Raw genomic sequence first — 72,089 nt, 5'->3', positions numbered from 1 at the left:
AGATTCAGCCGGGTGCAGTACAACATCCCCGACATTCATCCCGCCACTGTGATTAGCGCGTTCCACCAGAACGTCCGCAACTGCAAGATGCGCGAGGAGCTGGCGATGACCAAGGTTAAGGATGTGGCCGAGCTCTACGTTCTGGCCGATAGGTGCGCCCAGGCTGAAGAGGGAAGGAAGTACCCCGGCGAAGACGCCGGCGCGGAAGCCGACTCTACCGATGAAGACGCCGCCACCCCGACGAAGAAGGGCCGACGTTGCAACAGGAAACGCAAAGGCAAGGACGTGCTTGCCATTGAGGGATCTGACGATACCGGTGCCAGCAAGAAGGTGAGGGCAGACGCCCCCGGCAAGGAGATTGCCGGGTGCGCCGCCTGCCGGGCCTTGCCGGCTACCGACAAGCCAGGAAGCTCCGGCAAGCAATACTGCAAGATCCACCGCACCAAGGGCCATGACCTCCAGAACTGCCGACAAGTCGAGCTGCTTGCTGAGAAGCAAAAGGCTGAGTACGAGAGGCGGGACAAGGAGAAGGACTAGGATGGTGCTGAGGGATCCGGCAAGAAGCGTGGCGGCCAAGGAGGCCGCCCCGGCAAGGACAACCAGCAAGAGAGGCCCGCCCGGGGCCGCGACAAGAAACAAGAAGACGATGATCACGACGAGGACGACGAGTCTGGTGAGCAAGGGTTCCAGAAGGCTACGGAGGCCATGTGCGTCGATGGCGGCGCCTCGCTGCATACCTCTCACCGCCAGCTCAAGCAGTGGGCGCGTGAGATTACAGCAGCAGAGCCGTCGTTCGACGCTCAGAAGCCGCTGAAGTGGTCCAGCACGCCCCTCATCTTTGACGCCGAGGACCACCCTGACCGCACTACCGCGGTCGGGTGTTTGCCATTGTTGGTCTCACCAACGATACGCAACCTCAGGGTGAACAAGATGTTGGTTGACGGCGGGGCCGGCCTGAACCTGATCTCGCCTGTCGTGATCAAAAGGTTGCAAATCCCTGATGGAGACCTCGAGGAAACGGGCACGTTTCAAGGGGTCAATCCGGGGAGGAGCCAGCCGAAGGGAAAGGTCACACTGCCCGTGACATTTGGAGGAGAGTTGAACTACAGGACGGAGAGGATCGTCTTCGACGTGGCCGAGATCCCCTTGCCCTACAACGGGATCCTCGGCCGCCCGGCACTAGCCAAGTTCATGGCGGCGTCACACTACGCCTACAACATGCTAAAGATGCCCGGGCCGTTGACCATCATCTCCGTCCCCTCCGACAAGAAGGACGCGCTGATCTGCGCCGACCAACTCTACCGGGAAGCAGTTGCAGCAGCTGCCGTCAAGGCACCTGCTCCTGCCGCTGAAGGCCCGGGAGGGAAGAAGAAGCCCGGCAAGACCTCTCGCACCCACTCCGGCAAGCGCACCTCCTCGGAGTGTTGTGCTACCGTCGAGGACGTGCCAGAGAGCTCTACCGACAAGAGCAAGAGATCCAGAGCCGAGCCGCCGCAGACCAAGAAGGTGCCCGTCAGGGAGGATGGCACGGGAGGGGCCTTCACCATAGGCTCCACCCTCGACAGCAAATAGGAAGGCGCGCTCGTCACCTTCCTGCGGGCGAATGTCGACGTGTTTGCATGGCAAGCATCCGACATCCCCGGTGTTCCCAGGGAGGTGATTGAGCACCACCTAGCTGTCTGCCCCCACGCGCGGCCCGTCAAGCAGAAGGTCAGAAAGCAGGCTCTGGAGAGGCAGGAGTTCATCACAGAGGAGATCAGGAAGTTGGAAGCGGCAGGTTTGGTGAGAGGAGTGCTCCACCCGACGTGGTTGGCCAATCCGGTAGTGGTGCGCAAGGCGAATGGGAAGTGGAGGCTGTGTATTGATTACACAGATATCAATAAGGCTTGTCCTAAGGACCCCTTCCCGTTGCCGCGCATCGACCAGATTGTTGACTCCACAGCCGGGTGTGATCTGTTATCATTCCTCGACGCCTACTCAGGCTACCACCAGATCTTCATGACAAGAGAGGATGAAGAGAAGACAGCATTCATCACCCCATGTGGTACGTATTGCTTTTTACGGATGCCTTTCGGGTTGAAGAGTGCTGGCTCAACGTTCGCAAGAGCAGTCCAAATTGGTTTTGAACCTCAGCTCCTTAGAAATATGGAGGCATACATGGATGACATAGTGGTCAAAACCAAGGACGGGCCAACTCTTGTGCAAGATCTGGAAGAGACATTTGCCAACCTGCGCAAGATCAACCTCAAGCTGAACCCTGAGAAGTGTGTCTTCGGTGTTCCGTCCGGCAAGATTCTCGGGTCTTTGTGTCACAGCGCGGGATTGAGGCAAACCCAGACAAAATCAAGGCTATTGAGCAGATTGAGGCGCCCAAGCGGATCAAAGATGTGCGTCGGCTCACCGGCTGCGTCGCCGCCATGAGCCGATTCATCTCCAAGTCTACTGAGCACGCTCTTCCTTTCTTCAAAATCTTGAAGAAGGCGGGCCCAATGGAGTGGACCCCAGAAGCCGAGGCAGCATTGCAGGATCTGAAGAAATACCTTTCCTCCACGCCAATACTGGTTGCGCCTAAACCACAAGAGCCGTTGCTGCTATATCTGGCGGCGACGAATCAAGTGGTCAGCGCCGCACTGGTGGCACAGAGGGAGGTCGACGAGGAGGCAGTGACGGCGGCAGAACCAGCGGATGGCAAGCCAAAGATTCCCCCGGCAGGGCCTGGTGCCGGCAAGGCGCGGCCCCCGGCAGAGTCTGATGCCACCAAGGCAGTGCCCGCGCAGTCGAGTGAGGTGGTGCAGAAGAAGAAGATGATGCAGCACCCGGTTTACTTTGTCAGCTCCCTCTTGCAGGGGGCTAGGTCGAGGTATTCCGGTGTGCAAAAATTGCTCTTCGGCCTCCTTATGGCCTCGAGGAAGCTGCGTCATTACTTCCAAGCCCACGAGATCACTGTCGTCACCCGCCTCCCGTTGCAACGGATACTGCATAACCCAGATGCAACCGGAAGGATTGTGGAATGGGCCTTGGAGCTATCAAGTTTCGGTTTGAAGTTTGAAAGTACCTCGACAATCCAGAGCAGAGTCTTGGCGGAGTTCATTGCAGAATGGACCTCAACGCCTGACGAAGAAATCTAGGAGACCACTCTCCCCGGCAAGGAAGCAGACCGCGACTGGATCATGTACTTTGATGGGGCTTTCTCGCTGCAAGGCGCCGGTGCCAGTGTGCTGCTCGTCGCGCCCACCGGAGAGCACCTCAAGTACGTGATCCAGATGCACTTCCCAGGGAGATGTCCACCAACAACACTGCTGAGTACGAGGGATTGCTTGCCGGTCTCAGGATCGTGGCAGACCTCGGGGTTAAGAAGCTCATCGTCAGGGGTGACTCGCAGCTTGTTGTTAGGCAGGTCAACAAGGATTACCAGCGCCCATTGATGGAGGCCTACGTAGATGAGGTGAGGAAGCTGGAGGAGCGCTTTGACGGTATTCAAGCGGAGCATGTCCCCCGAATGGAGAACGACGTCGCCGATTACCTGTCAAAGCGTGCTGCATTCAAGCTACCTGTGGAACCAGGTACCTTTTTGCTCCATTTAACTCAACCATCCGTCGAGCCATCAACGGGGCAGAACAAGCGGAGGAAGTCAGGTCCCGGCAAGTACTTTCCTACCGAGCCCCCTGGGGCCGCCGGCAAGGGTGCTGCCATGGACGCTGAACCTGCCCAAGAGCAACTAGCTCCGGCAGGGCATCAAGCCCTGGCCGTAGAGACAGCCACTCCCATGGCGAAGCAAATGCCTTTGGTCCTTGCCGTCGAGCCCCAGGCTCCGGCATGGGCGCAGCATACCGTCCATTTCCTCCAAACAGGGGAGCTTCCTGAGGAGCAGGAAGAAGCGGAAAAAGTAGCCCGTCGGTCCGCCCTGTACCAGTTCGTCGATGACGTCCTGTACAGGAGAAGGCCAAACGGTGTGAAATTGAAGTGCATCCCCCGGGAGGAAGGACTGGAGCTGTTGGCGGAGATACACGGAGGCATATGTGGCTCCCACATAGGGTCGAGGGCCCTTGCCGGGAAGGCGTTCCGGCAAGGTTTCTTCTGGCCCACCGCCCTCCAGGATGCGATGGCACTAGTAACCAAGTGTGAAGCGTGTCAGTTCCATTCAAAGAAGCATCATCAACCAGCTCAAGCCCTTCAAACAATCCCTCTCTCCTGGCCATTCTTGGTCTGGGGGCTCGATATACTGGGCCCTTTCCCCCGCGCTGTCGGGGGCTTTGAGTACTTGTACGTTGCAATCGACAAGTTCACAAAGTGGCCGGAGGTGGAAGCAGTGAGAAAGGTGACTGCTCAGTCAGCTGTCAAGTTTTTCAAGGGACTGGTCTGCCGTTTTGGTGTGCCAACCAGAATCATCACTGACAACGGCACGTAGTTCACGAGCCACACCTTCATGCAATACATTCAAGACCTAGGTAGCAAGGTCTGTTTTGCTTCCGTGGCACACCCACGGAGCAACGGCTAAGCGGAGAGGGCAAATGCTGAAGTGTTGCGAGGCCTAAGGACAAAGACTTTTGACAAGCTGCGCAAGAGCGGAAGGCGCTGGATTGATGAATTGCCGGCGGTTCTTTGGTCGATCAGGACGACGCCAAATCGAGCCACCAGCCAGACACCTTTTGCCCTGGTCTATGGGGCAAAAGTAGTTCTCCCCACGGAACTCATATACGGGTCACCTCGAGTGCTCGCTTATGATGAGCTTGAGCAAGAGCAGTTGCGCCAAGATGACGCGACGCTCCTTGAGGAAGATCGTCTTCGGGCGGCTGTGAGAGCAGCGCGCTACCAGCAAGCCTTGCGCCGCTACCATAGCCGCAAGGTTCATGCCCGAAGCTTTGAGGAAGGCGACCTTGTTCTTCGGCGCGTTCAGTCGGCCAAGAATACCAACAAGTTGACGCCGAAGTGGGAAGGCCCTTATCGGGTAATACGAGTCACCAGGCCCGGCGCAGTCCGCCTGGAGACCGAAGATGCCGTCCCAGTGAGCAACTCCTGGAACATCGAGCATCTTCGCAAGTTTTACCCATAAGGCGCGGCTTGCCGGGCCTCCCGGCAAGCCACCTTTTGTACAAGCTTTGCCGGCAAGGCATGTGACCCTTTGTACAAAGCCAGGCGCAGACCCTGAGCATAAATAAATGAAGCGCTGGCGCCCTAAGTTATAGCATACATGCTAGGTCGAGTCTCTTCCTTGGTTAGGGTTGATAGTGCTTAGCAGCGACTAACCCCTAGCCTAGAGGTCGAGTGCGCGTCTATCTGTTCCTTTCTGTCCTCCTTTGGTTCGCAGGGCACATGAGCACTTCTGCTGAGCTACTTGGAAAGAAGGAAACGGACCGGCGCCCCGACCCCGGCAAACCAGAGTTGCCGGGGGCTGCAAGCACAAGGATCCAACCGCGGCAAGATGAGATTGCCGGGGGCTGCAGATCCAGATAAGTCTTTTATCCAGTGTCATGCATTTCGGAACCGGACTGGGGTATGTGAAACCTCGTTTTTATCTCTAGGCTGCGTGCTCCCCTTTTTCCTATACCTAAGGATTATTTCCTGGGTCCGGATTTGGTTGTAGCCGCGGCGGCAAGGAGGTAGAACGAGGAGCCTAAAGCCCACTTCATCCCTGCCTCCGCCAAGAGCGCGAGAACGGTCGAGTGGAGTGGGGGGACGGCAAGGCCTGTTGCCGGGCGAAAAACGTTTATCTTAAACAATAACAAGGATTCGCTCCTTGTCGCGGGATTTACCCACGAACGAAAAACCCGGCAAGCATCCCTTTTTCATTAAAAACATCCCATACAGGTACAGTTCGTACGAGATGAAAAACATGAGCAAGGGGATTACAAGTTCTAAATTTAACGAAGGCCCGCAAGCTTACAAACTAAAAAATAGATAAGATGCCCGTAATCCCTTTCATGTCCCTCTCCTCAGGAGGCAGGTCAAGGAGGAGAAAGGAAAAAGGGGCGCCTAGGCGAGCTACAAGCAGCGGGAAGCACCAAGAGAACACCTCGGCGGCTGCCCACGGGTGGGCCGGTGATGACGGTGCTGGGAAAGGAGCTGGAAGACAAGGCGGTAGGACCGGCAATACGCGATGAAGGCGTCGGTGCCCGTGTACTCCGAGTTGATGGCCTTGTCGCCCGCCCTCTTCCTCTTCCGCAGCCTCCCGATGCCAGCCGCCCAAGGAGACGGCCCCGAGAAGTTCAAGGAGCTGGCCCCGCCCCCGGCAAGCCTCTGCCGGAGGAGCGGCCAGGTGCAGATGCTGCTGCTGCCGCACCCGCCCAGGCGCGGGGCGTCCGACGCCTAGTCGGACTCGTCCCCGTCATCCGCCCCGCTGTCCTCCTCATCACTTTCGCTCGAGGAAGAGCTTCCATCGTCGGAATCTCCAGCAGAGGAGCTCTCCACGCATCACTTCAGGCGAGTTCCGAACTCTCCGAAGACCTTGACCGAGAGCAGGCTGTCCTCCATTAATTTGACGTAGAGGACGAGCCCCGCCGTCAGGCTGTGGATGCGAGCGAACGTCTTCCACCCACGACGGAGGTACATGACCCGAGGAGCCGGGGTGTCGACGTCGACCCGCGTGCCCCCATTCCAACAACCCCTCATGTGCAATATGATGGATTGGGGCCGGTCACGCTCCATCTCCCGAGCGAACGGGGCAGGAAGACGGAGATGACGACGCGGAGGCCGGCGCAGCCTGATGAAGAACTCGCGGGGCTGGTCTCCGACATGGCCTTCCATCGGGAAAGGCACCATTGGTGGGGGCGAAGCCGACGCGCCGCCCCGTCCTCCTCTTCCCCGAGCACTACGACCTCTGCCCCGGCCTCGCCCACGGCCTTGCCCCTCCCCCTTCCCCTCGCGGCCGGTTCCACCACCACGGGCTCAGGAGGAGGAGGGGCGCGCTGTCGAGCGGCGACCCTCGCCGCCACCGTCGAGCGACCCGGGTTCCCTTTCTCCATGGCGAGTGAAAGGAAGAAGCAGAAGCAAGAAGAGATAGATGACAGGAGAATGCGGGACGCCATCCCCCTTCCCCCTCTTTATAAAGGGGCGGGGTTGGGCTCGGCCGCCCCGCTCGGCCAATCCAGCCACCGGAGGCGCAGGGAATCAGGACCGACCCGCTGCCCCAACCCGCGACGGCCTGGTTTCCCGCCTCCACCACTTGCCACCCCAGGCGCATGAAGGACGCGTGGCGGACGTGCAGAACTGAGGGGACGGGTGAAGCGACATCTCCCCACTTTGTGATCGTGGGGAGTGGACGCCTTGAAGACCGTGGCCCGGCCCCATTCAGTAAATGAGCCGCGCCTCCACGCCTCCCTCTTTTTACACGAAAGGCGCGAGCCGCCTCTTTACTGCGATGTGACGCATGCATATGGAAACCACCCCACGCATGACGCACACGTCACGCACACCCCTCCACGCCGCGCCGCGCGCGCGGGTCGTAGGAAGCGCAGCGCGCGAAAAGTTTTACCGCGGTAAAAACCGCCCTGCCTGCCCGCGCACCGTTTTGGGCCTGACCCAACAACGTGTCGTGCTTATGTATGGCCCAAGCCAGGGGGCTCCTGTCGGTGTACAAAAAGAGGGGTGCATTTTTGTACCCCTCTACCTGTGCACGGGCAGTCGGAGCCGCACCTACGGTCACGCTAAGCAGAACAAGGGAGGTGAGCCAAGGTAAGACCGAAGCCCAAGATGATCAGAGCAACGCCAAGGCCAAGACCACAAAGAGCAGAGGGACGAAGCAGGTTCCCCCGGCAAGACCCTTGCCGGGGGCAGCCTCAGCAGCCCCGGCAAGACACTTGCCGGGGCAGCTCGCCCCACACCAACAGAGCGAGCCACCCTTGAGCCCACGGTCCCCGACGCCATCGGCCATGTGGGGCCAGGGCTTGGGAAGGCGCCTCTATGTTGGCATGCAGATCTTTGTGAAGACATATTCAAGATCAGATGAGGATTAGAAGACGACGATCCTCGGCAAGATCCTTGCCGAGGCAGGCCACCAGACCCCCGGCAAGGCCCTTGCCGGGGACGACAGCGCGCCATGGCAAGACCCTTGCCGGGCCACACGGCAAGGCCCTCGCCAAGAACGCCAGCAGGGCCACCGCCAGGCCCACGTCAACCAAGCTTCCACCGCCGTTCACATGCAGCTGCCAGCCCAACCAGCTGGGCGGGCACCTGCGTGGCAACATGCAGCTCCCAGGCCAACTCATCGAGCGCCTGCGTGGCGGCATGCAGATCTTCGTGAAGGCTCCACCATCGCGCCACCTCAGCTGCCTGCCTGCCTACATGGCACCCCACGCATCACTGGCCGAGGTGCGTGTCGAAGCGAGGAGGAGCGGTGATGGACGGGACGAGCCTCACCCCCGTCCCCGATAAAGTGAGAGGACACCTAAGCTATGCATTAAATGCGTCTTGTCCTGTAGTACGAGCGATAAGCTCAGGGCACTGTACGCCTTTCCACCTCCTGTGTGCCACTGTGGCAGCCCCTTCCGACTATAAAAGGAGGCCCATGGCATACTGGGGAAGGATTCGGTTCTTTCGAACCACGCACGTACCACAGCTAGTTCGATAGCTCAAGAACTCTCTGAAATACACCCACCAAAGCAGGAGTAGGGTTTTACGCATCCTCGCGGCCCGAACCTAGGTAAACGATTCTTGTGCTGTCTACTAGCCCTGCTATTCTCGCAACCCCGCGCCCCGGCAACCGTAGTAGGGATTCTTGCGATCCCATAGGTGTCGTTCCACACCGACATATTATTCCACACATCGACCGCTATCCAGCATGCATCTAGAGTATTAAGTTCAGAAGAACAGAGTAACGCTTTAAGCAAGATGACATGCTGTAGAGGGATAAACTCATGCAATATGATATAAACCCCATCTTGTTATCCTCGATGGCAACAATACAATACGTGCCTTGCTGCCCCTACTTTCACTGGGAAAGGACACCGCAAGATTGAACCCAAAGCTAAGCACTTCTCCCATTGCAAGAAAGATCAATCTAGTAGGCCAAACCAAACTGAGAATTCGAAGAGACTTGCAAAGATAACCAATCATACATAAAAGAATTCAGAAGATTCAAATATTGTTCATAGATAAACTTGATCATAAACCCACAATTCATCGGTCTCAACAAACACACCGCAAAAAAAGATTACATCGAATAGATCTCCACGAGAGAGGGGGAGAACATTGTATTGAGATCCAAAAAGATAGAAGAAGCCATCTAGCTAATAACTATGGACCCGAAGGTCTGAGGTAAACTACTCACACATCATCGGAGAGGCTATGGTGTTCATGTAGAAGCCCTCCGTGATCGATGCCCCCTCCGGTGGAGCTCCGGAACAGGCCCCAAGATGGGATCTCACGGGTACAGAAAGTTGCCGCAGTGGAATTAGGTTTTTGGCTCCGTATCTGGTAGTTTGGGGGTACGTAGGTATATATAGGAGGAAGGAATACGTCGGTGGAGCAACAGGGGGCCCATGAGGGTGGAGGGCGCGCCTGGGGGGGTAGGCGTGCCCCCCTACCTCGTGCCTTCCTGGTTGATTTCTTGACGTAGGGTCCAAGTCCCCTGGATCACGTTCGTTCCAAAAATCACGTTCCCGAAGGTTTCATTCCGTTTGGTCTCCGATTGATATTCTTTTTCTGCGAAACTCTGAAATAGGCAAAAAAACAGCAATTCTGGGTTGGGCCTCCGGTTAATAGGTTAGTCCCAAAAATAATATAAAAGTGTATAATAAAGCCCAATAATGTCCAAAACAGAATATAATATAGCATGGAACAATAAAAAATTATAGATACGTTGGAGACGTATCAAGCATCCCCAAGCTTAATTCCTGCTTGTCCTCGAGTAGGTAAATGATAAAACAGAATTTTTGACGGGGAATGCTACTTGGCATAATTTCAACATAATCCTTCTTATTGTGGCATGAATGTTCAGATTTGATATGATTCAAGATAAAAAGTTTAATGTTGACATAAAAACAATAATACTTCAAGCATACTAACTAAGCAATTATGTCTTATCAAAATAACATAGCCAAAGCAAGTTATCCCTACAAAATCATATAGTCTGGCTATGCTCCATCTTCCCCACACAAAATATTCATATCATGTACGACCCCGGTTTTGCCCAAGCAATTGGTTCATACTTTTAACGCGCTTCAGCCTTTTCAACTCTTACACAATACATGAGTGCAAGCCATGGATATAGCACTATGGTGGAATAAGGTATAATGGTAGGGGTTATGTGGGAAGACAAAAAAGGAGAAAGTCTCACATCAACGTGGCTAATCAACGGGCTATGGAGATGCCCATCAATTGATGTTAATGCGAGGAGTATGGATTGCCATGGAACGGATGCACTAGAGCTATAAGTGTATGAAAGCTCAAAAAGAAAACTAAGTGGGTGTGCATCCAACTTGCTTGCTCACGAAGACCTCGGGCATTTGAGGAAGCCCCTCATTGGAATATACAAGCCAAGTTCTATAATGAAATTTCCCACTAGTATATGAAAGTGACAAAATGAGAGACTCTCTATTATGAAGACCACGGTGCTACTTTGAAGCACAAGTGTGGTAAAAGGATAGTAACATTGTCCCTTCTCTCTTTTTCTCTCATCGTTTTTTTATTTGGGCCTTTTCTCTTTTTTTATGGCCTCTCTTTTTTTATTTAAGTCCGGAGCCTCATCCCGACTTGTGGGGGAATCATAGTCTCCATCATCCTTTCCTCACTTGGGACAATGCTCTAATAATGATGATCATCACACTTTTATTTACTTACAACTCATGAATTACAACTCAATACTTAGAACAAAATATGACTCTATATGAATGCCTCCGGCGGTGTACTGGGATATGCAATGAATCAAGAGCGACATGTATGAAAGAATTATGAATGGTGGCTTTGCCACAAATACTATGTCAACTACATGATCATGCAAAGCAATATGACAATGATGGAGTATGACATGATAAATGAAACGGTGGAAAGTTGCATGGCAATGTATCTCGGGATGGCTATGGAAATGCCATGATAGGTAGGTATGGTGGCTGTTTTGAGGAAGATATAAGGAGGTTTATGTGTGATAGAGCATATCATGTCACCGGGTTTGGATGCACCGGCGAAGTTTGCACCAACTCTCAAGGTGAGAAAGGGGAATGCGCGGTACCGAAGAGGCCGGCCGGAGGTCATATGTATAACCCCGAGCTGTTTTATCTCTGCCTTTACGGTGAGGTGGGGCGGGCTGGTGTTCGGCTTGAGTTGCCGCTTTGTCCCGACCGCATGGTGGTCGGTCAGCCGCATCGCCCCGACTGCGTGGTACAGGCTCTGGCGCCGCATCATCGAACTGAGGTAGCAATTTGTGCTTCGGGTAGCATCTGGGTTGGCGCTTGAGGCCGTATTCCTCGGCTGCCGGGACATCAGTCCATCTATCATTTAGCAGATCTTTGTCAGCTTGCAGCAACTGCTGCTTCTTTTCCAGGCTCCTTGCAGTGGCTATTAGCCGGCGCTTCAAGTGCTCCTGCTCGAGAGGTTCCTCAGGCACGATAAAATCCTCGTTGCCGACGCTCACTTCATCCTCGGAGATCGGAAGATAAGTACTGTCCTCCGAGTTGTTGTCTATGGCCTGTTCATCATGGCTAACTTGCACATTTTCCTGTTCCTCCTGTTCAGAAGTTGCCTCAACAGGGTCTTCATTGTCTTCGGCATCAGCCGGAGTATTATTTTCTCCGGTGCTGGTATTGCTGTCTTTTCTACGACGCGACTTAGAGCGGCGCCGCTGACACCGACGCTTTGGTTGTGTCTTAGGAGGTTTATCCTCGACTGGATTTTCTTTGTCATCGTTGTTATTTTTTTTAGGTGTATCCACCATACACATCGTATGAAGAAGTGGCCGTCCAGCGTCCGGTAAACGGCGGGTTTTGGCCCTGCTCCTCATCGGCATCGTCGTCCATACCGTCGATGTCTTCGGAGCCGTAATCGAGCATGTCGGTTAAGTCTTTGACAGTGGCTATGAAGTGGGCGGGGGGTGGAACGAAATTCTCCGTCATCAGCTTCCAATTCGAACCGGACATAATTCGGCTGTGAGCCCCCCGCTAAGGATAATGATTTCAATGAGTTTAGCACGTCGCCTACGGGCGAGTGCCGAAAAATGTCAGTGGAGCTGAATTCGACGATCGACGATCGATCGAGCTCGGTGCATGCAGACGCACATGGTTCGGAACCTGTAGCCGGAAACGAGTTCGAGGCTCCGGTGACACAGATTCCACTCGAGGGTGGGTCTGTGTGCGGCTCTGACGCTGCTGAGACTGCGGCATCCGTGGTGGGGTTGAGCTTCCCGTCCTCGGATGGCGCGATCTGCTCCGGATCTAGGGCCGGAGCAGTTACAGGTGCTATCTCCTGAATATGGTCCGATGACAGATTTAGGTCATGTTCATTGGGGCGACAGGGAGCGGCTGTCGTAGTCTCGAATCCGTCGAAGATCAAGTCTCCGCGGATATCTGCGGCGTAATTCAAGCTTCCAAATCTGACCTGATGGCCAGGGGCGTATCTGTCGATCTGCTCCAGATGGCCAAGCGAGTCGGCCCGCAGTGCGAAGCCGCCGAACGTGAAGATATGTCCGAGGAGGAAGACTTCCCCCTAGATAGCATTGTTGTTGATGATTGAAGGAGCCATCAAACCTTTTGGCGACGGCACAGTGGAACTCTCAATGAAAGCACCAATGTCGGTGTCAAAACCGGCGGATCTCGGGTAGGAGGTCCCGAACTGTGCGTCTAAGGTCGATGGTAACAGGAGACAGGGGACACAATATTTATCCAGGTTCGGGCCCTCTCTATGGAGGTAATACCCTACTTCCTGCTTGATTGATCTTGATGAATATGAGTATTACAAGAGTTGATCTACCACGAGATCGTAATGGCTAAAACCCTAGAAGTCTAGCCTGTATGACTATAATTATGAGTATTGGCCTCTACGGACCTAGCCCTCCAGTTTATATAGACACCGGAGGGATCTAGGGTTACATGAAGTCGGTTACAGAAAAAGGAATCTTCATATTTGGACGCCTAGCATGCCTTCCACGCCAAGGAGAGTCCTATTCGGACACGGGAGAGAGTCTTCGGTCTTGTATCTTCACAGCCCATTACTCCGGCCCATGTCCAACAGGTTGGACGCCCGAGGACCCCTTAGTCCAGGAATCCCTCACTCAACATCACTTTGCGGACCATACACACCTGTCAACCACCACATGGCCTCTCCATGCTTGAAGAGCGCAGTTAGTGTGTTTGCCGTGACATGCCTATTAGAGGCCGAAACTACCACTCTATCCCATGCAAGTAGAATACCACCACGCGTGCCCACGGCTGGCACATAGTAAAAGTCTTCAAATCTATTACCCAGGCATTGCTTTAAAATTTCGCTCGTCATGATCTCCATCTTAGTCTCTTGAAGGCACACAGTGCTTGCCCGAGCCGCCTCCACTACCTGATAAACCGAGCTACGTCGTGCCGTGGAGTTTAGTCCGCGCACGTTCCACACTAACATTTTCGGGGGTTGTGCAGCCATAACAATGACCCACCACGACTACCATGGTGCACCAAGGCACTACGAACCAACTACCACTCCATCATCGTCTCCGGCCAACGGCAACGCCTCTGAGTCCCAGCCGAACGAGGCTAAAATTGCCCTAACGTGGCTCTCCACCAGTGGCTTGTCAAACAAGTCGACGTAGGCTTGAAGCGCCTCATCAGTGATCACATCCCCCTCGTGCATGAGGCACAGCTTCCTAATTAGCACCGACTGCTGCTTGGATGCCTTCGATCCACTTCCTCCCTTGGCTAGTCTGACACTCCGGCGCGGAGAGGTAACCGGCACCCGCTTCTGCCTTGGCTTCCGCTGTTTCTGAGGTGGGTCCCTGTTCTTGGGCTGCGACAACAGAGGGGAGAGTGCCTGCATTAGTTCAGCACAGATCATGGCAACCTGATCCCGGGGTGAAGGCTGGGTCGGAATGGCCATGGCAGCACCCTCCACCGGCGTGTCAGCCTGATCAGATAGGCTCACAGGAAACCAGCCCTCTCTACGTTCTAGCGTGCATGGGCACGTCCCATCCGCATGCATAGCGGGCCCACTTGTCTCTGATTATCTGGCCCACGATCCCACCAATAGCGACCAGACAGAAGCTCCCAAATCCTCCTCGGTCCACGCACAAATCTCGCAGCCAGCCTGATCACTTGTCGCTTCCTCCTCCTGCAGGGTTAGGGCCCACTGCCCGAACCTGAGCACCCGCGACGCCCCAGGCGTGGAGGGCGGATGATGCTCATCCATTGATTGTAAAGCACTGAGCCCAGGCCCACCAATACCGTCGGCACGCGGAGAGTCAATGGTCGCCGAGCAATCAGGCTGCAGAACCCCCAGACCAGGCCTGCCACAGCTGTCGGCCCGCGGAGAGCCACACTCAACCCGATGCCCGACCATATCTCTCCTGGGTGTTGGGGAACGTAGTAATTTCAAAAAAATTCCTACGCAAACGCAAGATCATGGTGATGCATAGCAACGAGAGGGAAGAGTGTTGTCCACGTACCCGCGTAGACCGATAGCGCAAGCGTTATCACAACGCGGTTGATGTAGTCGTACGTCTTTACGATCCGACCGATCAAGTACCGAACGTACGGCACCTCCGAGTTCTACACACGTTCAGCTCGATGACGTCCCTCGAACTCCGATCCAGCCGAGTGTTGAGGGAGAGTTTCGTCAGCACGACGGCGTGGTGACGATGATGATGTTCCACCGACGCAGGGCTTCGCCTAAGCTCCGCAACGGTATTATCGAGGTGTAATATGGTGGAGGGGGGCACCGCACACGGCTAAGAGATCTCAAGGATCAATTGTTGTGTCTATGGGGTGCCCCCCTGCCCCCGTATATAAAGGAGCAAGGGAGGAGGAGGCCGGCCCTAGGAGGGGGCGCACCAAGTGTGGAGTCCTACTAGGACTCCCTAGTCCTAGTAGGATTCCACCTTCCATATGGAATAGGAAAAGAGGAAGGGAAAAAGAGAAGGAAGGAAGGGGGCGCCCCCCTTCCCTAGTCCAATTCGGACCAGACCAAGGGGAGGGGTGCGGCCACCCTTGAGGCCCTTTTCCTTCTTTCCCGTATGGCCCAATAAGGCCCAATACGTATTCCCGTAACTCTCCGGTACTCCGAAAAATACCCGAATCACTCGGAACCTTTCCGAAGTCCGAATATAGTCGTCCAATATATCGATTTTTATGTCTCGACCATTTCGAGACTCCTCGTCATATCCCCGATCTCATCCGGGACTCCGAACTCCTTCGGTACATCAAAACTCAATAAAACTGTCATCGTAACGTTAAGCGTGCGGACCCTACGGGTTCGAGAACTATGTAGACATGACCGAGACACGTCTTCGGTCAATAACCAATAGCGGGACCTGGATGCCCATATTGGATCCCACATATTCTACGAAGATCTTTATCGGTCAGACCGCATAACAACATACGTTGTTCCCTTTGTCACCGGTATGTTACTTGCCCGAGATTTGATCGTCGGTATCTCGATACCTAGTTCAATCTCGTTACCGGCAAGTCTCTTTACTCGTTCCGTAACACATCATCCCGCAACTAACTCATTAGTCACAATGCTTGCAAGGCTTATAGTGATGTGCATTACCGAGTGGGCCCAGAGATACCTCTCCGACAATCGGAGTGACAAATCCTAATCTCGAAATACGCCAACCCAACAAGTACCTTTGGAGACACCTGTAGAGCACCTTTATAATCACCCATTTACGTTGTGACGTTTGGTAACACACAAAGTGTTCCTCCGGTAAACGGGAGTTGCATAATCTCATAGTCATAGGAACATGTATAAGTCATGAAGAAAGCAATAGCAACATACTAAACGATCGGGTGCTAAGCTAACGGAATGGGTCAAGTCAATCACGTCATTCTCCTAATGAGGTGATCTCGTTAATCAAATGACAACTTATGTCTATGGCTAGGAAACATAACCATCTTTGATTAACGAGCTAGTCAAGTAGAGGCATACTAGTGACACTCTATTTGTCTATATATATTCACACATGTATTATGTTTCCGGTTAATACAATTCTAGCATGAACAATAAACATTTATCATGATATAAGGAAATATATAATACTTTATTATTGCCTCTAGGGCATATTTCCTTCAGTCTCCCACTTGCACTAGAGTCAATAATCTAGTTCACATCGCCATGTGATTTAACATCAATAATTCACATCACCATGTGATTAACACCCATAGTTCACATCTCTATGTGACCAACACTCAAAGTGTTTACTAGAGTCAATAATCTAGTTCACATCGCTATGTGATTAACACCCAAAGAGTACTAAGGTGTGATCATGTTTTGATTGTGAGATAATTTTAGTCAACGGGTCTGTCACATTCAGATCCATAAGTATTTTGCAAATATCTATGTCTACAATGCTCTTCACGGAGCTACTCTCGCTAATTGCTCCCACTTTCAATATGTATCTAGACCGAGACTTAGAGTCATCTAGATTTAGTGTCAAAACTTGCATCGACGTAACCCTTTACGACGAACCTTTTGTCACTTCCATAATCGAGAAACATATCCTTATTCCACTAAGGATAACTTTGACCGCTGTCCAGTGATCTACTCCTAGATCACTATTGTACTCCCTTGCCAAAATCAATGTAGGGTATACAATAGATCTGGTACACAGCATGGGATACTTTATAGAACCTATGGCCAAGGCAGAGGGAATGACTTTCATTCTCTTTCTATCTTCTGCCGTGGTCGGGCTTTGAGTCTTACTCAATTTCACACCTTGTAACACAGGCAAGAAACTCTTTTCTTTGACTGTTCTATTTTGAACTACTTCAAAATCTTGTTAAGGTATGTACTCATTGAAAAAACTTATCAAGCGTCTTGATCTATCTCTATAGATCTTGATGCTCAATATGTAAGCAGCTTCACCGAGGTCTTTCTTTGAAAAACTCCTTTCAAACACTCCTTTATGCTTTGCAGAATAATTCTACATTATTTCTGATCAACAATATGTCATTCACATATACTTATCAGAAATGTTGTAGTGCTCCCACTCACTTTCTTGTAAATACAGGCTTCACCGCAAGTCTGTATAAAACTATATCCTTTGATCAACTTATCAAAGCGTATATTCCAACTCCGAGATGCTTGCACCAGTCCATAGATGGATCGCTGGAGCTTGCATATTTTGTTAGCACTTTTAGGATTGACAAAACCTCCTGGTTGCATCATATACAACTCTTCTTTAATAAATCCATTAAGGAATGTAGTTTTGTTTATCCATTTGCCAGATTTCATAAAATGCGGCAATTGCTAACATGCTTTAGACAGACTTTAAGCATAGATACGAGTGAGAAACTCTCTCATCGTAGTCAACACCTTGAACTTGTCGAAAACCTTTAGCGACAATTCTAGCTTTGTAGATAGTAATACTACTATCAGCGTCTGTCTTCCTCTTGAAGATCCATTTAATCTCAATGGCTCGCCGATCATCGGGCAAGTCAACCAAAGTCCATACTTTGTTCTTCATACATGGATCTCATCTCAGATTTCATGGCCTCAAGCCATTTCCCGGAATCTGGGCTCATCATCGCTTCCTCATAGTTCGTAGGTTCGTCATGGTCTAGTAACATAACCTCCAGAACAGGATTACCGTACCACTCTGGTGCAGATCTTACTCTAGTTTACCTACGAGGTTTTGGTAGTCACTTGATCTGAAGTTACATGATCATCATCATTAACTTCCTCACTAATTGGTGTAGGAGTCATAGGAACAGATTTCTGTGATGAACTACTTTCCAATAAGGGAGCAGGTACAGTTACCTCATCAAGTTCTACTTTCCTCCCACTCACTTCTTTCGAGAGAAACTCCTTCTCTAGAAAGGATCCATACTAAGCAACGAATGTCTTGCCTTCGGATCTGTGATAGAAGGTGTACCCAACTGTCTCCTTTGGGTATCCTATGAAGACACATTTCTCCGATTTGGGTTTGAGCTTGTCAGGATGAAACTTTTTCACATAAGCATCGCAACCCCAAACTTTAAGAAACGACAACTTTGGTTTCTTGCCAAACCACAGTTCATAAGGCGTCGTCTCAACGGATTTTGATGGTGCCCTATTTAACGTGAATGTAGCTGTCTCTAATGCATAACCCGAAAATGATAGTGGTAGATCGGTAAGAGACATCATATATCGCACCATATCTAATAAAGTACGGTTACGATGTTCGGACACACCATTACACTGTGGTGTTCCAGGTGGCGTGAGTAGTGAAACAATTTCACATTGTTTTAACTGAAGGCCAAACTCGTAACTCAAATACTCTTCTCCACGATCAGATCGTAGAAACTTTATTTTCTTGTTACGATGATTTTCCGCTTCACTCTGAAATTATATGAACTTTTCAAATGTTTCAGACTTCTGTTTCATTAAGTAGATATACCCATATCCGCTCAAATCATCTGTGAAGGTCAGAAAATAATGATACCTGCTACGAGCCTCAATATTCATCGGACCACATACATCTGTATGTATGATTTCCAACAAATCTGTTGCTCTCTCTATAGTTCTGGAGAACGGCCTTTTAGTCATCTTGCCCATGAGGCACGGTTCGCAAGCATCAAGTGATTCATAATCAATTGATTCCAAAATCCCATCAGTATGGAGTTTCTTCATGCGCTTTACACCAATATGACCTAAATGGCAGTGCCACAAATAAGTTGCACTATCATTATTAACTTTGCATCTTTTGGCTTCAATATTATGAATATGTGTATCATTATGATCGAGATCCAACAAACCATTTTCGTTGGTGTGTATGACCATAAAAGGTTTTTATTCATGTAAACATAACAACAATTGTTCTCTAACTTAAATGAATAACCGTATTGCAATAAACATGATCAAATCATATTCATGCTCAACACAAACAAAAAATAACACTTATTTAGTTTCAACACTAATCCCGAAAGTATAGGGAGTGTGCGATGATGATCATATCAATCTTGGAACTACTTCCAACACACATCGTCACCTCGCCTTTTACTAGTCTCTGTTTATTCTGCAACTCCCGTTTCCGAGTTACTACTCTTTAGCAACTGAACCAGTATCAAATACTGAGGGGTTGCTATAAACACTAGTAAGTACACATCAATAACATGTATATCCAATATACCTTTGTTCACTTTGCCATCCTTCTTATCCACCAAATACTTGGGGCAGTTCCGCCTCCAGTGACCAGTCCCTTTGCAGTAGAAGCACTTAGTCTCATGCTTAGGTACAGACTTGGGCTTCTTCACTTGAGTAGCAACTTGCTTGCCGTTCTTTTGAAGTTCCCCTTCTTCCCTTTGCCTTTTTTCTTGAAACTAGTGGTCTTGTCAACCATCAACACTTGAAGTGGTCTCGTCAACCATCAACACTTGATGTTTTTCTTGATTTCTACCTTCGTCGATTTCAGCATCACGAAGAGCTCGGAATTACTTTCGTCATCCCTTGCATACTATAGTTCATCACGAAGTTCTACTAACTTGGTGATGGTGACTAGAGAATTCTGTCTATCACTATTTTATCTGGAAGATAAACTCCCACTTGATTCAAGCGAAGTACCCAGACAACCTGAGCACATGCTCACTAGTTGAGCGATTCTCTTCCATCTTTTAGCTATAGAACTTGTTGGAGACTTCATATCTCTCAACTCGGGTATTTGCTTGAAATATTAACTTCAACTCCTGGAACATCTCATATGGTCCATGACGTTCAAAACCTCTTTGAAGTCCCGATTCTAAGCCGTTAAGCATGGTGCACTAAACTATCAAGTAGTCATCATATTGAGCTAGCCAAACGTTCATAACGTCTGCATCTGCTCCTGCAATAGGTCTGTCACCTAGCGGTGCATCAAGGAGCAAGGGAGGAGGAGGCCGGCCCTAGGAGGGGGCGCACCAAGTGTGGAGTCCTACTGGGACTCCCTAGTCCTAGTAGGATTCCACCTTCCATATGGAATAGGAAAAGAGGAACGGAAAAAGAGAAGGAAGGAAGGGGGCGCCCCCCTTCCCTAGTCCAATTCGGACCAGACCAAGGGGAGGGGTGCGGCCACCCTTGAGGCCCTTTTCCTTTTTTCCCGTATGGCCCAATAAGGCCCAATACGTATTCCCGTAACTCTCCGGTACTCCGAAAAATACCCGAATCACTCGGAACCTTTCCGAAGTCCGAATATAGTCGTCCAATATATCGATTTTTACGTCTCGACCATTTCGAGACTCCTCGTCATATCCCCGATCTCATCCGGGACTCCGAACTCCTTCGGTACATCAAAACTCAATAAAACTGCCATCGTAACGTTAAGCGTGCGGACCCTACGGGTTCGAGAACTATGTAGACATGACCGAGACACGTCTCCGGTCAATAACCAATAGCGGGACCTGGATGCCCATATTGGATCCCACATATTCTACGAAGATCTTTATCGGTCAGACCGCATAACAACATACGTTGTTCCCTTTGTCACCGGTATGTTACTTGCCCGAGATTTGATCGTCGGTATCTCGATACCTAGTTCAATCTCGTTACCGGCAAGTCTCTTTACTCGTTCCTTAACACATCATCCCGCAACTAACTCATTAGTCACAATGCTTGCAAGGCTTATAGTGATGTGCATTACCGAGTGGGCCCAGAGATACCTCTCCGACAATCGGAGTGACAAATCCTAATCTCAAAATACGCCAACCCAACAAGTACCTTTGGAGACACCTGTAGAGCACCTTTATAATCACCCATTTACGTTGTGACGTTTGGTAGCACACAAAGTGTTCCTCCGGTAAACGGGAGTTGCATAATCTCATAGTCATAGAAACATGTATAAGTCATGAAGAAAGCAATAGCAACATACTAAACGATCGGGTGCTAAGCTAACGGAATGGGTCAAGTCAATCACGTCATTCTCCTAATGAGGTGATCTCGTTAATCAAATGACAACTTATGTCTATGGCTAGGAAACATAATCATCTTTGATTAACGAGCTAGTCAAGTAGAGGCATACTAGTGACACTCTGTTTGTCTATATATATTCACACATGTATTATGTTTCTGGTTAATACAATTCTAGCATGAACAATAAACATTTATCATGATATAAGGAAATATATAATACTTTATTATTGCCTCTAGGGCATATTTCCTTCACTGGGTCCCACCACACTTTCCGCAGAGGGTGGATCCCAGCTACCAATCCGCACTCTCCCAGGGTCCGCCTCCAACGGACAAATTGATCCCTCCGAACTGACCGCCTCTGACTCGCATGGCCCCATGATTGCACATGCCGAGTCATCAACCCCTGGGTCCACTCCGCTTTTCTGCCTTTGTTGACCGACGAGGAGACCAACTTGAACCTCCCTTTGACGCCTCTGGATTGGCGCCGAACCCGCCGACGAGGCCCGAAGCCGAATGTTGAGCCTGGCCACCCCCCGCAGGAGGGCCATGGCCTCCATGAGCAGCAGCCGACCCAGGGCCCACCGTGCCCGCGCCCCTCCTAAGGCGGCCAAGGCGGAGGCGGCGGCGGCGCACCCACCTGCGGCCCCAGCCGGACGGCCCCTTCCTCTCGAACGATGGAGATCGGGTACCACAGTGCATCCGCCGCGTCAACCACCTCCAAGGCCCGAGCACTCCTTCTGTCCAGTTCTTCCACGACGAGAATGCGACGGGATGGGATTCTCGCCGGATCGTCAGTACGCAGCCACACCCGAAACCCCGACATGTCATTCCGCGCCTCCGTTGTCGCCGCCACCTTGACCACGATGCCCAGTCCATGGAGCAGAGTATCGGCCGTCCTCCTTGTCCAGGCATTCGCCGACACGCCCCACAGCGCCAGCGGGACGAGGTACGGCATGGAGATTGCCGTCGCTCGAGCCCGGCGAGACCATGGCCTGAGCAGGAGGTCGAACTGCGGCGTGCCTACCCAGCCCCGTCTGACCAGCATGTTCCTGATTTCCACCGAACGACGGAGCACCAGAAAATCTTCCGGGTAGTACGCTCTGATCGACATGTCCAACGGCGCTAGCTCGAACTCCTCCACCATGACGGCCGCCACCGCCGCCAGATCCGCCAGCTGCCTCGAGCCGACAACCGAGACCACCACCGCACGAGCCAGTTCCTCCTCCATGGCCCGGAGATCTTGCCCAGCCTCCATGAAACAACAATCTACCTGCTCCTCCGCCACTGCCTGCGAAGCACCTGAGGACGCGCCATGCTCCAACTCCGTCGCCGGCGCGAAGGGCATCGAGAAGCCCGGCCCAGCCACACTGGCCATCGACCCGGACCCCGAACGAACCACCTGGCTCCAAGAGGCCCCGGCCCACACCGCACCAGGAGAGGGCGAGCCTGGAGGAGGAGGCGGCAGAAGCGGGAGCCCCAACGATGCCGGTGGCGGTGAAACCCGCGAGGGCGGCGGCACCACCACTAGCAAGGGCTGCGGGAGCTGAGGCCGGAGCGCCGGCGGCGGCCTAGGTCGATCCTCCGGAGACGAACTGCGCGGACGAGGACGATGGCACGGCAAAGTGCAGTCCTTTGAGATGTGCCCCACCTCCCCGCAGCGCACGCACACCGGCGGGTTCGTGCACATGGCCGAGATGTGCCTCACATCACCGCAGTTGTAGCAGCAGCCGATGAGCATCGCCGGGATGCGCCCACGCGGCGGCCTGGGGGAGGGAAGGATGTCCGGCCACCTGCCCGGAGGGGACCGCCGGATCTGGCGAGGCGAAGACCGCGGGCGCGGCGCCTGCCCCCCACGGTCACCACGGGTCTGCCACACCGCACGCACAGCCTCCGGCGGCGCAGCGGGGCGGGAAGGCGCCCCCTGCACGATCGGCCCATGCGTCGTGCCGACCACGTCGGGAACCACCAGAAGCGACCACAGCACCGGCCTAGGGCGCGAAGACGGCGGAAGGGGGGACGGCGGCAGGTCGAAAGAAGCCGCGGATAACGAGACCCTCTCTGCCATGGCTGGACGCCGGCTCCGGGATGGAGGCCGGCGGGGGAGAGGTGGCCGCCGGGGCCGGAGTAGCCGCCGGCGCAAGGAGGGGGAGGGGACGCGCTCAGAGAGGGGACGCGTTTGAATGGACCACATGATACCGGCTAAGATATCACCATAGCCAGCCTAATATCTCAACATGCACGCATGGTTTCCTTAGGACAGAAAAGGCCTTGATCTCTCGCAAAAAAATAAAAGAAAAGGCCTTGATCATGCGCCCAAGACTTTTTATAGTACTAATTTTTAAGAGAAGGTGCTATAATGAGCGAAACTTGAAGGCAGTCAAAAAAAAAACAACCCCAGCTATAGAGCAAAGGAATTGGCGGGAATCAGAAGAGCAGCACCACCCGGCGCATGCTTGGATACTGAAATTGTATGAATACGTCAAGATTCAAGATGAACTAGTCTGAATCAATTCATCTAACCTCACATGGTAGTCATTCTGTCTGATTATTTCCCTCCTTTCTTGTTCCAAAATTTATGTCTTTACCGTGGATAAAAGCTGGCGTGGTCCTGCTCTAGTTGATGCTGCAAAGAAGAATGGTCCCTAGCCTAAACTAGGTAGCCTCCTAGACCTCGACGTCGAAAGATTTGTAAAGGTGCGCGCGGTAGTGTATCCGGTCCAAATATTGGAAAGCCCAATATGTAAGCAATCTAGCAACATATCTCAAAGTTGTGCATGCACTAGCCATGCTTCAGCCTTAAGGCGCTGGCAAATGGCAGAATTCACAACTTGCTCTTGCAAGCTTCGGATTCTAGCTTCTAAAAAGGCAAATCGGCTGGCATGCTAGCTAGCTAGCTAAGCTAGCTGCTAACTGCTGATAATCCATAGGCACAAGTGTTGCATGTCAATGTCAACACAAATTTCGCCGCTCCTTGCCACTGCATGCATGCGCGCGCGGGTAAAATGTTAGGTCAAGCATATTTTACCTTATCATTTCATGCCAACTAGTATTGTCTCCGTACCAACATATAAGACGTCTTTTCGAGGTAGTCCCATGCATATCCAAGAATGCCTCCAGCAAAAATTAGTCCCAGCTCGCAACACTAAACAGGAACAAACAGGACTTATTGGTTGCTATAGTAGATGTGTCCGAGAGGAGTGTCCCTAAAATGAATGATTTGGCTTTTTTCGAGAAGGAGGATAACACCCGGTTGTCATATAGCCATATATTGCTGGTCAATTTCACGATAAGAAGGAACAACCTTGTACGTGTTACACGCGTGAGCTCAAGTTTTTTTTTTACTCCTACTTTTTTGCGGGGAAGTGATGAAGCTCAAGTGCGGACATCACATTTATGCTCACGTAGCCCTATGACTATGAGCCAGTGGCCAGGTCAGCCACCGCTATGTACGTACAGGTGGGTGGAGGGAGGGGTCCGGGAGGGGATCGATGGATGCAGTGAAGTGAGGCGGGGGAGCAACACAACACAGAGCTATGGTGGTAAAAGGACAGGGACACGCGACAGCGACGCTAGCTGCTGCTGATCGATCGATGCGATCCCACCATTTATGCAGTCGCAGCAGTACTGTAAATACCCCCCACACGCTTCACTGCCACATCCTAATTCGCTAGCTCGCTCTCGCTCCCGCTGCCGCTCTCAAGCTACCTGGCAGCTAGCAGCTAGCTAGGGTTCGTCTACGGAAGCTGACCGCGAGCTGGCTGGCCGGAGAGACCGGGCAGCTCCGCGCGCCGCAGCGGGCCTGGAGCTGCCTAGCTAGCAAAGCTCGGTGAAGTTCTTGTGAGTGTGCTTCCTTAATTCCGCCACATCTCGTTTATATACGTAGTTGTTTTGATTTGTTGATTCTTTCTATGGAACTGGAGATCGCGGACGTACTGATAGGATTTTGTGGGATTTCTTAAATTTTTGGTGCCTTTTGGTGGTCCTTGATTAGAATTTCATGCGGCGGATCTGAGCTAGATTTGTTAATCCGTCTCGCTTTGTATAAAGATTCTTTGGAATTTTTAAGTCCTTGATAAGATTATTTCCCTTTCCCACCGAAGTGTTCTTGTATCAAAACCTAAACTGCACTGGATCCCGAGCTGGAGTACCATTTCTCTTTCTCTCTCTTCTCCTTTTTCCTTGTGGGAGCGCCCGATCTGAACCGAATAGTTTGAATTACCCATTCTCATCGCTTGTAGTACTAATCACTGACACCACAGACTTTTAGTTCAAGAAATCCCAATCGAATCCACGGAATTAGTAGTAATTTAGGCTGTATGACAGACAGGCCTGCAGGATTATGAAAAGGAAGCAGCTGCTAGCAGCCTAGCACTCAGTACAAACCCCCTCCCCTCGTTTCACAGAGGCCCAGAAGTGAGACTTGTAGCACGACCCCGATTCATAACTCGACTGCAGAACAATCAAAGAGGTCTGATGGCGGGGCTGGCGGCGGTTCATATGTTCAACCATGGAATCATTCTCTTGGCACCGCATGCAGATCGTGCCGCGCGGGCCTGCGCATCCACAGCGTCCATGGGGGGCTCAAGCTGCTGTTGTTCCATTTCCATCTACCCTGCTGCAGCAGTTGCATGCAGCTTGAATAAAGCTGCCGCGCGCGCTCTCCTCTCCCAATCCCATTCCCCCCGTTGCCGATGGAACAGTACGTACGTGGCGCACATCGACCGGTAGACCCCTGCGCGCCGTTCGGGCACAGTGGTGGACTGCTGGTGCATGCTTGATTGGTGGCTTGCTCCTGTACAAACACCATTAAATCTCCCTGCTAGCTGCAGGCCTGCAGCTGCATGCGATGTTAATTAATCGAGCTGATGATGTGATATGGCAGGTGAAGCTAGCTAGCGGACGATCGAAAGCCGATCGACGATGCGCCTCGTCGTCGGAGGTCACTTGAGATGATGAGCGGCAACAACCAGCAGCAGCAGTCGGCGGCGGAGGAGGAGCAGGAGCTAGCGCGGAAGCACGCGGCAGCGGTGGCTACGTCGCGGCAATGGTCGTCGCAGACGGAGTCACGGATAGTGCGCGTGTCGCGCGTCTTCGGCGGCAAGGACCGCCACAGCAAGGTGAAGACCGTCAAGGGTCTCCGCGACCGGCGCGTGCGGCTGTCCGTGCAGACGGCGATCCAGCTCTACGACCTGCAGGACCGGCTGGGCCTTAACCAGCCCAGCAAGGTCGTCGACTGGCTGCTCAACGCGGCCCGCCACGAGATCGACAAGCTGCCGCCGCTCCAGTTCCCGCCGCACCAGGTCGACCTCATGGACCACATGATGACCTCCTCCTCCATGCCGCTCATGCCGCACGTCGATGACAAGTTCTGTCACTTCGCGTCCACCCTCGCCGGAGATGGTGGCGTCAAGGCCGGGGCCGACGCAGACGGCGGTGGAGCTCACCACAACATGGGGAGGTTCGGCTACCACCGGTTCATGGGGCTCAACAACAACCTCGGACTGGTCAACAGCGGGATACCATACAATTTCACCGGCGAGTCATGGAATAACAGCAGTGTGCACCAGAGCGGCGGCGCTGGCTCGGCGCAGGTCTCGATCGCTGCCGCCGCCGCGGCTCACCACTCGGCATTCCCATCGTTACTCTCCTTGGCTCCAAGGTCGCATCAGCTGGTTTACTACTCGTCCGAGGCCGATCAGTTCCCAGTTGATGACCTGGGCTCCCAAAGCTTATCCTTGAGCTCGGCGAGAGCTTTCCATGACCAGACAGGAAGCTAGCTGCCACCTAGCTAGCTAGTACAACGCTGGATCGATCGATATCCTGAAGAAGATGGAGCTGATCGATCGGTGGTATGGATTGCAACTTTTATCCTCAAGGTAGGACTTAATAATGCTCTCCCAAAGCGCAAAATAGCTAGCTAGTAGAAGTGTGTGTGTGCATTGGTTTTTTCAGATATACTTCTTCCTATGGGACAAGCCTAACCGCGCGTTCTAAAAATGTTTTATGCTTTTAAACATATGCTTAATTTGGCTTTGGAGGTTGAGCAATGCTAGCTGGCGGGCTTGCTGTGTGTGCCATACGAATTTGTTACTTCTTTTCATATACAAAGAAGTAAGCGGTGTAATGGTTTATTGTGCAATAATATTTTTGATTTTTTTTTAACAATAGTAGTTTAGCTAATTAATCTCTCTCTTATATTATGAAACCATGTCCAGGTATGTTATTTGAGTTTTGTTGTTACTTGTTACACGTGCTACAGCTTTAGCCAGCGGAAAAAGTCCAGCCCCCGTTCCATTGATTGTACTTTCTCGCACCTTGGGCAGGAACTCTACCATTCGATACAAGTAGAAATTTAGCAACTAGAGAAAATCCCCACGAAAACTACAAAAATAACAGGTTCACTAGCTACCATCTAAACTACACCCATTCTGCCATAGTGACTAGCCAACACAAACTCAAGACACACCAAGCCCCCACTTAATAAATCTATATCTGACAAGAAATCATATTTGCACGCATCCCAAGGCACATGCAAGTTACAGGCAATGTTAAAGGATATGAAAAATATTGCATCATCTAACTTCTCTAGTCTAAATTTTTGATGTTTTATATTAATTCTTAGCATGATATGAAAATCTGAATTTTGAATCATAACATCACACATGATTAGTTGAAGGTGGTTAATTACCAATTCCCCGGCCGTGAGGCTAATATTACCTAATAAAAGCAGCTCCTGGGTACCTTTACATTGTTATATCTCCTGCAGGTTCTCCCTTAAGCATGAGAAAACATGTGAGAGGCAAAGCCTTACATTCTGCCGACTAATATAAGTTTTTAAAAGTTTTCCCTCCGATATGGGAATGCCAGTGCAACATTTACTAGTTGCTAGAGGTAAAAAAAAAGACTCATGAATGGCTTGTAAAAACAATAAACAAAGTGGACATATAGTCATAGGAGAAAATTAAATGTAAGCTAAGAAATTGTTGCATTAGCATTGCATTAAGAGATGAAAATAAACCATAAGTCTGAAAGCATAAAACAAGGAGGTAGCGGAAAATAACATTGTATCATAGCTCTGAGAACAACACTCGTTGTACACAAAAGGGGAGTAAAATCCAAAAGCCTATCTACCCATCATCTATAACCACATTTGTCTGAAGCAGATTAATTATGCAAAACCTCTACAATGTTGCAAACATCTAGGCTGCATCACAACCCAAATGGTTGAAGATCGATTCATTGAGCTCAACAAAAGAGAGGAATTTTCATACCAACTCTCCAGATACAGCAGACCCAGCCTTTGATTTGTGGTCTAGGTTCCAGCACCTAACCCTGGGCCAATTTCGGCAGGGGGTCAATTTCATCATTGTATGCACCCTTCGCTAGAGTTTTCAAGAAGGCCTTCCTTCTACCTAGAGTAATTAGTGACATGATTTAATCCCAATGTCGTGAGTGGAAGTCGATTGGTAGGAAATGGTAGCCTTAGAGAGTAATCATGTAGTGTGCATCTTTGGGGTAGATGGGGGGATTTTGGGGCTGCCTTTTCTTGGCGCTCGACCCTCCCCTTTAGAAAACTTTCCTTTCTATCTCAATATACAAGTGCACTGATATCTAGCATGTTCTGAAAAAACAATAGCGGGGAAACACTAAAAGCCCCCTCATCTTCCTATGTTGATATTGATATATCCATTTCTTGCAAACACCCATGATATTATGCTGATCTTAGCAGATAGACCATATCTACGTACTGATCATACAAGAAAAACGCTATCTATACTTTGCCATTATATCAACTTGAACTCCATTCTCAACTGGACCATGTGAGTTCGGTAAACCAATGCCATTATGCCGTCGATTGTATTAACAGACTTGGGTTCCCCGTAGTAGGTTATTTGCATGGGGTGGACCACAATGCAGTTGAGGTAGAGAAGTATCAATATGGATTATTAGAGTTAATATTGTGAGACCGAACTGTTAATGAGGAGCATGTTGCATAGAGTCCTTATAAAACATGGACTATAAGAAATGTGACTTAATGTCGTTGTTTGTTGTCCAAATTCAACATGATACTGAAATAAAAGGTGCTTCCCCAGAGCCATTTTTATAAATTTGGTAAGTGTCAATTAATTGAGGGGCAGAGTTAGAGCATCTCCAGCCGCGTCCCCAACAGGTCCCCCAGGCGACTTTTTCGGCGCCGGCGCCAAAAAAACGGCCCAGTCGCGCCCCCAGGACGACGAAAAGCGCCGGTTCGGCCCTTTTTTCCGCCCGGCGGCCGCAGGCCGAACCCGGCGCGCTGGGGGCGCTTGGGGGCTCCGGCGCAAGGGAAAAGCGCGGCTGGCCCACGCCGTCAGGTGAAAAGTCAAGATTTTCTTCCCCGGCTCGCCTCCCACCCCCCGCGCTCTCGGCCGCCACTAGGTATATCCCGGCGCCGCCCTGCCGCCCTTCACCGGTAGATAGCCATTCCCCACCGGAAAAATAGCAGAGGTTCGCCGCGGCAGCCCCTCCGACACCAGCTGGGCGTTTCCGGCCGCCGTTTCCGGCCGCGGAGGGGCAGTTTAGCGGCGGGTGCACACCCACCGCGCGCAAGGTGTTCGGCGATTTGCCTGCCTCGGCGATGGACTCGGATGACGAGGAAGTGCTCGCCGCGCTGCTGGAGGAGGAAGCCGAGGCCGACGTCCAGGAAGAAGAGCATCTCATGGTGCTCGCCGCCCTTGCCCAGCTGCTGGCGAGCAATGAAAAGCCGCGGCGAGGTGGCTCGGCGCCGGTGCAGGAAGAGCCAGTGTTTGACACTGAACCATACCACAGGCAGGGTCAGGTGCATCATCAACTGCAGCATAAGATCTGATAGAGCACCTATGGAGGCTGAAGGGCGACACCGGGCGCGACGTGTGATGAAATATGAGTTTTTATTTGTTGAACTATATAATTTGTATTGAACTATTTGTTGTTGAAGTATTTGAATTTTCTGTGATGAAATATGTGATAAATAAAATATTTATGTTGATAATTGAACGCCGAGCCACGGCGAACCACGCCGAATATGGGCCTATTCTCACCCATATGGGCCTTTTTCGCCGAAATGGGGCTTAAAAAATGGGCCAAAATCGGCGACTGGGGGCGACGACTGGGCGCAAAACTGCCCCCAGCGCCGAACGAATCGCCGGCTCACCCCCAGGGACGATTTTTATGCATCCTGGGGAGGCTAACGGTTGGAGATGCTCTTAGGCTACCGAGGTTTCACCCTGAGACGTAGACCACCATTCAAGAAAACACATGGTTAAGAAATAACGTATCGTCAATTCCTACATGGCCTCAAAACACACACAAAATTTTGTATGAGGTTTCCTTGGATGACATAAATAAACAATAGATCTTTAGGGGGGTTGGGGTGTGTGTGTGTGTGGGGGGGTGACTTCTCAAAGTAAAAAATAAAATAAGTTTGAGCTCACGTCGACATTTGTATGAAATGAAGGACGTATGAATGAGCTCCACAGAAATTTTGTAATTAACTCGCATCAAATAATCTAAAGATCCTTCGTAGGGAGGGGGGGTCCTTTGGATTTAAATCCCTCAATATTCTTATAAATAATTTATATTTCAAAGGAGTACCCCACAAAAATCATTAGGAACTTACAAATATAGAAAGTGGAAACCATGGCCCAAATATGGCAAAGGATCGCCATAAGACTAAAATTACCAGGGGCGGCATGCACCCGGTGTACTCTCTCTCTCTCTCTCTCTCATGTCACCCCTCGTTACCCCACTACCACCACCGAGCTGAGGCACTGACACACCATATAAAACAACAAAATGAGACACGATGAACGCATCGTTGGCGCCGACCCCACACCAACACCTAGAGTACTAGCGTAACAACACATGCATGCATTCTAACACTTTTACAAATAGTAACATGCCTATGGGCTATGGCAACTAGCGATAGATGGTCAGAAAGGCGCGAGATCTGTAGCTAGTCATGCGCGCGTGTATGGCTTAATTACTTAACCGTAGTCCTACTGCTAATACAAAAAATAAGTAGCTGTATTAACTGGTTACACTAATTGGTACACTTAGATTAGTGCGTGTGCGTCAAGACCATGTACATGCGTTTGCCATCTGCTTGCTAGCTCTATTCGATCAGGAAGGAGACAGGGTATTCGGATTGGAATTTGTGCATTTATATGGGCTATACGGAATTGTAGGAATGATATAATTTTTAACAAACAACACACTTTAACTTTCTTGCAGGTCATCTTCAGAGCTACCGCATGGATCCGTACGTGGTCCTTACTCACTCCTATGGACTCCAGGGAGCCTTTGATTACTGTGTGCAACCAGTGGGAGATGGTAGCACGGGCTATATTCAACCGGTTCGGATGGCGGTCGCATAACATGATAGGAGTCTAGGGAGCTTATCCTTTACATTGCCTTACCGGTTGTGATTTTGAGCCTGTACTTCTCTTTTCTTTTGTTTCGCTCCGCTTGCGAGCTGTAATACTTTTATGTCTTTGTGTTACTTCGAGACGCTTTAATAAGATGGCTGGATGCATCATTATGATGCAGAGGCCGGGGTACGCCTCCATTTCAAATAAAAAATAAAAAATGCAAGTCACCATCTCATCTTATGTGGCGGATCAAATCCAGCTAGCCTTTTTCTCCACCTTTGGCAAAGCTGGACACCCCAACTATCTATCCCAAAGTGACATTTCTTTCGTACACTGACCTAAATAAAAAAGGATAAACCAGATCTAGGGAAGCATTTGGTGCTAATTAAGATACCTTCCAAACATCTCCATCTGTCTACCATAGACAAGACAGGTATATGTCTGCGAAGACAAAGCATATTCACCCCGACATGCATGTACACCCACATACACACGCATATGAACAGACATTGCACACATTCGCATTGATTGCCATGGTTACGATCGATCCAAGAGGGAGCCAGAGAGCTAAAGCATCCAGCTGCCAAGGGGAAGTGGGGTTCATGAGTAGTAAAAGACCAGTGGGGGATGGGGCTGGCTAGTAGCTGGGGTTGGGCCTTTGGAGGAGGTGAGACCACGGGCCCCAGGATTAAAGCGGCCCTGCATAGCCCTGTAGCTAGCTAGGGTTTTGCATGCATGGAGATCGATGGAGGCAGCAGATGTACCATCCATATCTTTTGCCATGGACCAATATATACCCTCTCACATGAATGGTCCCCTTGACGATACAGAGGTGTAGTGCATGCTGACCGCCTGTTCCCATTATGCTAAGCTAAGTAAAGCTATGATTCCCTTTTCTCAGTCCGTATCTTGTTCTATATCTATGTTTCCCATAAGTTAACTTGGAGTAGCAACAAGCTAGTAGTATGTATATGCAGTTAGGCTGGCTGTTCATGCTGCGAAAGTTGTTCCTATGCAAGTCAGTTCCATCGACAGATCCATGATTTGTAGCTTGCAGCTAGCTACCTTATTGCTACTCATAGGTAGTGTACATATGGTTAGGGATAGCAGCTAGCGTTAATTATATACTCGATTATAGAGTATGAGGTAACATGCTTTCGTCCTTGCTTTACAGATAAAACCAACACTTTATTATATATGAAAGTCTATTGCTTTTTCCATGGACCTGCCGTGGCCAATCTGTATATTAGATCAACTCTATCAGAGTCACCATACGTGCGGTCACCATATGAGATATGGAGTGCGCTCCATATGGATATAGAGGTAGAGGTCGCCGCAGTTGAGCGCAAACACATAATCGCAATCTTACACCTCTATATATTTTCCTTTTATTTTTTATTTGTATGTGGCTAGGTATAAGTCGACTGAGATTTAACCAGGCTCAATCAAGTACATACCATGTAAGAAAGAAAAAGGGAAATCTGAAAAGAAAATTTTGCACCATTGTTAATGTATGATCTCATAAATATAGCATCGATTGAGACATAACCAAGTCTCAGTCGACTGAGATTTAGCAAGACTGTTTTTATTTTGTTGTTGCACCAACTCACAAATCCGCACTTAATTTTAGGGACTAAAACACTAATTTTAGATAATATTGCCTTACAAAGTGGTTACATAGGGATTGAAAAGTTGGTTAGTGGCATTTCACTAAACTAATGTCTTTTTATGTCTTGTGAGAAGCACTAGTTACTCCTCACCATGATGGCGGTGAAAGCAGTGCACGAGGCACATCCATATGTGACGAGTCAGCTCGTTCTCTACGCACAGCGGTGTCAATGTCTGACGACCTTGTTTTAGTCACATTCTTGCCCGTCGTCATCGAGGTAGCGGGCGGCTTTTTAAATAGGGGCAAGGCCCAATAGGCCATGATTTGTCTCGGTGAATGTCACCATGTTCATGTCGAATGTGCACCATGTGATGCACTCTAACTTCGTCGCCAAGTTCGCATGTTTCTTCTCGTAACGGAGCCGGATGGCGCTGTCGCTCTCCACCCGCAACGCCTTCCCCACATCGGTATGCTTGAAGATGTCACCAGAGCCGGTCGAGGAATGGGCGGTGTAGTCCTCATCCCAAACGGCGTAGCTAGGATCGGGCTAGGCCCCGGGCAAGCCCCAGACGGAACATGTTGTACAATGTCAAACAGTGTCAGAATTGCTACAGTCAACAAAGAAATCCAGCGCTATGACGCATGCCATGGCCCTTGTAGCATGGGTCCTGTCTACGCCACTGCTCATCCCATGACTCCTTAATAAAGATGCAACCGGAAAACATTGTGCTTGATAAGAGCTGGGTGGGCAAGGCCTGGTCTGCTCATGTGGGATGTTAACATACATGTGATGTTTATCCCAAACATCAATCAGGATACTCATCGAGGCAGGATCCTCCTGCACGGCCAGCGCACATGGGCGATCCTTCTCATCCTCCTCAACAACGAGGGATGCCTCCTCCCCCGCTTGCTCCTCGTCCAACATCGGCTACTCCTCCGAGAGAGAGGCACCAAGTCTAGCTGCAGGGAAAGCAACATGGCGATAGAGAGGGAGAAAGTGACTACAAGCAGTTGTGTTAAAAGCGGAGGTTGTGAGCTATTCGGCCATGGTGATGACATTTTTATAGCTGCGGATGATGGTAAAATGTGGCGAACGATGAAAAAAAGTGGCAAGAAACGTTGAGGGAGAAGTTGCGGTAGTTGGCACACGACAATTGCCATTAATTGGCACTCTTCTCGATGCCATGGACGTTTGACCGTCTACATTGCCAACGAGATGAGATGGCCCACGTGAGCGGTTGGTGGATGGGTGCGCCCTCCATAAATTATAGTCCCTCATGGCCATATGACGACTCTATTAGACTGCTTTCAACCAAAACTATCATATGGACGGTTATTGTGGCGATCTGACCAATATGACACTCGCTGGAGTTGCTCTGAGTCATGGTAGTTTTGTATAGGTAGGATATTAGGCCAACGCCAATGCACGACCCCAAATTGTCTGGCCATGCCTGTTTAGGGCTAAACGGACAAAAATTGCGGCCCAACACGCGGGAGCAACTGGACAAGCGTCTGTTTTTTTTGTCGCTGCGACCCATTCCCAACCCAAATTCGGGCTGCGTTTGCTTCGAAACCAACGACGCGAGGACAGGTGAGACGCGCGCCCTTGTCCTCCCCTGGCACACCCATCAGAGAAACAACCACCTTTTCTCTTCCCCTGCTCTCCCCCCTGCCGCCACCCATTTTTCCGGCTGCCTCCTCGTTTTCTAGGCACCCAAACTACGACCACCCCCTAGCCATAGCTGCCCACGCCCGTGTTTCGGAGGAGTTTTTGATGGTGTTTGTGGCTTTTTGTCGCCGCATCCGGTACCAAGGAAGTTGCGGCTGCCAGCGACGCCCATTGACCCCAACACCTTCCGATAGGCACTGCATAGCCGCCGCCCGACGGTCGCCAACGCCAACCTTGCTTGCTGCCTGTGAGGGTAGCCTGAGGTGCTCTTCCCGGCCGCATCTCCATCACGAACGCAAGGTGTTCGACACTTTGCTCACAAGGAACCATGGATAGTGGTGACGAATATTTTGTCCACAACTTCATTTGTTTATCGGATGATTCGTCCTCAGATGACGAAGAGCTTGTGGTGGCTGCATTGGTAGTCAATGACCACATTTCTAGGCAGCGGCCTCAGTTCAGCGGATCAACCCCGGGTCATGCTCCGGCCTTGATCCGCATAGGGAGAGCGGTCACACCCTGCTCTATGTCGATTACTTCGAGAATACTATGCTATTCAAACCACATCAATTCCACCGCCACTTTCATATGAGGAGACATGTGTTCAATCGTATTTGGGAGGGAGTGGTGGCATATGACCCATACTTTGGTGCAAAGAGGATGCCCTTGGCAAGCCTGGCGTCTCCTCTTACCAGAAATGCACTGCGGCTATTCGCATGCTGGCATATGGAATTCCGGGTGATCTTATGGATGAGTGTGGCCGTATGAGTGAGTCCACATGTGTGACGCCTGGATAATTAGGCTATAGTAAAACTCTGCTAACGATGCCACGTCACCTCCGTTACTGTTGCTAATCTCGCGTTAGTTCAAAACCGATCCAAATTCAAATTCAAAATCCGTCAAACGTTAAAGGTTTTCAAATATTAAAACTAAAATGTTCGGTTGGTGCCAAATAATGCATAGGTAATTATTGTCGAGAAACCACACTTTTATAAAATGTTTAAGTAAACTAAAATGAATAAAACAGTAGCTAAACCAATTAAATAAATGCCTTTTGAATTTTATAAAATATTAAACTATTTTGTTCAGGGGTAAAACTTTTTAAGACAGTAGTTGGAATGTAACTCCATTTTAGGTGTGGGTTTTATTTTTGTAAAACTATAAAATATTAAAAAAATAAAAGCAAACAGAAAAGACAAAAGGGAAAATAAAACAAAAATAAAAAGAAAACCCCCCAGGCTAGTTGGGCCTCGGCCCAGCCAGTGGCCTGCCAGGCCGGCCCACTCCCTCCCCTGGCCTATAACCCCCTGGGGGCACCGAACCCTAGCCCGATCCCCATTCCCCCTCGCACTCCTCTCTCTCCCTCCTCTGCCCGATCTGGATCGGGGCAAACCCCGATCCCATCGGCCCGACGCCGCCGTCGATCCCCGCGGCCACTACGCCGGGGCCCCCTCGCCGGGACGCCCTCCCGCCTCTGCGTGAATGCCCCCGACGCCCTGCGCCCGCCCGTCGCCGTCCACCACCGCCTGGAGCTCCGCGAGCCCCACCGGAGCCACCCCGTCGCCCCCTTGCCGTCACCATCGCCTGGAGGACCACCTCGCCGGCCTGCTTCCTCCTCCCCGCCGGCCTGCCTCCACTCCATCCGCGTCGTCCCCGACGACCTCCTCGCCCCCCCCCGCTGCCCCGTACCCCTACAACTCCCCCCGTGAGCTCCCCCCTCTCCTCCTCCGCTCTCTCTCTCGCACCCGCCCTTGCGACCACGTCGCCGCGCCCCTGCTCCTGGCCGTGCCGAAGCGCGCGCGCGAACCGCGCCCGTGGCGACCCCCATCGCGCCCTTGGGGCGCGCTGATGTCGCCTCCCCACTCCGTCGCTCCGGCCATCCTCGCCTTCTCGCACCACCACCGCGGCCATCTACGCGCGTGCGCGTCCGGCGCCCGCACTCACGGCGCCCCGCCCGCGCGGCCTTGCTCCTTGCTGCCGCTTGTGCGGTGGCCGCCGGCGCCTACCGCGCTCCCCGCACCTGCCGAAGGCCGCCACTGCTCGTCTCGCCGGCATGTGTGCCCCGCAGCTCCCCGCACCCGGCGCTGCTCCTGTCGTCGCCGGCCACCGAGGCCCCCAGGCGCGCTCGCCCTCGCCTCTCCTGGCGTCGGGTGCGAGCACCCGCACCAGTTCGCCCGTCGCCCGCTTTCCCCTCGCCCGTTCGGGCGGCGCCCGTTGGCCGACCCGCTATGGCCCCTAGGGCCAATGACAGATGGGCCCCACGCCCATAACGTTTTTATATAAAATAGTTAAATAAAATAATAATTAAAAAAATTAAAAATAATAATAAATAAATAAATAATAAAGATAATTAATTAACTTAATTAATCCTGTTAATATTAACTAATTAAGATTAATTAACCTAATAACTAATTAACCTAATTAACTACTGTTAATTAGCTAACAGCCCCTGACAGGTGGGACCCACCTGTCAGGTTGACCAGGTCAACGGTCAACGTTGACTGCTGACGTCATGCTGACGTCATGCTGATGCATTAAATAAATTTCGAATTAAATTAATTTATTAAATTCTAAAAATGATTTAAATCTTTAAAATTTAATATAAAATAAACCGTAGCTCGGATGGAAAAACTTTGTACATGAAAGTTGCTCAGAACGACGAGACGAATCCGAATACGTAGTCCGTTTGTCAGCCACACGTTCCTAGCATAGCGAACATGGAACTTTCCCCCTCCGGTCCGTCTGTTCGAAAACGCGAAACATCAGGAATACTTTCCCGGATGTTCCCCCCTTCGCCGGTACCACCTACTGCCGCGTTAGGGCACACCTAGCACCGCTCATTGTCATGTCACGCATCGTCATGCTTATGTTTGCATTGTATTTACTGTTTCTTCCCCCTCTTCTCTCCGGTAGACTACGAGACCGACGCCGCTGCTGGTGCCCCGACCGACTACGGTGTTGACGACCCCTCCTTGTCTAAGCAACCAGGCAAGCCCCCCCTTGATCACCAGATATCGCCTATTCTTCTCTATACTGCTTGCATGAGAGTAGTGTAGCATGTTACTGCTTTCCGTTAATCCTATCCTGATGCATAGCCTGTCATTGTTGCTACAGTTGTTACCCTTACCTGCTATCCTACTGCTTAGTATAGGATGCTAGTGTTCCATCAGTGGCCCTACACTCTTGTCCGTCTGCCATGCTATACTACTGGGCCGTGATCACTTCGGGAGGTGATCACGGGTATGTACTATATACTTTATATACATGACACATGTGGTGACTAAAGTCGGGTCGGCTCGTTGAGTACCCGCAAGTGATTGTGATGTGGGGGCTGAAAGGACAGGTGGCTCCATCCCGGTAGAGGTGGGCCTGGGTTCCTGACGGCCCCCGACTGTTACTTTGTGGCGAAGCGACAGGGCAGGTTGAGACCACCTAGGAGAGGTGGGCCTGGCCCTGGTCGGTGTTCGCGAATACTTAACACGCTTAACGAGATCTTGGTATTTGATCTGAGTCTGGCCATTTAGTCTATACGCACTAACCAACTACGCGGGAACAGTTATGGGCACTCGATGTCGTGGTATCAGCCGAAGCTCTTCTTGACGTCAGCGACGGAGCGGCGCGCGCCGGATTGGACTGGAACGCCTGCTAGGCTAGGTCTGCTTCCGGCCGCGTACGCAACGTGCAGGTGTGCAATGGGCGATGGGCCCAGACCCCTGCGCGCGTAGGATTTAGACCGGCGTGTTGACCTCTCTGTTGAGCTTAGGTGGGGCTGCGACGTGTTGATCTTCCGCGGCCGGGCATGACCCAATAAATTGTGTCCGGCCAAATGGGATCGAGCGTGTTGGGTTATGTGGTGCACCCCTGCAGGGAAGTTTATCTATTCGAATAGCCGTGTCCCTCGGTAAAAGGACGAGCCGGAGTTGTACCTTGACCTTATGACAACTAGAACTGGATACTTAATAAAACACACCCTTCCAAGTGCCAGATATAACCCGGTGATCGCTCTCTAACAGGGCGACGAGGAGGGGATCGCCGGGTAGGATTATGCTATGCGATGCTACTTGGTGAACTTACCATCTACTCTCTTCTACATGCTGCAAGATGGAGGTTGCCAGAAGCGTAGTCTTCGACAGGATTAGCTATCCCTCTCTTATTTTGGCATTCTGCAGTTCAGTCCACCGATATGGCCATTTACACATATACACATGCATATGTAGTGTAGCTCCTTGCTTGCGAGTACTTTGGATGAGTACTCACGGTTGCTTTTCTCCCTCTTTTCCCCTTTCTATACCTGGTTGTCGCAACCAGATGCTAGAGTCCAGGAGCTAGAGATCCCGAGGATGATTCTACGTGGAGTTCGGCTTCGAGGAGTAGTTAGGAGGTCCCAGGCAGGAGGCCTTGCCTTTTCGATGGTTGCTACTTTTGTGCTAGCCTTCTTAAGGCAAACTTGTTTAACTTATGTCTGTACTCAGATATTGTTGCTTCCGCTGACTCGTCTATGATCGAGCAATTGTATTCGAGCCCTCGAGGCCCCTGGCTTGTATTATGATGCTTGTATGACTTATTTATGTTGTAGAGTTGGGTTGTGACATCTTCCCGTGAGTCCCTGATCTTGATCGTACACATTTGCGTGCATGATTAGTGTACGGTCAAATCGGGGGCGTCACAAGTTGGTATCAGAGCCGACTTCCTGTAGGAATCCCCCTTTCCACACTCCTTGGCCGAAGTCGAGTCTAGACATTGCAAAAACTTTTACTAACATGGCTGTGTGTCTTATGGGCCCACGTCGCCATTGGGTTGTACTAGGATCTTTTACTCCTTGTCTATACTCTGGGACTCTGATCTCTCTTCTATTCGGTTAAGTGAATTTTGCTAAATCTAACATTAGGATCTCGTTATCACTTTCACCCGGAGATCCCCTTACTACTGATGATCGTCTGCTGCACGTGAAGACCCTGAAGATACTCTCCGCTGATAACCCGAGAACTTGTGTTCATCGCTTTTGCAATTCCCTTCCATCGATAAACTCCTATGGATAACCACGTATACTCGCCATTCATACAATGTTTCCCAGTTGATCTTGTTATTACAAGATACCCCGAAATTCTCTCTGTTGTTCCGAGAATCCTTTGAGCTTACTCCCTTGCTGTTCTTTGTCACCTGAATACCCCTACGGATAATTCTCGCACTTACCGAGTATCCGCTAATCCCCATTTGATTCAAGTATTTCACAAAAGTGTTCAAAATACCATTCGATCTTCCGAAAATCCTCAGGAGCCTTTTTGCTCTTGAAATTCTTGCTTACTTGCATTATGATTAATCTTAAGTCTCGTAATCTTATTGGCATCTCTTGTCATTATCATTTTGAGTCCGTTGATTCAATATGTTGCGAATGCTCGCAATCCTCAATCAGATCCTAGAATTCATGCTTCCGGCTCAGACATCATTTTTAACATGAACTGGATCTCGACCAATCAAATCGTCGTTGTTTGTACCCCTAAGGCCATTCAGCTTATCCATCCCTAATCAGAGCATTGCTTCTGATCCCTTGATTTGGAAATGATAATTCCTTTGCATTTGAGCTTTGAATTACTCAGTTGTTTTTATAGTCAAATGCCCTTTCGTTCCTTCTTCCTCTGTTAGAGTACCGATACTCGCATCAGCTCCGTTGTAGACCACAAGACCCCTTGTTGGGTTATTATCCGACAGTGTCCTTCATATTCAATAACTTTGTGAGTCTTTTCTCGGATACATAATGCCTTTGGTAAATTGTATCCTATGCTTGTCAACAATGCTCTCCTTTCGAGCTTGTGTTATTTACTCCTGAAGTTTGCGGTATATGTTCCCAAGATGCCCCTATGGGTTGAAGCCTTCTCTAATCCGTGTGAACCCGAAAGTTTTCACGAGTCATACTCTTCTGGTGCTTCGCCAGATAAAATTTCAGCAGTACAACTTCTTCGTAAACGAGAAGTGAATGAAAGGTTATGCATTGCAGAAGTGGGAGTCGACCTTGAACATTTGTGTTCATGCCCACGGACACGATGTGGAACTTATCATGAAAGCTTCTTGCAAGAATATTTAAACATTCGAATAATTCTTCCGGTGTAGTAAATTGGATCCCTTGCAGTTATGGTTTCAACCATTCTAACCATATTCAATACATCTGGAAGGAAACCATTCCATTGCCTCATCTATCATGACAAGATTAAAGTATCTGCTATTGCAAGTCTGCACTCCAGTTCAGTTTCTATGCTGATCTTCCCTTGAGTAGTACCCTCAAGTATCTCGAGAATACCACGGAACTACATAACTTCTTGTGAGTTCTTCATCAACTAATATTCTCACTGATTCCAATTTTTCACGGGCTCTCAGTTATTAAACACTCAAAGACACCGATAACTGAACCAAGTCCGCACTACGGTTCAACGACACTTGATAATCGTCTTTAAGTACGAGTTTGTACCCGATCACGCCATTCCTAGCCTGTATGGCTATATCATTGTCGTGGTGATTTTAACTGTGCTACCTGGTCCTTATTCTTGGAGCACAATTTTCGACGATGAGCTAATCTTACGTCGATCTTCCTCGTCATACCATTTGTCCTTGAACAGCAAGCTTGATTTCGAGTTTGTGTCGTACTCGTGGTTCCAATAACCTTTTGCTTCATCATTCCTTTGACTTGATGTCATCACCGATTGATTACATCTTCATGAAATCTCTCGACAATTGTGTCGTGATCATCATCAACATTCTGAGCTCTTACAGGATATCAGTCGAATTCGTGATGAGAAATACCATCCTTATCCCTCGATAATTTTTATTATCATCGACAACACCCTTGACTCCCTTTCATCGCGAACTTGTCCACATTATGAATACAACTTGCTCTCCAGCTAGTGTTGTGTTCTACCTTGAAGTATTACTTTCTTTTCTGTCGAGAATGTTGTGGGGATTGCTCCACCTCTTAGAAATTCTCGGTATGATGATACTTCTCACCATCACCATTCTTTCTTGGTTCTCGTGTTGATTCCAACGGGGGTATCAACAAGTGAACGACGCTGTTTGGATTCAGTACTTCTTGTAACCCTATTGCTTTGAAGTTAATGATCAATAGTTCATTTTAGCCTATCAGTTATTAAATCACCATTCTAACAATTGATCAGGCTACCTATGCCCATATTTCGGGCGCACCTTTCAACCAATGTTTAATTGTGTATGTTTTCCTCGAACATACATCATTATATCATTCGATCCGACAAATGTTATCCCCTTGTTCACGTAGTTGTGGAAATCCATCTTTTGGAAATCACAATTAATTGTCCTTAGCCCATCAGCCACCTCCTTGTCCTCTCCTTGGGTTAATGATGAACTCTTGTTAACGGAAATCATTTCATAGTTCATTTCCTGAGAATCTTACAATGTCATCTCGACAATTTGTGTTGCACCTTTCTTCTCAGGCATCCTGAGTCTGAGTTATCCTGGCACCAATCAGATCTGAATCTCGGTCAGATATGATGGTTGGAACATATTTCCAAGAGTTATAACATTGGTCTTATGTAACCCGGTAAGGTGATGTCGTGCCTAGCACACCTAGCCGGTTGACCCTATTGTTATAGATTCCTTTTCAGCAAGGTTATCCATTCTTCCATGAGGAAATTGTAAGACTTATTCTATAAGTTGGTCCTGATGGATCCTTTTTGTTTCCTAATTCTGATCTTCACCTGTTGACCATGTCAATGCTATCTCGAAGCATGTCTATGGTACTCCGATTTTCAACAGGAACATTTGAAGCCCAAAGCTAATTGTTTCCTGCTCATTTATCCAAACATCGTTGTATGGGTAATGCCATGAAATTTCTCTCCCCTTTCCTAACGGGTTTTCTACTTAATATCCTGCCATGGTTATCATGCTCTGCTTGTCCTTGGGAAGGATATACCCCTGAACTATGTGTTTAAACACATTTTCCTTTCCATTGTTCTGTTTGATCTAATAATCGTATTTCCTTTCCATTGTTTTGTTTAACCTTTCTTGCAATTTGACTTAACTGAGCAGTGATAACCCCCTGCTTAGGTAAGCATCTCGATTGTACAACTCTGTCAGTAAGAACCTGTTACTATTGTTGGTGACATTCTGGTAGCCACCGATGGACGAGAACTTTGCCTATTGGTCCGCCTCGTTCAATGAGCAGGAAATGGGTCTCTTCGTTCCCCGCCCTTGGTATCGATGTTGTTGCCGACATAAATGACAGGCTATCCTCTGACATGCCTTGCTTACATGATCACGCAAGACGTCTCCGCCTTCCTACTTTTAACCCACATGGTGCGGCCCATAACCCACAATTCCACAGGATCGAAACCTGACTCTCCTGTACACCCTGTTGCCAAAGTTGTTCCTCGCGCGTGGCCTCATATGTAATTCATGGACCACCTTCCTAGTGATCTATTCTGGTATCAGACACAATGCTTATTCCCTTTGTTCTAAACCCCTTTCACACTTCGCTTCAGACAACGAACGATTGCCTGCCCGATCGAAACTTCTCATGGTACCTTCTTACTTTGCTCTCGAAATTTTCTTCAGTTACAATTCGAGAGTTACTTTTCGCCACCTTTCCTGGTGTTATCTACTAGATAAGCAACCTTCTAGAGGCCAGTTCTTCCGAAGATACCCATTATCCTTTTTCGTAAGTACGATGGAACCCCCGAAGAAAGGATGACAACTTCACTATGATGCCCTGAAGCAGAGGAATGAAGACATCAACATAATGGATCGACCTCTTCGAGAAGAGCAACCAAGACCGAGGACACCCGTTAAAATTTCGTAACCAGAACTTTCCCCTTACTCCCCTCTTAAATCTCGGGACGAGATTTCTTGTAGTGGAGGAGAATTGTGACGCCCGGATAATTAGGCTACAGTAAAACTCTGCTAACGATGCCACGTCACCTCCGTTACTGTTGCTAATCTCGCGTTAGTTCAAAACCGATTCAAATTCAAATTCAAAATCCGTCAAACGTTAAAGGTTTTCAAATATTAAAACTAAAATGTTCAGTTGGTGCCAAATAATGCATAGGTAATTATTGTCGAGAAACCACACTTTTATAAAATGGTTTAAGTAAACTAAAATGAATAAAGCAGTAGCTAAACCAATTAAATAAATGCCTTTTGAATTTTATAAAATATTAAACTATTTTGTTCAGGGGTAAAACTTTTTAAGACAGTAGTTGGAATTGTAACTCCATTTTAGGTGTGGGTTTTATTTTTGTAAAACTATAAAGTATTAAAGAAATAAAAGTAAACAGAAAAGACAAAAGAGAAAATAAAACAAAAATAAAAAGAAAACCCCCCAGGCTAGTTGGGCCTAAGCCCAGCCAGTGGCCTGCCAGGCCGGCCCACTCCCTCCCCTGGCCTATAACCCCCTCGGGGCACCGAACCCTACCTCGATCCCCATTCCCCCCTCGCACTCCTTTCTCTCCCTCCTCTGCCCGATCTGGATCGGGGCAAACCCCGATCCCATCGGCCCGACGCCGCCGTCGATCCCCGCGGCCACTACGCCGGGGCCCCCTCGCCGGGACGCCCTCCCGCCTCTGCGCGAATGCCCCCGACGCCCTGCGCCCGCCCATCGCCGTCCCCCGCCGCCTGGAGCTCCGCGAGCCCCACCGGAGCCACCCCGTCGCCCCCTTGCCGTCACCATCGCCTGGAGGACCACCTCGCCGGTCTGCTTCCTCCTCCTCGCCGGCCTGCCTCCACTCCATCTGCGTCGTCCCCGACGACCTCCTCGCCCCCCCCCGCTGCCCCGTACCCCTACAACTCCCCCCGTGAGCTCCCCCCTCTCCTCCTCCGCTCTCTCTCTCGCACCGGCCCGTGCGACCACGTCGTCGCGCCCCTGCTCCTGGCCGTGCCAAAGCGCGCGCGCGAACGGCGCCCGTGGCGACCCCCATCGCGCCCTTGGGGCGCGCTGATGTCGCCTCCCCACTCCGTCGCTCCGGCCATCCTCGCCTACTCGCACCACCACCGCGGCCATCTACGCGCGTGCGCGTCCGGCGCCCGCACTCACGGCGCCCCGCCCGCGCGGCCTTGCTCCTTGCTGCCGCTTGTGCGGTGGCCGCCGGCGCCTACCGCGCTCCCCTGCACCTGCGGAAGGTCGCCACTGCTCGTCTCGCCGGCATGTCTGCCCCGCAGCTCCCCGCACCCGGCGCTGCTCCTGTCGTCGCCGGCCACCGAGGCCCCCAGGCGCGCTCGCCCTCGCCTCTCCTGGCGTCGGGTGCGAGCACCCGCACCAGTTCGTCCGTCGCCCGTTGGCCGACCCGCTATGGCCCCTAGGGCCGATGACAGATGGGCCCCACGCCCATAACGTTTTTATATAAAATAGTTAAATAAAATAATAATTAAAAAATTAAAAATAAATAAATAAATTATAAAGATAATTAATTAACTTAATTAATCCTGTTAATATTAACTAATTAAGATTAATTAACCTAATAACTAATTAACCTAATTAACTACTGTTAATTAGCTAACAGCCCCTGACAGGTGGGACCCACCTGTCAGGTTGACTAGGTCAACCGTCAACGTTGACTGCTGACGTCATGCTGATGCATTAATGAAATTTCGAATTAAATTAATTTATTAAATTCTAAAAATGATTTAAATCTTTAAAATTTAATATAAAATAAACCGTAGCTCGGATGGAAAAACTTTATACATGAAAGTTGCTCCGAACGACGAGACGAATCCGAATACGTAGTCCGTTTGTCAGCCACACGTTCCTAGCATAGCGAACATGGAACTTTCCCCCTCCGGTCCGTCTGTCCGAAAACGCGAAACATCGGGAATACTTTTCCAGATGTTCCCCCCCTTCGCCGGTACCACCTACTGCCGCGTTAGGGCACACCTAGCACCGCTCATTGTCATGTCACGCATCGTCATGCTTATGTTTGCATTGTATTTACTGTTTCTTCCCCCCTTCTCTACGGTAGACTACGAGACCGACGCCGCTGCTGGTGCCCCGACCGACTACGGTGTTGACGACCCCTCCTTGTCTAAGCAACCAGGCAAGCCCCCCCCTTGATCACCAGATATCGCCTATTCTTCTCTATATTGCTTGCATTAGAGTAGTGTAGCATGTTACTGCTTTCCGTTAATCCTATCCTGATGCATAGCCTGTCATTGTTGCTACAGTTGTTACCCTTACCTGCTATCCTACTGCTTAGTATAGGATGCTAGTGTTCCATCAGTGGCCCTACACTCTTGTCCATCTGCCATGCTATACTACTGGGCCGTGATCACTTCGGGAGGTGATCACGGGTATGTACTATATACCTTATATACATGACACATGTGGTGACTAAAGTCGGGTCGGCTCGTTGAGTACCCGCAAGTGATTCTGATGAGGGGGCTGAAAGGACAGGTGGCTCCATCCCGGTAGAGGTGGGCCTGGGTTCCTGACGGCCCCCGACTGTTACTTTGTGGCGAAGCGACAGGGCAGGTTGAGACCACCTAGGAGAGGTGGGCCTGGCCCTGGTCGGTGTTCGCGAATACTTAACACGCTTAACGAGATCTTGGTATTTGATCTGAGTCTGGCCATTTGGTCTATACGCACTAACCAACTACGCGGGAACAGTTATGGGCACTCGACGTCGTGGTATCAGCCGAAGCTCTTCTTGACGTCAGCGACGGAGCGGCGCGCGCCGGATTGGACTGGAACGCCTGCTAGGCTAGGTCTGCTTCCGGCCGCGTACGCAACGTGCAGGTGTGCAATGGGCGATGGGCCCAGACCCCTGCGCGCATAGGATTTAGACCGGCGTGTTGACCTCTCTGTTGAGCCTAGGTGGGGCTGCGACGTGTTGATCTTCCGCGGCCGGGCATGACCCAGAAAAGTGTGTCCGGCCAAATGGGATCGAGCGTGTTGGGTTATGTGGTGCACCCCTGCAGGGAAGTTTATCTATTCGAATAGCCGTTTCCCTCGGTAAAAGGACGACCCGGAGTTGTACCTTGACCTTATGACAACTAGAACCAGATACTTAATAAAATACACCCTTCCAAGTGCCAGATACAACCCGGTGATCGCTCTCTAACAGGGCGACGAGGAGGGGATCGCCGGGTAGGATTATGCTATGCGATGCTACTTGGTGAACTTACCATCTACTCTCTTCTACATGCTGCAAGATGGAGGTGGCCAGAAGCGTAGTCTTCGACAGGATTAGCTATCCCCCTCTTATTCTGGCATTCTGCAGTTTAGTCCACCGATATGGTCCTTTACACATATACCCATGCATATGTAGTGTAGCTCCTTGCTTGCGAGTACTTTGGATGAGTACTCACGGTTGCTTTTCTCCCTCTTTTCCCCTTTCTATACCTGGTTGCCGCAACCAGATGCTGGAGTCCAGGAGCTAGAGATCCCGAGGATGATTCTACGTGGAGTTCGGCTTCGAGGAGTAGTTAGGAGGTCCCAGGCAGGAGGCCTTGCCTTTTCGATAGTTGCTACTTTTGTGCTAGCCTTCTTAAGGCAAACTTGTTTAACTTATGTCTGTACTCAGATATTGTTGCGTCCGCTGACTCGTCTATGATCGAGCAATTGTATTCGAGCCCTCGAGACCCCTGGCTTGTATTATGATGCTTGTATGACTTATTTATGTTGTAGAGTTGTGTTGTGATATCTTCACGTGAGTCCCTGATCTTGATCGTACACATTTGCGTGCATGATTAGTGTACGGTCAAATCGGGGGCGTCACAACATGTCTCCTATCAATGTACAGTTTCTGCAGGGCCGTGGTGGCAGTGCTCGGCCCTAAGTATCTGAGAGAGCCAACTGCCGCTAATACTGAAAGGTTGTTGGCGATCAATGCCGATATGGGCTTTCTGGGCATGCTTAGCAACATAGATTGTATGCACTGGAAGTGGAAGAATTGCCCATTTGCTTGACAGGGCGGTACAAGTGGCATGTGAAAGGTGCCATTGTCATACTAGAAGCGGTGGCTTCACAAGATATTTGGATATGTCATTCTTTCTTCGGTATGGCTGGTTCTCACATAGATATCAACGTGCTTCAGCGTACTCCGATGTTCGCAAGGCTTGCTGAAAAAGGCCACTCCCCAGAGAACGACTTTGCGATCAATGGCCACCATTACAGTAAGGGATACTACCTAGCTGATGGTATCTATCCTCGGTGGTCAACTCTTGTGAAGACAATACCCAATTCGTAAGAAGAGAAGAGACAAATATATGCCCAAATGCAAGAGAGTGCTAGGAAGGATGTGGAGCGTGCTTTTGGTGTGCTTCAATCTCGATGGGGTATCGTTCGAACCCTGCACTGACATGGAGCACCGAGAAGGTTTGGGAGGTGATGGCTGCTGGTGTGATCATGCACAACATGATCGTTGAGGATGAGTGTGATGACAACATCTACGACCAAGGGTTTGATTTTCAGGGTGAAAATATTGAGCCTCATCACCAAGAACCGGTAACGTTTGAATAGTTTGCCCAATTCCATCGTGAAATGCGTGATTGGCATACTCACATGCAGCTTCAATATGACTTGGTTGAGCACATGTGGAATCACATTGGCAACCAGTAGATGCATCGGTTCATTTTCTTTCCGTCTATTGAAGACAATTTCGGTTGAGTTGTAAAACTATTTGATTGTCTTTTTCGGATGTGGAACTATTTGTTTGTAAAACTATTTGCTATGTTTGATTTATTTGGTTGGGAGATTAGTATTTCTACAATGTGTAGTTTAAAATATACACATAGGTGCTTCAGCCGGTCATGGTGGACCAGATGCGGCCGCGCGTTGGATGCATGGCCAACACATCCAGAAGAACGACCGGACGCCACCCATTCCTTACCCAAATAAACAAAATCCGGATAAAGCGGATGTCTGTTTCGGTCGTACGCTTGGAGTTGGCCTTACATTCGTGGAGAGTTCAGTAGGCATGCATGCGAATGACCTAACTTGAACCTGTTCTTGACTTGTTGTTGGATGCTTGGTGCTGTTGCTTTATCTATACCAATATAAAAAGACCTAGATGGGCAGATCTATTTAATTTCGGCCATTAAATTATGTCAATCCAACGACCTAGACTGCTTCAATATCGAGCGCTCAACACATTTAGCGTGCAGTTAATTTCATGCCAAAAATAGTGCTAATCACATAATAACACAATATCCTACTTAATATCCGCATGCACTTAATATACTTCCAAATTAACGTGCATTGCACGTAGACTAGTAATATAAAGCGGGAGAAACCCTTTTTCGTTAATATATGCGTATGGCATCCATTGCATGTAACGTACCACTACTATTTGCTGGATCATTCTTCGTTTAATTTACCTGACGTACGCATGTAGCTAGTTCTAGGCTGTTTGCATGGACAACTATATTTTCTCTAGCTGGATGGCGAAACTATCTGTAAGCTATGTACAGACTGTAGCTGAAGGATGTACTATGCCTAGGTACGTCTTGCATGCATTCGGGCGCTTGGTACTTTAATAATTGTCTGTTCAATTAACCTAGGCATTCATCGTCTTGTGGCCTGTACGATATATTTGCACAGGACTAAGTACTGTTCCGTTACTCCAGTAGATAGTAGAACCGCCTTTGTTTTACAGTCATATGAAAAAAAAGTGCATACAGGACTGCAGGGTAGGGACCGGGATGCAAACGGAAGCCTCCCACCGTCAAACCGCCCGCATTCGTCTGGATCGTGTTATTTGAACCGCGGAAGCCATCCAACGCGGTCCTGCATCGGTCCGCGACGCAGTCCGGACATACTTCCTGCCGCAAATCGGAGATAACACATGGAGGGCAGCCACGCCCGCTCTTGAGCATCCTAGTCCACCCAAAACCCTTCCTCCCACACCCGCGCGCGTTCCCGCCTTGCGCCAGCTGCCCAATTCGTACCGCTATAGAGCGCGCTGCTCCATATTGAAGCCGGCCTAGAGCGGACGCGACCTCTCGTTGGCACCGCCATTGAAGGGCTGAGGGCACCACCCGCAACACGTCTCCGGTGTCTGCACATGTTTAATGCCGGAGACGCGTTACTGGACAAGACGGGATGGATATCTACCACGCCCATTGAATGCCCTGTCCGTCTGTATGCCGCCATTAAGCAGGCTCGCCGTCGAGAAACATACTCCGGTGTCGCGCATTGACACAGCCAGATGCCCACTATTTAAAGGCGACCACATCCGGCTAACTCCATGCCACAACATAAGCCGCTCCTCACCATCCTCCCTTGCACTGCATCCGCCATGACTCCGGGTGGTGAAGCTCTGTGGGAGAGGCTTTCCACGGAGATGAAGCACGAGGTGGCTGCTCTTGCCGCCGCCTGGCAGAGTCGCTGTGCCAGGCGGATCGAGGCCGGCTTGCCAGCCAGCTCGCCCGAGGTCTCCGACAACGACGACCCCATGATGGAGACTGGCTCCAACGACACCACCCCGGCTCCCGTGCCTTTGCACGCCGGCTTCACCATGGAGCAGGTGCATGCGCTGTTAGGAATAAGCCGTGTCCGTCGCGGCGGTGACCATGTTGGGTGCGTGTGCGTGCGCGCACCGGATGCGTCGGGTGCAGTCCGAGCTGCATCGGGTCCGTGGTGGGAGTGCACGGGTGTATGTGTGTGAGTTCGTTAGACGGACGCGCGGGGTGTGGCCGCGCCGGGCACTAGAACCAGTCGCGTCCCGTTAGCGTGCGTGCGCGGTGGGCGCGGGAGCTGAGGAGCGCGGGGGCATGGCGAAGTGGGCGCCGGGGCTGGGCGGAAGCAGCGAAAGAGCAGGCGGCTCACGCCGAGTCTCCAGGAGATCGCGTACGTGCGCGTGGAGCTCGGCGGCGGGCGTTGCGTGGGCGCTGCGTCCAGCTGCATGCATGCATGAGTTGTGGGGTGTCCAGGTCGTGTGCGCGCTCGTGTATAAGTCCCGCGTGTTGTAGTCTTTGTGTACTTGAGTTCGTGCTTGAGTAAAAGAATCGGCTGTTCGTGCAGCTGGCGGTGTTCGTGCGCCGGGCATATCTTGCTGTCCACTGCCTCGTTCCTCCTCCTTTCTTCTACGTTCGTGCGAGAGAGAGAGAGCTCCGGCAAAAGCCAAGGCGAGGCTACGGCAACAACAATTGGTATACAGAGCTTCAGTTCGGGCGATCACTGGCGACCATGGCGCTCGTCCCACACGGCGGCGGCGTGGGTGGATCGGTGTCGATGGCGATGCCGATGCTCATGTTGGACAACTACACGGTGTGGGCGATCAAGGCGCAGGCGATCCTTGACGTCCACACTGTGTGAGAGGCGGTGGCGCCGAGCGATGCGGCGGTGAATGCCAAGAAGTGCAAGGTGGCGACGAAGCTCACCGCCGGGGAGGTATGGGACTCCCTGAAGGTGAGGTTTGTCGGCACAGATCGGGTGCGCACGGCGAGGCGAGCGACGCTATGCGGGGAGCTCGATCGCATGAAGATGGTGGACGGCGAGGCGCTGGATGCGTACGCCGGGAGGCTGGCGGGGATGACGGCGCGGTTCGCGAACCTCAGGGAGACGCTCGGCCACGCGGTGTTGGTGAAAAAGCTTCTGGACACCGTCCCCGATCGGCTATTCCCCGTCATCGCCGGCATCGAGCAGTTCTGCAACCTCGACGGGATGACGTTCTACGAGGCGCTCGGGCGGCTGCGCGCATTTGACGAGCGGGTTTGGCGCCGTGGACAAGACGACGGCGAGCGTGGTGGCGATCAGCTGCTGCTGACCATGGCGCAGTGGCGGGCGAAGGAGCGGCAGCAAGGAGGACCGCGCGACGACGACGATGGGCGGAGTGTGGCGTCGGGCAACGGCGGCAACCGACACGGGCGCTACTACAAGTGCGGCGAGCGCGGGTATTTCAAGCGTGACTGCCCCCAGCTGCGGAGGGAGCCGGCGGCGGAGCGTGCGCTGATGGCGGACGCTGGCGTTGAAGACGGCGTACTCCTTTGAGCCACGGCTTAGGGGGTGAATGTTAGGAATAAGCCATGTCCGTCACGGCGGCGACCACGTCGGATGCGTGTGCGTGCGTCTGAGCTGCATCGGGTCCGTGGTGGGAGTGCACGGGTGTGTGTGTGTGTGAGTTGGTTAGACGGACGCACGGGGTGTGGCCGCGCCGGGCGCTGGAACCAGTCGCGTCAAGTTGGTGTGCGTGCGTGGCGGGCGCCGGAGCTGAGGAGCGCGGGGGCATGGCGAAGTGGGCCTTGAGGCTGGGCGGAAGCAGCGGAAGAGCAGGTGGCTCACGCTGAGTCTCCAGGAGATCACGTACGTGCGCGTGGAGCTCGGCGGCGGGCGTTGCCTGGGCGCTGCGTCCAGGTACATGCATGCATGAGTTGTGGGGTGGCCAGGTCGTGTGCGCGCCTGTGTATAAGTCCCGCATGTTGTAGTCTCTGTGTACTTGAGTTCGTGCTTGAGTAAAAGAATCGACTGTTTGTGCAGCCGGCGGCGTTCGTGCGCCGGGCATATCTTGCTGTCCACTGCCTCGTTCCTCCTCCTTCTTTCTTCTACGTTCGTGCGAGAGAGAGAGAGCTACGGCGAGAGGCAAGGCGAGGCTACGGAAACAACATGCGCACTACAACGACGCCATGGCGGAGATGGAGCCTGCGTCGACGCCTTTGTCGGTGTTCCAGCTGGCGCATGAGGAACAACGGTACAACCAGTTCCTCCTAGAGCAGCACCGGCTAGCGGAGGGCCAAATCTATGGCGATCACATGAGCTAGGAGGCCGTCGCCGCTATGGCCACGACGAACCCCAACTTCGTCGCGGAGCAGCATGCCATCTACGATGCCATCCATGCTCAAGCCGCCGCTCGCCAGGATGCGGCTACCACTGAGGCGCAGCTCCAGGCGACCGCGGAGGAGAACAACGCCAGTTGTGCCTCCGACGAACTATCTGACGACCCAGTGGGACGACGATGGCGCGGGCGCCACCATTTCCATCGTGGACCTCATGTCCACCGGCGACAAACAAGGCGCAAACTCCTCCGAGGATGAGTAGGGCATGGGAGTTGGCAAGGCCTTGTGATGTAGGGTGGAATCCTAATTGCTGATCTTTCACAAATTGGAGGGGATCCCACGAAGAACATAAAGAACACGGGGAAGAACAGGGAGAAAACACAAGAAGAACACTCAAGAACAAGCCCAATCACACATACACTAGACTAACAAACACATAGATCCACAAGGTACATGAATGATCAAAGGGAAAAATACAAGGTAGAGTTCATCCCAAATCCAAGAGGAGATGAGGTCTTGATGGTCTAGATAGATCCTTCCCATGATGGGGGTCTTGCACCCCTCGGGATCTTCTCACATGGAGGCCTTGAACTCCATGGGAGTCTCTCTCTCTCTCTCAAGAGGAGTTGAGGTAATGAGCACAACTCAACTAGAATAAGCTATCACTTTGCTAACCCTAGAAATGAGGAGGGGAATGTCTCTTTACAGTCTAAGCCAAGAAGGAGTAAGTGGGAGAGAGATGCAAGGCCAAAGGCCGCGACAGTGCACATTAAGTGAACGGACATCCGGTGGACGTGGATCGTCCGGAGGCTCGCGGGGGTCCAGACATCCAGAGGGCGCCGGACTTCTGATATTTCGGCTCTGAACAGGTGGCACCGGATTTCCGGTAGATGTCATACGTCCCGTGGTTGGGACTTGTAGGGCGTTCAGTGGTCGTCAGTCGTCCGGCCGCTGTAGTGTCCTCGGCGGTAGTTCTTCTAGCTGGGTCTTCTGTATCGGTACCGAATTTCCGGTGGCGACCAGACGTCTGGTGGCTATAGCTTGCAACAGCTCTGTTCTTCCGTCTTTGCTTCCACGCTTCCCTCACGGATGCTGTAGGTGATCCTTTGCGCTTGCACTCCTCCTCGTCATCTGTGAAGCTCCGGTAATACATATGCATGCATGCATGCTAGAGGAATGTCAAATAGTATACCATCCTCGAAGGGGTCAAGCAAACATGTATAAACTAGTTGATTCACCTTTATGTATGTGAAGTAGAGGTCACACGTCTCACTTGCCAAATGGATTATTGACGTGGTGATGTCCGTAGGATGCTCCGCATCATCCCCTCCCCTGAAAGATCCGACCTCGGATTCAAAACCAAATCACCATGGGAAAGAGATGGCGTCACCATGTAGAAGTGGACGATCACTAAGCATTCATCATCTTGGCGCTTGAAAAGGGCACTCTCCAATGTCGCACCATCTTGTGATTCCTTCAAAAGGACCAAGGACAACAAACACTTGGAAAAACAAATGTGGTTAGCGTTTGTGCAAAACCAAGCATTCAAGTGGTGATTCACCCAAGAAGTGTCATCATCATGCAAAGCATATGGTTTTACAAAAGATTGTGACATGGCATGTAAGCACATAAATTGAGTACAATAAAGGGCATCATGTAAGCAAACATGCAAATGGGAGGTAGAGATGCTAATATGTGTGACAAGAGAACAAGCGTCTACCTCAAGGTCATAATAAGTATGCACAAAGCGCTCAACAAATTGTCTATGGTAGGCATATGAATCATTCAGAACACCAAATAAAATGAAGTGTCTAAACACATGGTTCAAGTGCAAGACAATCCAAGCATAACGTGCATAGGGTGTAGTGAAAATAGTGTGGCACTCAGCACAATAAAAATAGCAATTGTTCATCATGTATGAGCAAATCAAGGCAAGCATGTAGCAATCAATGGGGCATGGCATATGTGAAGTGATGACATTGTTGCAACCAAGCATATGATAGGAGCAAGAACTCAACAAGCTGGATGCAACACACAAGGAAATATGTCATGAGGCATGGCAATGTGGCAATGACAAGTCGAAACAAGATCTCTATCATGTGTCCAATGTGTTATGGTGCAAGCAACACATGAAGTATGATCCACAATATTCATGCTCATGGTGTCGGGGTTCTCAAAAGAGAAGGATATCACCTTGAAAACATGTCCTTGTGTGTCCTTCATAATACCGAAGTACGACCAAATGCGGTGTAGAAGAGATTCATGGTCGAATGTATGAGGCTCGCTCTCAAGAGCTCATATGTTCAACTCACGTTAAGTGGAAGTTGACATGTAGGCGAAGCATCCTACACATGCACACGGCAAGGCAAAGAACGTATGTGCATGGTAGACAAACACATCATCCATTATGATGGTTCTCTTCTCTTGCACATAACCATTAGAAGCAAAAGTGCATGAATAATATGATGCAACAATGGCGATATTCATGTCACTAGGCATATGGTGCAAAGAAGCAAGACAAGCATGCTTCGCAAGAATTATGTCAAAATCTCCAAATATATGCAAGAATGCTATGGGGGCATTCTTATTAGCAAGACTAAAAGCATTGTTGCACTCAATACATGGCAAATCATCTACCATGAGAGAGGCAACATTTGGAGCAATTGGACAATATTTGATAGAAATCATGTGCAAAGCATGTAGATGGTTGTCATCAGCCGCATGAAACGGGCAAGTATGAACCATTGATGATGCAACATACGCAAGCATGGAAATCAAGTCGTGCAAACTAGTGGAGCGAAGATGCAACTCACTAGAGTAAATCATGGCAATAATGTCATGTGACCAAATAGTAGGCATAGGCAATGCACAAGCATCAAAACAAAGCAAGATCAATAATCATTGTATTGGCGAGAAGTCCTATTCAAAGAGCAATTAGTCAATATGACTCTCCCAACACAAGCAACAACAATATCATGGGTAACAAAAGGAACATGACAATAGCAATTATCTCCACCAAACATGCAAATAATCACATGACTCCGTTGTATCTACCTTTCCAAACACTTTTGCTCTTGTTTTGGACTCTAATTTGCATGATTTGAATGAAACTAACTTAGACTGACGTTGTTTTCAGCAGAACTACCATGGTGTTGTTTTTGTGCAGAAATAAAAGTTCTCGAATTTGACGAAACTTTTTGGAGATTTTTAACGAAATATATAAGAAATACTGGAGTGAAGATCCACAGGAGGGGACCCACCAGTGGCCCACGAGGAACACGACATGGCTACCCTCCTGGCACGCCCATGTGGCTCGTGGGTCGCATGTGGCTCCGCTGACCCTAATGCCAAGCCTATAAATTCCTATTTTTGGAGAGAAAAATAAGAGAAGAAGTTTCATCGCATTTTACAATATGGAGCCGTCGCCACCTCCTGTTCTTCATCGGGAGGCCAGATCTGAAGTCTGTTCGGGCTCCGGAGAGGGGGATTCGTTACCATCATCATCACCAACCCTTCTTCATCACCAATTTCATGATGTTCACCACCAGGAGTGAGAAATTCCTTCATAGGCTTGCTAGACGGTGATGGGGTTGGATGAGATATATCATGTAATCGAGTCAATTTGTTAGGGCTTGATCCCTAGTATCCACTATATTCTGAGATTGATGTTTCCATCACTTTGCTATGCTTAATACTTGTCACTAGGGCCCGGGTACCATGATTTCAGATCTGAACCCTTTATGTTTTCATGAACATATTTGAATTCTTGATCCTATGTTGCAAGTCATACGCACCTACTACGTGTTATGATGTGCATACCCCAAGGTGACAATAATTGGGATTCTTACTCGTGATTGTCGTAGTTTGAGGAGTTAATGTATTTACTATGGTTTAATGCTTTGTTCCGGTTCTCTATTAAAAGGAGGCCTTAATATCCCTTAGTTTCCTTATGGACCCCGCTGCCACGGGAGGGTAGGTCAAAATATGTCATGCAAGTTCTTAACATGAGCACGTATGACTATATACGGAATACATGCCTACATTACATTGATGAATTGGAACTAGTTATGTGTCTCTCTAGGTTGTGACTGTTATATGATGAATGTCATCCAACACAATTATCCATCACTTATCCGATGCCTACACTTTTCATGTATTGATCTTTACTAAGTTACTACTACTGCTACTGCTGTTACAATTGCTATAAAACTGTTATTGCTGCTGTTACTGTTACTGCTGCTATTGTTACTACCGCTATCAAACTATCATAGGGTTTTCTATTTCTGTGTCCCTGGGTCCTTAGTTGTGCTCAGTTTTGTCCAAGCAAACTAACTTTGCTCACTTTTCCCCTCCTCACTCCACCACCAGCTCACAAAAGGCCAAACGGAGCACTGTCGTCCAGTCAACGCCATTGACCATTACGTCCTAACTAGTGGGCAGGCGTGATATCCTAACAGGTGGGGCAACCTACTTCATGCGCGACATTTTTTAATGAGTAATAGAAGGAGAGAGACGTAGTTGGTAATAAAAAAAGATGTTGTGCGATGTTTTAAGGAAGAAATAGCTAATTAACGACCAGGCGATAAATGGTCGTTAACATAATGAGCTTGTGTTAAGGAAGGTGGGTCCCCCGTGCAAGACTGAACCCTCCCCTACTCCCCTCTTATTTCTCAGTGACGGGCGGTGCAACTTGTAATCTGCGTTGGTACTTACCCGGAGAGGAGGGGATGATGTAGCACAACAGGGGTAAGTTTTTCCCTCAGTTATGAAACCAAGGTTATCAATCCAGTAGGATAACCAAGCAATACTATGTAAACATCACCTGCACACAAACAACAAATACTTACAACCCAACGCGTAAAGGGGTTGTCAATCCCTCAACGGTATTGAGATAAATAGATCTAACTAAAACGAAAAATAAAATAAAAAATAAAATTACATTAAGGTGTTTTTAGTTTTAATATATGATAGGAAATAGACCCGAGGCCATAGTTTTCACCAGAGGCTTCTCTCAAGAAAATAGCATACGGTGGGTAAATAAATTACTGTTGGGCAATTGACAGAAAAGCAGATAATTATGACGATATCCAAGGCAATGATCATGTATATAGGCATCACGTCCAAGATTAGTAGACCGAAACTATTCTGCATCTACTACTATTACTCCACATATCGACCGCTATCCAACATGCATCTAGTGTATTAAGTTCATGGAAAATGGAGTAATGCATTAGGCAAGATGACATGATGTAGACAAGATAATCTCATGTATGAATAAACCCCGTCTTGTTACCCTTAATAGCAACGATACATGCGTGTCATGTCTCCTTATTCACTGAGATTGAGCACCGCAAGATCGAACCCATCACAAAGCACCTCTTCCCATGGCAAGATAAATCAATCTAGTTCGCCAAACCAAACCAATAAATCGGAGGAGATATACGAGGCTATAACAATCATGCATAAAATAGTTCAGAGAAAACTCAAATATATTCATGGATAGATCTGATCATAAACTCACAATTCATCGGATCCTAACAAACACGTCGCAAAAAGAGTTACACCAAATAGATCTCCAAGAACATCAAGGAGAACATTGTATTGCAGATCAAAAAGAGAGAAGAAGCCATCTAGCTACTAACTACGGACCCTTAGTTCTGTGGTAAACCACTCACGCATCATCGGAGGGGCGGCAAGGATGATGAAGAACCCCTCCGCGATTGTTGCCCCCTCCGGTAGAGTGCCGGAAAAGGCCTCTAGATTGGATCTCATGGTTCTGGAACTTGCGGCAGCAAAAAAAGTATTTCATCGACTCCCCTAGGGTTTTCGGGATTTTTGAGTATTTATAGAGGCAGAGGTGTTGGAAATATGCCCTAGAGGCAATAATAAAGTGGTTATTATTATTGACAAAGGTTTATTATTCATGCTAGAATTGTATTGCCCGGAAACTTAAATACATGTGTGGATAATAAACAAATACCGTGTCCCTAGTAAGCCTCTACTAGATTAGCTCGTTGATCAAGAGATGGTTAAGGTTTCCTAACCATAGACATGTGTTGTCACTTGATAATGGGATCACATCATTAGGAGAATGATGTGATGGACAAGACCCATCTTTTAGCATAGCATATGATCGTTCAGTTTATTTCTACCGCTTTCTTAATGTCAAATACATATTCCTTCGACCATGAGATCATGCAACTCCCGGATACCATAGGAATACCTTGTGTGCTATTGATGTCGCTTGAACTACATCGTTATTTCCCCAAAGAGGAAGGGATGATGCAGCACAGCTACGATAGGGATTTCCCTCAGTTATGAAACCAAGGTATCAATCCAGTAGGAGAACCAAGCAACACTATGTAAACGGTACCTGCACACAAAGAACAAATACTTGCAAGTCGATGCTTATGAGGGGTTGTCAATCCCTCTACGGGTAATGGCGCCAGAAATTGTCAAGTTGACGGGATAAAAATTGTGATATATTGGATAAATAGATCTCGATAAAACGCGAAATAAAACAAGTAATAAAAAAGTGTATTAAGGTATTTTTTGGTTTTGGAATAATAGATCTGAAAATAAAAGCAAATAAAAATAGATCTCAAAGCAAATATGATAAAGAATAGACCCCGGGGCCGTAGATTTCACTAGTGGCTTCTCTCGAGAGAAATAGCATACGGTGGGTAAACAAATTACTATTGGGAAATTGATAGAACCTCAAATAATTATGATGGTATCCAGGCAAGGATCATTATATAGGAATCACGTCCCAAATTAGTAGACCGACTCCTGCCTGCATCTACTACTATTACTCCACACACCGACCGCTATCCAGCATGCATCTAGTGTATTAAGTTCATGGAGAAATGGAGTAATGCAATAAGAACGATGACATGATGTAGACGAGATCTACTCATGTAGGAATAGCCCCCATCTTGTTATCCTTAATAGCAACAATACATGCGTGTCTTGCTGCCCCTTTTGTCACTCGAAAAGAACACCGCTCGATCGAACCATCACAAAGCACCTCTTCCCAAGGAAAGAAAAATCGATCTAGTCGGCCTAACTAAACCAAAGATTTGAAGAAGAAATACGAGGCTATAAGTAATCATGCATAAAAGATATCAAAAGAAGACTCAAATAATATTCATGGATATAGATCTGATCATAAACTCAAAGTTCATCGGATCCCAACAAACACATCGCAAAAAGATTTACATCAAATAGATCTCCAAGAGACCATTGTATTGAGAATAAAGAGAGAGAGAGGAAGCCATCTAGCTACTGGCTACGGACCCGTAGGTCTATGATGAACTACTCACGCATCAACGGACAGGCACCAATGAGGATGGTGAACCCCTCTGTGATGGTGTCTAGATTGGATCTGGTGGTTCTGGAACATGCGGCGGCTGGAATTGTTTTTCGTCGACTCCCCTACGGTTTCTGGAGTATTGGGGTATTTATAGAGCGAAGAGGCGGTGCGAGAGTCCACCTAGGTGGGCACAACCCACCAGGGCGTGCCTGGCCCCCAAGCATGGCCAGGTGGGTTGTGCCCCCCTCGGGCACCCCTCTGGTACTTCTTTGGCCCTTGTTGTTCCTTCTGGACCATAAAAATTCTCCAAAAAGTTTGGCTGCATTTGGACTCCGTTTGGTACTGATATTCTACAAAGTAAAAAACAAGCAAAAAACAACAACTGGCACTGGCCACTATGTCAATAGGTTAGTCCCAAACAATGATATAAAGTTGCTATAAAATGATTGTAAAACATCCAAGAATGATAATATAAAGTAAAACATCCATGGGTACCGTCCATACCAATACTTTCCAAGGAATTTATTATTTGGCAACATAAAGTAAATTTCTTTACATTTCGGGACTAGGCATCCCTAATACCTTTGCCATACTCTCGTGCAATGACAAGTGAATAAAAACTCACCGTGAGAATAACACATCTAGCATGGAAAAATATCGGCCACCCCTACCATTTCATGAGCGGTATGAATACACAAAAGGGAAATTTATTTTTAAAATTAGAGATGGAACATAAAAATTTGCTTAGAACAACACTGAAATACCGCATATAGGTAGGTATGGTGGACTAATATGGCAAAACTGGGTTTAAGGTTTTTGGAAGCACAAGTAGTAATTCTACTTAGTGCAAGTGAAGGCTAGCAAAAAGATTGAGAAGCAACCAACTAAGAAACGAAAAATCACATAAGCGAGCATTAAGCATAACTAACACCGAATAATGCACCACAAGTAGTGTCGGGGATATACCCCGCAGTATGACCCGACCGGAGTTATAACCCGGCTGGGACTTGGTAAACTGGCAGATGTTAACTCAGATGATAACCCGGCAGATGTTAACTCAGATGATAACCCGGCAAGTGTTAAGTCAGATGATAACCCGGCAGGTGTTAAGTGAGATGATAACCCGGCAGATGTTAAGTCAGATGATAACCCGGTAAGTATTAAGTCAGATGATAACCCGGCAGGTGTTAAGTCAGATCATAAACCGGCAGGAAGTCATAACCCGACAGACCATCATAAACCGGCAGACCATCATAAATCGGCAGACAGTGATAACTGGTTGACAGTCATAACCCGACAGACAGTGATAACTGGTTGACAGTCATGACCCGATAGACAGTAATAACTGGTTGACAGTCATAACTCGGCAGATAGAGTCGCCTGGAGTTATGAAGCCCGAGACATTATGAAGCCCAAGACGTTAACAAGCCCGTGAAGAGAAGTCAAAATAGTTTAAGTCTTAATCCGAGTTGGACTCTACATGTAACCCGCCCCTTCAACATATATAAGGAGGGGCAGGGCACCCCAAGGAGGGGGAGGAGAAAATAATCTTAGGGCTAGACATAACTGGGAGAGCCGGTTTACGGTGACTCCCTCGTGATGATAATGAGACCTAGCCACAAACAGCATGTAGGGTTGTTACCGGATGATGTTTCCCGGGGCCCGAAGCTGTCTAAACCCTTTGTTTTGTGTTGCGTCTCTCGATTCTGCTCAACCCCTCTCAAGCTACTACATAGATGTGTTGGCCTCCCGACTAAGTCCTCACACTAGGACATCTGCCGTGACAAAACCACGACAATTGGCACCCACTAAGCACAGCTCAAAATATTGCTTGGGGGCTTTTTGCTTCGCAAAGAACAAAGAGTCTACAATTGTAATAGGCTATCAAGCCAGGTGTATTCACCTAAAACCCCGGGTTATCCTGCCTTTTTTAAGTAAGCCACTCCGTCCAGGTAAACCTGGTATGACCCGCCGAACGTTTGACAAGTCAATCTCATAGACCCTGAACTTGTCAAAGTTAAAACGACGATTGGTTAATGATTGAGGTCCATCTTAAAAGGCTTTGTAAAATGGTTTAACTCAGTGGCCTGGCAGCCCATGAAAAGCCTCGATTTGGGGCCTGGCAGCCCGTGAAAAGCCTCGCATGTTCTTTTTATGTTTGTATTTGCCAAGTTTTTTCTCCTTTGATGAGGTTTATAATATCTTATGATAAATCGGCGTTTATTGACCCGGCTTGGTTTTCAACTACAAGTTGTTAGTACATGATCAGTTATAATCCGGTGCTTATTGACCCGGCCTGGTTTCGACTATAAGTTGCCAGTATATATTTGGATTGCGCCATTGGAATCATGCGCTTATAAATCATTGGGTATATTGTGCAAATCTTTAATAGCCAACATGGCTGGATTTTTACTATGGTTATCAATAACCAGTATTATGATTGAGATTTTCAAAGTCGCTTTAGCGCAATGGATATTATTTTATCGATGGATATGATTTATTCTACAATGGAAGGAATAGTCCCAAGTCGTTGCAGGCTTACGACCCGACACTTGGGGGCTGCATTATTCAAATTGAGATTACATCAAATATGCAAGTCCCATGTCACTGCCAGCATGCACCATGGCACTTGGGGGCTAATGCAAAGTCATTTTTTCATCACCTTATTGAAGACCCGACTCATCACATTGTAATGGGTCGGCACTTGGGGGCTACCAATTGCTCCTGTCAACAATTCAAGGTACACAAGTTTTAATCCATTATATTCAAGGGTCCACTCATCAGTTGGTAAAGCACAAAGCTCTTAACCTTGTGGACGTGGGTTCAAGCCCCATGATGGGAGTTACATCATATGATGTTATTTTCAATGAAATATATATATAAAGTCCCAGTTCAGTATTATTTTACTAAGCTCGCCCTTGGGGGCTACACGTTGCTGCTCAACTATACATGATCAAATCTACAAAGTCCCTTCTCAATATTGCATAATGACCCGGCCCTTGGGGGCTACACTGATTGAAGTTTTTATGAGCATAAGCAGACACAAGTCCCAGGTTGCTGCAAGCATGACAACCCGGCACTTGGGGGCTACATAGGTGGAATACTCAGTTCTGACTAGTGATTGAGATGAACAACTTGGATTTCTTCAAGCTTGTGACATTAATATTGAAGCAATTCTTAAGCTGTTACTACGTTACCTTCTTAAGACTTGGGGGCTACAAGTGATAGGCATATAAGAGGTATATTTTCAAAGCTAATGTTAACAAACAGTTATGACCCGGTGCCATCAATATTTATAAACCGGCAAGTTCTACATCCATAAACCGGCGGAAGATCAGATGAATATTTCAAAGACCAATATTTTTGTCAAGCATTGGGAGCTGAGTCAAATGAATTATTCTTCACAATATTTTTCTGTGACAAACCAATGTCAGCAAATTGATTATGAAGCTGGCCTATTGACCCGGATTTTCTAGAAGGAAATGACAAGGATTTAAGGATGCTCAGGATCAGTTTAACATGGATAAATCCAAATTAAACTGGGGGCTAATGTCGGGGATATACCCCGCGGTATGACCCGGCCGGAGTTATAACCCGGCTGGGACTTGGTAAACCGGCAGATGTTAACTCAGATGATAACCCGGCAGATGTTAACTCAGATGATAACCCGGTAGGTGTTAAGTCAGATGATAACCTGGCAGGTGTTAAGTGAGATGATAACCCGGCAGGTGTTAAGTCAGATGATAACCCAACAAGTGTTAAGTCAAATGATAACCCGACAGGTGTTAAGTCAGATCATAAACCGGCAGGAAGTCATAACCCGACAGACCATCATAAACCGGCAGACCATCATAAACCGGCAGACAGTGATAACTGGTTGACAGTCATAACCCGACAGACAGTGATAACTGGTTGACAGTCATGACCCGATAGACAGTAATAACTGGTTGACAGTCATAACTCGGCAGATAGAGTCACCTGGAGTTATGAAGCCCGAGACGTTATGAAGCCCAAGACGTTAAGAAGCCCGTGAAGAGAAGTCAAAATAGTTTAAGTCTTAATCCGAGTTGGACTCTACATGTAACCCGCCCCTTCAACATATATAAGGAGGGGCAGGGCACCCCAAGGAGGGGGAGGAGAAAATAATCTTAGGGCTAGACATAACTGGGAGAGCCGGTTTACGGCGACTCCCTCGTGATGATAATGAGACCAAGCCACAAACAACATGTAGGGTTGTTACCGGATGATGTTTCCCAGGGCCCGAAGCTGTCTAAACCCTTGTTTTCTGTTGCGTCTCTCGATTCCGCTCAACCCCTCTCAAGCTACTACATAGATGCGTTGGCCTCACGACTAAGTCCTCACACTAGGACATCTGTCGTGACAAAACCACGACAAGTAGGATGCAATTTCATTGCATAACTATTGACTTTCGTGCTTGCATAGGGAATCACAAACCTTAACATCAATATTCTTACTAAAGCATAATTACTCACCAACATGACTCACATATCACTATCATCATATCTCAAAACTATTACAAAGGATCAAGTTTATTTTGTCCAATGATCTTCATGAAAGTTTTTATTATATCCCTCTTGAATATCTATTACTTTGGGAATAGTTTCATATATTGCAATTGCTTTTGACAAGCTCAAATAAATTTAAGTGAAGCATGAGAGAATTTCTTCAAAATTACTAACTCTCAAATTAATCTAAGTGAAGCATGAGAGTATTTCTTCAAAACTAACAAAGCACACCATGCTCGAAAAGATACGAGTGAAGCACTAGAGCAATTCCATAGCTCAAAAAATTTAAGTGAAGCATAAATAGCAATTCTAACAAATCATAGCATAGTTTTGGCTCTCTCCAATAGGCGTGTCTAGCAAGGATACTTCTGACAAAACAAAAATCAAAACAAGCAAAGACTCATATCATACAAGACGCTCCAAGCAAAACTCATGATATGTGATGAATAAAAATATAGCTCCAAGTAAAATACTGATGGTCGTTAGAAGAAAGAGGGGATGCCAGTCGGGGCATCCCCAAGCTCAGTTGCTTGTTCATCCTTGAATATTATCTTGGGGTGCCATGGGGCATCCCCAAGCTTAGGCTTTTGATACTCCTTATTCCTTCATCCATTGTGATCTCACCCAAAACTTGAAACCTTCAATTACACAAAACTTAACAAAACCTTCGTGAGATCCGTTAGTATAACAAAGCAAATCACCACTTTAAGTACTGTTGCAAACCCATTCACATTTTATTTCTAAATTATAACTGATGTATTCTAACTTTACCATGGCTTATACCCTCCAATACAGACAATAGATTCATCAAAATAGGCACACAACACAAAGAAAACAGAATCTGTCAAAAACAGAACAATCTGTAGTAATCTGAAAACTTCGTATACTTCTGTGACTCCAAAATTCTGAAAAATTAGGACAACGTAGGAAATTTGTATATCAATCTTCTGAAAAAATCATAATTTTATCACGCTTCTGTGATTTTTAACAATTATGCTACTGGCGTACAAAGTTTCTGTTTTTCAACAAGATCAAATCAACTATCACCCAACATGAACCCAAATGCTTTACTTGGCACAAACACTAATTAAAACATAAAAAACAATCATAAAAGTAGCATAATTGTGTAAACACTCAAGAACAGAAAGAAAAAGGCCAAAATAGGATTTCTTCATTGGGTTGCCTCCCAACAAGCGTTATCGTTTTATGCCCCTAGCTAGGCATAATGCATAGATTCAAGTATTATCATCTTTAGTTTTTGCTCCATAGGATGCCCTCATGATTGATTCATTTGGTGGCTTAATTCTTGTTCTAGGGAAGTGTTCCATAGCCTTTCTCAGTGGAAATTGGAATTTAATATTCCCTTCTTTCAAATCAATCACGGCACCTATAGTGCGTAAAAACGGTCTACCAAGAATAATCGGACAAGACGGATTGCAATCAATATCAAGAACAATAAAATCTATGGGCACAAAATTCCTATTTGCAGGAATAAGACCATCATTAATTCTTCCCATAGGCTTTTTAATAGTAGAATCCGCCAAGTGCAAATTAAGAGAACATTCTTCAATATCGGTAAGACCAAGCACATCACATAAATATTTCGGAATTGTGGAAACACTAGCACCCAAATCACGTAAGGAAAAAAACTCATAATTTTTAATCTTGACATTGATAGTAGGTTCCCATTCATCATGTAATTTTCTAGGAATACAAATCTCTAATTCCTAGTTTTCTTCAAAAGCTTTCATCACGGCATCAACAATATGTTTAGCAAAAGCTTTATTTTGTTCATAAGCATGGGGCGAATTTATCATGGATTGCAACAAAGAAATACAATCAATCAAAGAGCAACTATCATAATTAAAGTCTCTGTAATCCAAAAGAGTGGGAATATCACTAGTTAAAGTTTTGACCTCTCCAAACCCACTTTTATCTATTTTCTCAACAAGATTTTCACCCTCCGAATTATCGGGACGCCTTCTAGCTAAAGTTGACTCTTCTTCAGTCCCTTTATCATCAATTTTAATTTTACTAAACAAGGAATCAATAGAAGAAACACCAATCACTTTAAGATCTTCATCATTTTTATGAAAGCAATTGCTAGAAAATGCTTTTTCTAAAAATTCTTGTTTAGCTCTAAGCATAGCGGTTCTTTTCTTACTCTCATCCATAGTAACATATAGAGCTTTAATTGATTCATCAACCTTGGGTACAAAAAATTTTAACTTGAGATTTTCTACATCATGATAAATTCTATCAATGCTTCTGGACATATCATCAATCTTATTCAACTTTTCTTCTACTTTAGTATTAAAAGGTTTTTCGGCATTGATAAACTCTTGAATATTATTCTCAAGATAAGAGGTGTTCCTATTATTATTGTAAGAAGCATTACCATAGGAATTACCATAATTATTAGAGGAATTTCCAGGAAAAGGCCTAGGATTAAAATTACCTCTATAAGCATTGTTATTAAAATTGTTTCGCAAGACAAAATTCACATCTATGGGATCACTATTTTGCTCAATAAAAGTAGACAAAGGCACATCATTAAGATCAATAGGAGCACTTTTATTAGCAACCAGTTTCATAAGAGCATCAATTTTCTCACTCAACATACTAATTTCTTCAACCGAATTAATTTTCTTACTAGTAAGTGCTCTTTCGGTATGCCATTGTGAATAATTTGCCATAATATTGTCTAGCAATTTAGTAGCTTCACCGAAAATAATTTCCATAAAAGTACCATCCGTGTCGGAATCAAAAAGATTTCTAGAAACAAAATTCAATCCCGCATAAATTTTTTGTATGATCATCCAAAGATTTAAATCATGAGTAGGATAATTTCTTATCATCAATTTCATTCTTTCCCAAGATTTCGCAACATGCTCAAGTTGCTTAAAATTCATGATTTGAGTTCTAAGGGAAATAATTTTCGCAGGCGGAAAATACCTAGTAATAAACGCATCTTTACACTTATCCCAAGAATTGATACTATTGCGAGGCAAAGAAGAAAACCAAATTTTTGCACGATCTCGCAAAGAAAACAGAAATAATTTCAACTTCACAATATCATTGTCCACATATTTTTTTCTTTTTCATATCGCACAATTCCACGAATGTGTTTAGATGGGACGCGACATCCTCATTAGGAGTACAAGAAAATTGATCTTTCATAACAAGATTCAACAAAGCGGCATTAATATCACAAGATTCCGCACTAGTGGTGGGAGGAGCAATCGGAGTGCTAATAAAATCATTATTATTGGTATTGGAAAGATCACACAACTTGGTGTTTTCTTGAGTCTTCGTGACAATGCAAACAAGATTGCAAACAAAAAAGGTAAATCCGACGAGAACACGACAAACGAAAAAGAGGGCGAATAAAATGGCAAATTTTTGTGAAGTGGGGGAGATGAAAACGAGAGGCAAAAGGCAAATAATGTAAATTGCAAGGAGATGAGATTTGTGATTAGGAACCTGATAGATGTTGATGATGTCTCCCCGGCAACGGCGCCAGAAATTCCTTTTGATGACGCTTGAACTACGTCGGTATTTCCCCAAAGAGGAAGGGATGATGTAGCACAGCTACGGTACGTATTACCCTCAGTTATGAAACCAAGGTATCAATTCAGTAGGATAACCAAGCAACACTATGTAAACGGTACCTACACACAAAGAACAAATACTTGCAACCCGACGCTTATGAGGGGTTGTCAATCCCTCTATGGGTAACGGTGCCAGAAATTGTCAAGCTGACGGGATAAAAATTGTGATATATTGGATAAAAAGATCTCGATAAAACGCGAAATAAAACAAGTAATAAAAAGTGCAGCAAGGTATTTTCGGTTTTTGGAATAATATATCTAAAAATAAAAGCAAATAAAAATAGATCTCAAAGCAAATATCATAAAGAGTAGACCCTGGGGCCGCAAATTTCAATAGTGGCTTCTCTCGAGAAAAATAGCATACGGTGGGTAAACAAATTACTGTTGGGCAATTGATAGAACCTAAAATAATTATGACGATATCCAGGAAAGGATCATTATATAGGCATCACCTCCAAGATTTGTAGACCGACACCTGCGTGGATCTACTACTATTATTCCACACATCGACCGTTATCCAGCATGCATCTAGTGTATTAAGTTCATGGAGAAATGGAGTAATGCAATAAGAACGATGACATGATGTAGACGAGATCTATTCATGTAGGAATAGACCCCAACTTGTTATCCTGAATAGCAATGATACATGCGTGTCTTGCTTCCCCTTCTGTCACTGGGAAAGAACACCACTCGATCGAACCGATCACAAAGCACGTCTTCCCATTGAAAGAAAAATCGATCTAGTCAGCCTAACTAAACCAAATATTTGAAGAAGAAATACGAGGCTATAAGTAATCATGAATATAAGAGATCAAAAGAAGACTCAAATAATATTCATGGATATAGATCTGATCATAAACTCAAAGTTCATCGGATCCGAACAAACACACCGCAAAAAGAGTTACATCAAATAGATCTCCAAGAGACCATTATATTGAGAGTAAAAAGAGAGAGAGGAAGCCATCTAGCTACTGGCTACAGACCCGTACGTCTATGATGAACTACTCACGCATCATCGAACAGGCACCAATGAGGATGATGAACCCCTCCATGATGGTGTCTAGATTGGATCTGGTGGTTCTGGAACTTGTGGCGCCTGGAATTTTTTTCGTCGACTTTCCTAGGGTTTTTGGAATATTGGGGTATTTATAGAGCGAAGAGGCGGTGCGGGAGTCCACCGAGGTGGGCACAACCCACCAGGGCGCGCCTGGGCCCCCAAGCATGGCCAGGTGGGTTGTGCCCCCCTCGGGGCACCCCTCTGGTACTTCTTTGGCCCATGTTTTTCCTTCTGGTCCATAAAAATTCTCCAAAAAGTTTCATTGCAGTTGGACTCCGTTTGGTACTGATATTCCGTGAAGTAAAAACAAGCAAAAAATAGCAACTGGCACTGGCCACTATGTCAATAGGTTAGTCCCAAATAATGATATAAAGTTGCTAGAAAATGATTGTAAAACATCCAAGAATGATAATATAACAGCATGGAACAAGTAAAAATTATAGATACGTTGGAGACGTATAAGCATCCCCAAGCTTAATTTCTACTCGTCCTCGTGTAGGTAGAATGATAAAAACACAATTTTTTATGTGGAATGCTGCCTAACATGTTCATCTCATATTCTTCTCTTTTGTAGCATGGACATTTGGACTTTTATATGGTTCAAAGCAATAGTCTAGTTGTGACATGAAGATTTCGATACTCAATCATATCAACAAGCAACCATGTCTTTCAAAATATCAACACTAAAGAAAGTTATCCCTAGCCCATCATGCTCAATCATTGATCCATTCATGAAACACACTCGCATATTAGCTACATCCAATACTCAAGTACGATCATGGTGCCCCTTAGTTTGTGCTTTATAAGAGAAAATGGAGACTCAAATAAAAATATAGATTGCATAAAGTAAATACATTGGCCCTTCACAGAGGGAAGTAGGGATTTGTAGAGGTGCCAGAGCTCAAAGTGAAAAAATGACAGATAAATTTTTTTGGGTGGCATGCTTTTCCTGTCAACGGAAAAGATCGAGTAGTTCCCAATACTTTCCATGCTAGATACATCATAGGCGGTTCCCAAACAGAAAATAAATTTTATTCCTTTTCCACCATTCTTTCACATTCCACGGCTAGCCGTATCCACTCTGTGTATCGGAGAGGTATCTCTGGTCCCTCTCGGTAATACAGCATCACAAGAAGCTTGCAAGCAAAGTGACTAAGGAGTTATTTACGAGATGATGTATTACGAAACGAGTAAAGAGACTTGCCGGTAACGAGATTGAACTAGGTATGGAGATACCGACGATCGAATCTCGGGCAAGTAACATACCGACAAATAAAGGGAATTACGTATGTTGTCATAAAGGTTTGATCAATAAAGATCGTCATAGACTATGTAGGAACCAATATGGGTATCCAGGTCCCGCTATTGGTTATTGACCGGAGAGGCATCTCGGTCATGTCTACATCATTCTCGAACTCGTAGGGTCCGCACGCTTAACATTCGTTGACGATATAGTATTATATGAGGTATGTGAGTTGGTCACCGAATGTTGTTTGGAGTCCCGGATGAGATCACGGACATGACGAGGAGCTCCGGAATGGTCCGGAGGTAAAGATTGATATATAAGACGATGCTATTTGGTCACTGGGAAGGTTTCGGAATGTACCGGGTAATCATTGGATCACCGGAAGGGGTTCCGGGAGGCCCCGGGAGGATAATGGGCCATATGGTCCAAACGTGGGGAGCACACCAGCCCACAAGGGGATGGCGCGCCCCTCCTCTGGCTGTAGTCCTTGGGGAGAAAAGGAAGGAGGGGAGTCGGCCTCTCCTTGCCTTCCCTCTCCTCCCCTTTCCTTCCCCCGAGAGCAAATAAGGAAGGGGGAGCGCCATAGGGCAGGCGCCCAAGGGGGCCGGCGGCCACCCTTGGGGTATATATATATATATATATATATATATATATATATATATATATATATATATATATATATATATAAGAGGGAGGGGGAGCCACACACCCACGACAATCCCCAAGCCGTGTGCGTCGCCCCTCTCCCCGGTTTCATCCTACCGTCAAGTTTTCTGCAGTGCACGGTGAAGCCCTGCAGGAACAAGTTCACCACCACCATCATCACGCTGTCGTGCTGCCGTAACTCATCTACTACTTCGCCTCTCTTGCTGGATCGAGAAGGCGACGACATCATCAAGCTGAACGTGTGCTAAACGTGGAGGTGTCGTACGTTCGGTACTTGACCGGTTGGATCGTGAAGGTGTATGACTACATCAACCGAGTTGATAAATGCTTCCTCTTAACGGTCTACGAGGGTACGTAGACACACTCTCCCCTCTCATAGCTATGCATATCCATGGATAGATCTTGCGTGTGCGTAGAATTTTTGGTTGTCCATGCAACATTCCCCAACAGTGGCATCATGAGACAGGTTTATGCGTAGATGATATGCACGATTAGAACACAAAGGAGTTTTGGGCGGTGATGTTCATACTACTTACCACCACCGTCTTATTTTGATTGGCGGTATTGTGGGATGAAGCGACCCAGACCAACCTTACATGTCCACGTACATGAGACCGGTTCCACCGACTGACATGCAACTTGTTTTGCATAAAGGTGGCTGGCGGGTGTCTGTTTCTCATACTTTAGTTAAATCAAATTTGACTACGGCCGGTCCTTGCAGAACGTTAAAACAGCAAACTAGATAATCATCACTGTGGTTTTGTGTAGGTAAGAACGGTTCATGCTAGAATCCCATAGCAGCCACGTAAAACTTGCAACAACAAAGTAGAGGATGTCTAACTTGTTTTTGCAGGGCATGTTGTGATGTGATATGGTCAAGATATGATTGATATATGTTGATGTATGAAATGATCATGTTTTGTAATAAGTTCATGACTAGCATGTCGATGAGTATGACTGTAACATCCCAATTTTCCTAAATTAGGATGTTATTAGATCATTCATATGCATATCATATTTTTATTGCATTATTTGCTTTTTCAGAATATTCAAATCATTATGCAACAAAAAGGCAATTTATATGGAGTGGAGATAATATGCCTTCTTCCGTGTTTAAAAATGTTCATAATGTGCAGAATATTGTTTCCAGTTCATCTGATATGTTCTGGTAATTTTTGCAATCTTCAAAATATTTTATTTGAGTGTTCATTACTGTTTTGTGTGGCCTATTGCATCAAAATTATTTTACAAAAATTGCATTAGTATTGGAACTAGTGTTCCTGTAGGTAATAGCTATAG

General features: G+C 48.2%; 1 protein-coding gene across 1 annotated transcript; it reads left to right on the top strand.

Moving 5' to 3' along the window:
- Window positions 1–24,524: 24,524 nt before the first annotated feature.
- Window positions 24,525–27,147, top strand: LOC123079257 (uncharacterized). The gene is made up of 2 exons (XM_044501990.1): window positions 24,525–24,822; window positions 25,868–27,147. Exon 2 carries the CDS (start codon window positions 25,935–25,937, stop codon window positions 26,760–26,762), a length of 828 nt encoding a protein of 275 aa, XP_044357925.1. The 5' UTR covers window positions 24,525–24,822; window positions 25,868–25,934; the 3' UTR covers window positions 26,763–27,147.
- Window positions 27,148–72,089: the final 44,942 nt, after the last annotated feature.

This window comes from Triticum aestivum, chromosome 3D, assembly GCF_018294505.1.
Source record: "Triticum aestivum cultivar Chinese Spring chromosome 3D, IWGSC CS RefSeq v2.1, whole genome shotgun sequence".
Lineage (NCBI taxonomy): Eukaryota > Viridiplantae > Streptophyta > Magnoliopsida > Poales > Poaceae > Triticum > Triticum aestivum.
The sequence above is the reverse complement of the archived record's forward strand: the minus strand, read 5'-3'. Positions and strand labels throughout refer to the sequence as shown.

Bases quoted from the DNA above. Each gene is read 5' to 3' on its own strand.
- LOC123079257 (XM_044501990.1), top strand. From the start codon at position 25,935: ATGATGAGCGGCAACAACCAGCAGCAGCAGTCGGCGGCGGAGGAGGAG.